General features: G+C 33.3%; 2 protein-coding genes and 3 pseudogenes across 13 annotated transcripts; 4 read left to right on the forward strand and 1 right to left on the reverse strand.

Moving 5' to 3' along the window:
• Positions 1 to 18,477: 18,477 nt before the first annotated feature.
• LOC107611663 (F-box/kelch-repeat protein At3g23880-like) lies at positions 18,478 to 20,257 on the forward strand. The gene has a single exon (XM_016313566.2). It carries the CDS (start codon positions 18,623 to 18,625, stop codon positions 19,910 to 19,912), a length of 1,290 nt encoding a protein of 429 aa, XP_016169052.1. The 5' UTR covers positions 18,478 to 18,622; the 3' UTR covers positions 19,913 to 20,257.
• Positions 20,258 to 26,666: 6,409 nt separating this feature from the next.
• On the reverse strand, positions 26,667 to 34,640 carry LOC107611664 (uncharacterized). 12 transcript variants are annotated; one of them, XM_088497003.1, is made up of 8 exons: positions 34,195 to 34,619; positions 33,842 to 34,093; positions 33,401 to 33,580; positions 31,888 to 32,024; positions 31,634 to 31,816; positions 31,308 to 31,519; positions 28,421 to 28,456; positions 26,669 to 27,014 (listed from the first exon to the last, which is right to left on the reverse strand). In XM_088497003.1, exons 4-8 carry the CDS (start codon positions 31,978 to 31,980, stop codon positions 26,789 to 26,791), a joined length of 750 nt encoding a protein of 249 aa, XP_088353129.1. In that variant the 5' UTR covers positions 31,981 to 32,024; positions 33,401 to 33,580; positions 33,842 to 34,093; positions 34,195 to 34,619; the 3' UTR covers positions 26,669 to 26,788. The 12 variants fall into 12 exon arrangements, with proteins under 12 accessions (XP_088353128.1, XP_088353129.1, XP_088353138.1 ...); XM_088497002.1 differs by lacking the exon at positions 33,401 to 33,580 and having other exon boundaries at positions 26,667 to 27,014; XM_088497012.1 differs by lacking the exons at positions 26,669 to 27,014; positions 33,401 to 33,580 and adding an exon at positions 30,310 to 30,397 and having other exon boundaries at positions 28,438 to 28,456.
• An 8,449-nt stretch (positions 34,641 to 43,089) lies between these two features.
• LOC148549963 (uncharacterized) lies at positions 43,090 to 44,914 on the forward strand (annotated as a pseudogene).
• Positions 44,915 to 67,940: 23,026 nt separating this feature from the next.
• Positions 67,941 to 69,221, forward strand: LOC107611665 (uncharacterized; annotated as a pseudogene).
• Positions 69,222 to 70,091: 870 nt separating this feature from the next.
• On the forward strand, positions 70,092 to 71,527 carry LOC107611667 (F-box/kelch-repeat protein At3g23880-like; annotated as a pseudogene).
• Positions 71,528 to 72,089: the final 562 nt, after the last annotated feature.

The raw sequence follows: 72,089 nt of genomic DNA on the forward strand, positions 1-72,089 counted from the left end.
TTGTTGATGTAACAATCAGCTTTTTTTTAGTTTTTCAATTTCTTCCTCAATATAATATAGTGATTACCCCACCCCATTCTTTTTAAACTCATTATAAACAATGTATAAAAAAAATTTATGACAAGGCTATTTAGAGAAAGGTTTCTTTGTTAAAACAATTAATGACTATTCATTCATGGAAAACAACGATATATAAGAAATGGAATCTTCAAAATGTAAAAGTATCATGAGATTTTGAAGCATTATACAGAGGCTATTGATTCGAATTCGATGCTAAGATAACAATAGTTATTAAATAGAGGTGAATGTTGATCATGATCTATTCAAATACTGCATTTTAAGTTGTAGGTGCTTATGTTATTATTAAATAGAATAAAAAAAAAGACAAGATTACACTTGATTTCATTAAAGTTTGGACTATAAATATATGGAAGTTTAAGGATAAAAAGTCTCTTTTATAGTTTGAATCAATCTGTCTTTTAATTTATGTTTTCATCCCTAGTTTCCTATATGGAGTGAGGTGATAATTCAAATTAAATCATAATCATCCCTTCCTTTATTTTTGAGTTTTTTAAACCTTTTATTTCTTGATATTTTCAATTTTTTATTTTATTCTGTCCATATTTTCGATGCACATTTCGCTAAAAATTAATGTTTTCAATTTTTCTGCTTTTATTCAACATATCCAAATAGATATAGTTTGTCAATACATGTGTTATTGAGCAGTGTTGCTTTTATTTTATTCAACATATTCCCATTCAATACATGTGTTATTTTGACCGTTGTTTTCAATTGATTTTAATGGTTTGTTCGATGTAAATAAATGTAAATGAAATTGACGAGTCACTCTCCGTATCTGTTCTTAATTTCTTCTTCTGCCTTTCAAATCCCAAATTGGCTTTTGGGTCTTTCTAGTTCTCTATGGTTGCATGTCGTGGTTAAACGGTTCCTCTTTTTCTGTCCTGTTCAATGGCCCCTCTTTTGTTCTGTCTCGTCTTATTCACCTCCCTACGTCGCATCTCTTGGTATGTGCCACGGTTTTTGAACTTATTTTGTCGTGTGCTGAGTTTTTGTTTTTATTATTTTATTTAGTTGTTCTCTATTTTGTTGATCTGTAATCTTTTCTGTATCACATATTTGTATTTTGTGTTTACAATACCTGGTGATGTGTGTTTGATGATGATGATTATCTTTTGGTTTCTTTTTTTTTTCCTTTTACTGGTTCTATTATAGCTATTCGTTTGTTACGATTTTTTTCCTTATATTTTGGAATATATGAAGTGGATTCTATGAGTATTGTCACGATAAATTTCAAAATATTAAACTTTGATGGTTTCAGTGGCTAAGAGAAGGGAGGTTGAATCTTAGCCCCTTCTTGCTTGACTATACTTGCTGAACTCAGAGGTGACTTTTCTGTTTTTGCTCGTCACTGGACACGAGCAACTTTGTTTTGTCTCGTCCCTTGCTACGAGACTTTTCTTTTTGTCTCGTCACTTGGCACGAGATAATATTCGTTTTTGTCCCTGTACAGTAGAAATAGAAAGGTAGGAGAGAAGAGTTGAAGATTACACCCAGATATATCCTGGTTCAGCTGCTAAGTGCAGTGCAACCTACATCCAGTCTCCATCACAAACATGATGGAATTTCACTATAATCAATCTGATTACAACTTGTAAAGTGCTAACCCAACTTACAAGGGGATTCCCACAGAATCATGAAACACAACATAGATGAACAAAGGAACTCTTAGACATCTATGGCTTTTTCTTTCAATTTTGCACTCTCTGCCTTTTTCCGCTCTATGGCTTTTTCATTACAAACCTCACTGTTTGCCTTTTTTCCATGAGACTCAAGACATGACAAAATTAAACAGAAAAATACTAAACAGAATACATTGAAGGAGAAGAGAAAAACTGTTAGCTCAGGTAGCTCTGAGAACTCTGTGCCTTGTACTCTCAAATTTTCTCCTTGCCTCAAACAGTGGTTGTCCACCCTTATTATAGAAGAGAGGAGCCTCCACATATTGAAGCCAAAAATCGAACCAACATCTTCCTCCTTCAACAAAACCGGTTCGGCCACACAGAGAGAGAAGAGATAACCATGCATTAACCAACATGCAATTACCTCTAGTCCTTCCTTGATCACCACTCTTCATCAATCCGAGCTCTCCATCCTTGGCTTGCTCTCCAAGATGGATTTCTGGCCCTTGATGCTTCATGATGATGATGACTTCATCTGCTTTGATCTCTGCCTTCAACCATCACTTCGCCACTCTAGCTACTCCCTGTGGTGGTTGAACAGAATCAAAGACAAGCCATGCTTCAAGGATCTCTTCCAGCTGGCCGAATCTTCATCTTCCATTTTTGAGCATGAAAAGCTCAAGATAACCTTACCAAATCTAACCACATTTGGTAAGTATCTTAGCCACAACTCATTTTTATTTTAGTATGTTTTCTTGCCATCATTAGCTTGATGGTCTTGATGTATGTAACTCCTTCTTTTCGGTGATAGTAGCTTGGTGTAGCTTCCATGGTTCTCTGGATAAGGACCGAAGAAAGAAGAAGAGAATGATGAGAGAGAATAAAAGAAATCTGAAAGAAAAGCAAAGCAAAGTGGTTAATCAAATTGAATGAGAATAGCTTGCTTTTACTTCCCTAGCATAGAGTGGCGTGTAAGTCATAATAACCATCAATCAATTTCAGCTGAATTTTTTCTCTCTCATGTTCCCCATGCATTAATTAACAATGTAATAGATTTTGAAATCCATCACATGGTTGAAACTTGGTTCCGTTGGAAGCACTTGGCTTTCATTTTTCTTTGTTTTCGGACCAAGCTTGGAAACATTCATTACTTGTAAGACTCGGGCTTGTAGTATTGAAATTAAAGCTGGCCCAATTGATTAACATTTGCTTTCCTGATGAAATTTGGAATATGCACAAAGCAAATGAAAAGCATGTAACACACTTGGGCTTGGAGCAATCAAAAAATCATTTGGGCCCAAGTAATATCAACTTAGCCATATTCATCATATATTATCAAAACCAATGGCTGAAAGTAATTTGGGCTTGCATCATAAATTTATTTTCGGCCCAATATTAAACCTGCACAACAAAATTATTTTAATTAATACATTAATCAAAATTAGCTTAATAATTTTGCTGTTAATAATGTTTGATCATCATCAATTTGGTTTAGAGTTTTCCAAACTCATCAATCTCCCCCTTGATGACAAACATTATTAAAATTGAAATGGAAGAAATTTAGAAATTGAGTAGGGATTACTCCCTTTGATTTTGAATTTCTCCCCCTTTCAAAATGTCACATTGCTCCCCCTTGATGTATGCTTATCTTACCATGGGAAGCTCTAACCTGTAACATTTCAAATCAAGCTTCAAGTAACAATGTTATTTAGCATGTTTTATGATGCTAAATGCTTGATTTATGAGCAGTTTTAATTGATAATCAAAACTCATTTGATATCATAAACTGATTTACTGCTCAACATTTTCATACAATAAAAGACTTATCCAAATATTTCCAAACATCACCTGTTAAGGAATCAGAGCAAAACAGAATGAAACAGAAAATGTTTGAGGTGCACATGTTCAACATACAGCGGTTTCAATGTGTTTCTCTAGTTTAAAGGAACTGCTAAAAATATATTTTCAAACCAAATAAGTCTATCAATGATGAATTAACAACCAGGCATTAAAATCAACATCATTATATCCAAATGCCAAATTAACTAATCAAGATAAACTAAGCAGCATCCAAAATGAATGCAATAAACATTCTTTGAACAAGGGTGATCATGAATTTTCTATTTTGAAAATTTCATCCCCTGCTCCCCTGTATTCCAGCCCCTGTTTCGTTCCAGTTTCAATTTTGGAACTCAAAATTTCCTCCCCCTTTTGTCATCATGGGGGCACCTGCACAAAACATGTTTAAACATAACAAAATATTCAAAATAGAGTAGCAAGAGTATGTCACAGTATCTCAGAAATTATCCTAGAGCAGGGAGTATCAAGTCATGCTCAACAAAAGAAAGATTGAGCCTAATAGAGCCAATATCAAACAGAATAAAACAGTCACTAATCATCAGAGAAATTAACATCTTCTTCATCATTGCCTTCTTCACTATCATCCCCCAAATCTTCCTTAAAACGTTCCATCATGAGGTTGACCCGTTCCTTGCAATTTTTCCAAGCTTTCTCACTCTCATAGGCTTGCTTGCGAGCTTCTTTGTGAGAGCGGAACATCAGGTCTGCCATGTTTGAAAATTCTCCCAAAATCTGTTTGATGGACTTGATTGTTTTGGAAGATTTGGGCTTGCCCTCATAGTCACTTTCTGATGCAGCAGATTTTTGCCCTTTGGTTTCCTTAGATGCACCTGCTCCTCTGATTGAAGACACTATGTTTTCTACAGCCTCATTTAACAAATCAACTTTAAAGTACTCAAAAATTCTTGTTAAAAACATACCATAAGGCAAGTTAGCCTTTCTGGTGCTTCTAACAGAATCCCACATGTGTCTAATCATAATATAACCAAAGGAGATAGGAGTAGAGGTAACCAAAGCAAATAAGATGAGGCAGTCAGAAAATGTTACTCTGTTGTGTGAGCCGCTTTGGGGGGTCAGAATATGGGTGATGATTCGGTGAAGCAGGGCATTGACTGGTCCTAGAGCTTTGTGTGTTGGGATGGTGCCATGCAAACCAGAAAGGTTCTCACAGATGTGCTTGAGAACAGTCTTGTATGGGACGCCGACTTGTGTGTCCCATTTTTCTACCATGTAGGCTCTTGGTCCTTCATCCTTGAAGCCCAGGGCTGCTCCAATTGTCTCAGCATCAAGGGCTATTTGAACCCTTTTTACATAGGAGTGAAGGGTGCCGTCAATGAGCCGCATGTTGGCATAAAATTCTCGAACAAGACCAGGGTACACTGGTTTCTGGATGAGGAGCAGAGGCTTCCAATTGAGCAGTTCGAACAGAGGAGAGACATTGATGCCCTTGTTGGTGAGATTTTTGAGACTAACAAGATAGGTAGTGCACAAGTGACGCTTCTCCATAACCTCTTTATGAAACTCAAAAGAGGTGCAAGAGTTAAATCTGCTTGGATCAAAGTGGGAGTGAGTCTTGCCATACTTGTTTCTGAAATCCATGGATTCCAGGTTTGGAGGTTCAGTAGTGTCATTTAGTGCAAACCCTTGAGTTTTTTGTGAGCTTTTTCCTGGAGTAGTCCGCTTCGGTGATGAGGGTGGAGGTGAGGGAATGGGAGAAGTATGAGATTCTTGCTCTTCTTCCTCTTGGGGCTCCTTGGTCTTCCCGCTTCTTCTTCTACCAGAGCTCTTTTGTGCCACCACCTTACGTCTCATGGCTTCGGTTTGTTTGGTTGGTGGAGAGGGAGATGATGAGGAAGTAGAATGTATATGGATGTGAGTGTGAGTTTGGGGTGTTGATGGTTTTTGAGAGAGAAGAATTCTTTCACTTTTTCTTGGCGCGGTTTTCTTCTTCATGGTAATGGAGGATTGAAATATGAAAAGTTGGGGGTGATAACCGAATTGAGTGGGAGAGAGAGAGACAAGGTGGGTGAACACATTTAATGAGGTTTGGAAAGAGAATATGGAGAGTGATGACCATTAGTGGGCGGTTAATGACCATAATGGGTGGTTAATACTCAAAAATGATTTCCCCTTTTTTGCTTTTGAAATCCAAAACTGAAAAGTTGTTGCCTTAAATCAAGGGATTAGATGGAGTGAGGGATTTGATTTGACAATAACTACTTCCAAGAAGATATGATGACACAAGGAAGAAGATTCTTATTTGCATAGAGAGATAACTAACAAAACTGTTATTGTGGGGTCAAGAAATTTTTGTGGAGCCCATAAAATTTGAATTCTGCGTTGTCTCCCCCTAGACCACCGCTCCTCCTTTATGCCATTAATTGTTTCTCGTCCAAACCTACGAGCAAAAACTGAACAGAGTCATATATTCACATATTTTCAATGAAACTTAAATCAAACATTCCCAAACTTTTTCTCAAGATACAGAATCTGTCTTCACAGAGGGGTTTTGTAAAAATGTCAGCAATTTGATCTTCAGATTTCACAAATTGAATATCAATAGTACCCTTTTGCACATGTTCCCTAATGAAATGATATTTTATCTCAATGTGCTTGGTTCTTGAGTGCAAAACAGGGTTTTTTGAAATATTTATTGCACTCATATTGTCACAGAATAAAGGAATACTATTGATTTTTAATTTGTAATCTTCCAATTGAGTTTTTAACCAAATTAATTGTGAGCAACAAGCAGATGCGGAAACATATTCAGCTTCAGCTGTGGATAGAGCTACTGTGGCTTGTTTCTTGCTTGACCACATGTTAAGTGAGCTTCCAAGGAAGCAACACATGCCGGATGTGCTCCGTCTATCCACTCTATCTCCCGCATAATCTGCATCACAAAACCCTACTGCACAAAAGTCATCAGATTTAGGATACCATAAGCCATAATTGCACGTTCCTTTAATATATCTAATGATGCGCTTAACAGCTGTAAGGTGGGATTCTTTTGGATGAGATTGAAACCTTGAACATACACCCACACTTTGGACTATATCCGGTCTAGAGGAGGTAAGGTACATAAGTGAACCTATCATTCCTATATACCTTGTTTCATCCACATCTTGGCCATCATCATCCTTGTCAAGTTTAGTATTGGGATGCATTGGAGTGCCCATTGATTTGGAGTTTTCTAGGCCAAACCTTTTGATAAGCTCTTTTGCATATTTTCCTTGGTAAATAAAAGTGCCACTAGGAGTTTGTTTAATTTGGAGGCCAAGAAAGAAAGTAAGCTCTCCCATTAAACTCATTTCAAACTCACTAGTCATGAGTTTTCCAAACTCTTCACACAAGGAAATGTTGGCCGAACCAAATACAATGTCATCAACATAAACTTGAACAAGGAGCATGTCATCATTAGAAGCTTTAATGAATAATGTAGTGTCGGTGGTACCCCTTTGAAATTGATTTTCCAACAAAAAGGCATTAAGCCTTTCATACCAAGCTCTTGGAGCTTGTCTAAGACCGTAAAGAGCCTTAGTTAATTTGAAAACATGATTTGGAAATTCTTTATGTTCAAAACCAGGGGGTTGTGCCACATACACTTCTCTATCAATAAAGCCATTAAGGAATGCACATTTAACATCCATTTGAAACATTTTAAAACCTTTATGGGCGGCATAGGCAAGAAGCAATCGAATTGCTTCCATTCTAGCTACCGGAGCAAAAGACTCATCAAAGTCTATACCCTCTTCTTGATCGTAACCTTGGGCCACTAATCTAGCCTTGTTACGAACAACTTGTCCATCCTCACCAAGTTTATTTTTAAATACCCACTTAGTACCGATAATTTTCTTACCATCCGGATGAGGTACTAGTGTCCAAACCTTATTCTTGTCAAATTGTGCAAGCTCCTCTTGCATTGCTTTAACCCATGATGGGTCTTCAAGAGCTTGTTTGACGTTGTTGGGCTCTATTTGTGACAAGAGAGAAAAGTTGCTAGGTTCGGTTTGCCTCTTGGTGGAGGATCTCGTGGTTACTCCTTGAGAGGGATCACCAATAATGAATTCATGAGGATAACCCCTCATGGATTTCCACTCTCTAGGTCTTCGGACAGGGGTAGAGCTTTGTTAAGTTTCTGGTGGTTTTTCTGTTTCAGTTGCTCGTGCCTGCTCAGGAGACAAAATGGATGTTTTTCCTTCAATTTGACGAGCCAAAACTGGACTGGCAGATTCTTTATTTTGAACAGATTTGGGATTCTCTTTGCTTGTTCCTGCTCCTTCTCCATCTGAATCATTATCTATCACAGTACTGGGAATTAAGTTAGAATCACAAAAGGTAACATGTATGGATTCCTCTATTGTCCTATGTTCCTTGAGATAAATTCTATATGCCTTGCTTGTGGTAGAATATCCAACAAACATTCCTTCATATGATTTTGGATCAAACTTGCCAAGATTTTCTTTATTATTCAACACAAAACATTTGCATCCAAAAACATGAAAATACTTAAGATTTGGAGGGGTTCCTTTCCATAGCTCATAAGGGATTTTCTTTAGCCCTTTTCGAATGATTGTTCTATTCAAAATATAACATGCTGTGTTCACAGCTTCAGCCCACAAAAATTTAGGAATCTCATTCTCACATAGCATAGCCCTAGTCATTTCTTGAAGGCTTCTATTCCTTCTTTCAACCACCCCATTTTGTTGGGGAGTTCTAGGACATGAAAAGTTATGAGAAATTCCTAAATCATCACAAAATTTTTCAAAATCTTGATTTTCAAATTCCTTTCTATGATCACTTCTCAAATAGGCAATTTTTAAATCCTTTTCATTTTGAATTTTCTTGCAAAAAGAGTTGAAAAGGCATGAAAGGCATCATTCTTATGAGCAAGGAAAAGTACCCAACCAAATCTAGAGTAATCATCTACCACTACAAGGCCATAGTGTTTACCTCCTAAACTTTGTGTTCTAGTGGGACCAAAGAGATCAATATGTAACATTTCCAATGGCCTTTTGGTTGAGATTCCATCTTTAGATTTAAAAGAGGATTTTAATTAACAGGCGTCACAAGTAAGATCTTTGTCAAACTTGATGTTTGGAATACCTCTAACCAAATTTCTTTTGACTAGCTTAGAAATTTGATACATGCTAGCATGTCCCAACTTTCTATGCCACAGCCATTTTTCAGATTCAAAAGAAGTAAAGCATGTTACATTTTGTTCCTTTAAGTCCTCAAGAGTTAATCCATACACATTGTTGCATCTTTTAGCTTCAAGAAGAACATTCCCAGTTTTCTCACACACAACTATACAAACAGATTTCTTAAAAATAACTTCAAAACCCAAATCACAAAGTTGACTAACACTAAGTAAGTTATGTTTCAAGCCATGTACAAGGAGAACATTATTTATACAAGATGAGAAATTTTTACCCACTTTCCCAACAGCCACAATTTTTCCTTTAGCGTCATCACCGAAGGTGACAAGCCCTCCATCATATTCATCAAGCTTTATGAAGAAGGTTGTCTTTCCGGTCATATGCCTAGAGCATTCGCTGTCCATATACCACATGTTTTCCTCTCTTTTGGATGCTAGGCACACCTACAAAACAAGCTTAAGTAACCTTAGGTATCCAAATCTTTTTGGATCCTTTTACGTTAAACCATCTTCTATGTCCTAAGCCATTGTAATCAAAAACAATTTTATAAACTTTGTCACCAACCATTCTTTCACCGAAAAAGCATTGAATGGGAAAGTGTCCATTTCTATTGCATAGCCTACAAAATCTTGGAGTTGCTGTTTTGTCAAAGTAGGTGGGGTCTTGAAATCTTGTATCACTAGATGATGAAGCAATATTTTCAAAATGTGATTTTTCAGATTTATGAAACCCCAAACCAGCTTTGTCATAGAGAGGTTTTTGACTAGCCAAAATTTGATTAAGATTTTTAGAACTTTGTGTAAACTTGGCTAAGTCTTCCTTAAGTCTTTTCACCTCTTTAAGCAACTCTTCATTTTGCTTAAAACAGTCCACATATGCAAGAACACAATGGTTACTTTCACAGCTCCTAACTTAGGCTTTTAACTGCTTATTTTCTTCAACAAGATCACAAGCAGTTTCGGCCTCTCTCACTTTTTCTTTTAGAAAACTGTTTTCGGCCTTAAGAATGGTAATTTGCTGTTCAAGTTCTTGATTTTCCAGCAGAAAACATCTTATTTTTTCAGAAAGGTGGTCTATCATAAGATGAAGATCTTCAGTGTTAGGGTTATGAAAGACTACCTGTTCTATGTGGTCTGCCATGAGACATGTTTCTGACTTGGACTCTGTTCCTTCATCATCATCATCAGAGTCATTCTCCAAGTCTTCCCAAGTTGCCATTAGTCCTTTCTTCTTTCCTCTTTTCGGCTTTTCCTCCTTTTTCAGCTTGGGACAATCAGATTTGAAGTGTCCTCTTTCCTTGAAATTGTAGCAAGTTACCTTGCTAAAGTCTTTCTTCACTCTCCTTGAGCTGCTGCCTTTGCCTTTGAGCTTAGCCATTTTCCTGAATTTTTTTGCAAACAACACAAACTCATTTTCAGAGGAATTATCACTGGATTCATCATCCAGAGGGTTAGTCACAGAAGAAAAAGCAATTCCTTTCTTTTTTGTATCTTTTTTCAAATAAGAATTTTCAAAGGCAAGAAGATTTCCTCTCAAATCATCAAGTGTCATGGAGTCTAAACTACTACTTTCAGAAATAATCAAAGCTTTTGTTTCCCACTCTTTTGTGAGACATCTCAACACTCTTCTCACTAGCACAGATTCTGAATGTGTGATTCCAAGAGCATCTAAGCCAACAATGATAGAGTTGAACCGTTCAAACAGTTCATCAATGGACTCTCCTTCCTTCATTGCAAACATTTCGTACTCTCTGTTTAACATATCTGCCCGAGTCTTCTTGACAATGGTGGTTCCTTCATGGGTGATTTGCAATTTGTCCCAGATTTCCTTTGCCGTTGTGCATCTTGATACCCGTCGGTACTCCTCGAAGCTTATAGCACAGTTGAGCAGATTTATTGCCTTGGCATTTAACTCCACCTTCTTCCTATCTTCCTCGGTCCATCTTGCTTCTGGTTTGAGAGAAACAACTCCTTCTGCACTTGTGGTAGTTGGAAATTGAGGCCCTTCGAGGATAATCTTCCAAAGTCTGTAATCCACTGCTTGTACGAATATCTTCATCCTCTCCTTCCAATAGGTATAGTTTTTCCCATTGAAAAGAGGGGGTCTGTTGCTTGATTGACCTTCAGTTAGATTATAGGACACCACATTTGCGCCACTGTTTTCTCCCATGAGGATCTTTACTCCAAGCTGCAAAGCTTGATCTCTTTGAGACCAAGCTCTGATACCAATTGATGGTTTCAGTGGCTAAGAGAAGGGGGGGTTGACTCTTAGCCCCTTCTTGCTTGACTATACTTGCTGAACTCAGAGGTGACTTTTCTGTTTTTGCTCGTCACTGGACACGAGCAACTTTGTTTTGTCTCGTCCCTTGCCACGAGACTTTTCTTTTTGTCTCGTCACTTGGCACGAGATAATATTCGTTTTTGCCCCTGTACAGTAGAAACAGAAAGGTAGGAGAGAAGAGTTGAAGATTACACCCAGATATATCCTGGTTCAGCTGCTAAGTGCAGTGCAGCCTACATCCAGTCTCCATCACAAACATGATGGAATTTCACTATAATCAATCTGATTACAACTTGTAAAGTGCTAACCCAACTTACAAGGGGATTCCCACAGAATCATGAAACACAACATAGATGAACAAAGGAACTCTTAAACATCTATGGCTTTTTCTTTCAATTTTGCACTCTCTGCCTTTTTCCGCTCTATGACTTTTTCATTACAAACCTCACTGTTTGCCTTTTTTCCATGAGACTCAAGACATGACAAAATTAAACAGAAAAATACTAAACAGAATACATTGAAGGAGAAGAGAAAAACTGTTAGCTCAGGTAGCTCTGAGAACTCTGTGCCTTGTACTCTCAAATTTTCTCCTTGCCTCAAACAGTGGTTGTCCACCCTTATTATAAAAGAGAGGAGCCTCCACATATTGAAGCCAAAAATCGAACCAACATCTTCCTCCTTCAACAAAACCGGTTCGGCCACACAGAGAGAGAAGAGATAACCATGCATTAACCAACATGCAATTACCTCTAGTCCTTCCTTGATCACCACTCTTCATCAATCCGAGCTCTCCATCCTTGGCTTGCTCTCCAAGATGGATTTCTGGCCCTTGATGCTTCATGATGATGATGACTTCATCTGCTTTGATCTCTGCCTTCAACCATCACTTCGCCACTCTAGCTACTCCCTGTGGTGGTTGAACAGAATCAAAGACAAGCCATGCTTCAAGGATCTCTTCCAGCTGGCCGAATCTTCATCTTCCATTTTTGAGCATGAAAAGCTCAAGATAACCTTACCAAATCTAACCACATTTGGTAAGTATCTTAGCCACAGCTCATTTTTATTTTAGTATGTTTTCTTGCCATCATTAGCTTGATGGTCTTGATGTATGCAACTCCTTCTTTTCGGTGATAGTAGCTTGGTGTAGCTTCCATGGTTCTCTGGATAAGGACCGAAGAAAGAAGAAGAGAATGATGAGAGAGAATAAAAGAAATCTGAAAGAAAAGCAAAGCAAAGTGGTTAATCAAATTGAATGAGAATAGCTTGCTTTTACTTCCCTAGCATAGAGTGGCGTGTAAGTCATAATAACCATCAATCAATTTCAGCTGAATTTTTTCTCTCTCATGTTCCCCATGCATTAATTAACAATGTAATAGATTTTGAAATCCATCACATGGTTGAAACTTGGTTCCGTTGGAAGCACTTGGCTTTCATTTTTCTTTGTTTTCGGACCAAGCTTGGAAACATTCATTACTTGTAAGACTTGGGCTTGTAGTATTGAAATTAAAGCTGGCCCAATTGATTAACATTTGCTTTCCTGATGAAATTTGGAATATGCACAAAGCAAATGAAAAGCATGTAACACACTTGGGCTTGGAGCAATCAAAAAATCATTTGGGCCCAAGTAATATCAACTTAGCCATATTCATCATATATTATCAAAACCAAGGGCTGAAAGTAATTTGGGCTTGCATCATAAATTTATTTTCGGCCCAATATTAAACCTGCACAACAAAATTATTTTAATTAATACATTAATCAAAATTAGCTTAATAATTTTGCTGTTAATAATGTTTGATCATCATCAATTTGGTTTAGAGTTTTTCAAACTCATCAAACTTAATGGTATTTGTATAGTTTTCAGGAGTGTTTGAGAATGATTTAGATGGTTTCAAAACGTTTTAAAATGTCCTAGAAGATTCTAAAAGACTTTGGAAGGTCATAGAGTATTCTAGAAGAATGTGGATGTATATAGAAGTATGAAGAGTAGTATGGAATAATCTAGAAGTATTTAGAGAATTGTGGTAGGATTGAATATTTAGTGAGAGTTAGAGTTTGGGTGAGTGAGTCATTTGTAACAAATACTTGAGTAATAAAGTTTTCTTTCCATCAAAGCTTTCTTTCTCTTGTGTTCTCTTGTATTCTTAGCTTTCTTGCCAAATATTAAGAGTTAAGTTGACTTGGTCTTAACTCAAGAGGTTGAGTAAGTTTGAGTGCCGGTACTGTAGCGTTAGAGTGTGTCCAAGGCCGTGACAATTTGGTATCAGCGAGCAAGGTTTGAGAGGGAGTACAAGTGGTTTGTGGGTATGGCTTTTAGTGTAACCATGGAGCATGTTGAGTCTCAAAGGAGAAGGGATACTATTCATTCTCAATGGAAAAGCAAGAAGGTGCGCTCTTTAAGTGAGTCTAGAGGTAAAAACTCTAACTTTTTCTTAGAAGAGAGATTTTTGATATTGGAAAATGTTCTATCCTCTATGGATGAGCGCTTCCAAAGGATAGAACACGACAAGGAGACCCTCAAGACTCACGTATTGAAAGAACTAGATGTTTTTTAAAAAAATAGCATACTCCAAATCGAAGAGAAGTTTGATAATTTCTTGAAACTATTCGAGAAAGTTCGAGTTTGATTCAAGAGGCAAAATCTCGACCAACCATTATAAGGGAGACGACAAAGATTGATCTCCCAAAAAGTCAAAGGAGCTCAAGGGCGCGAGGGACGTTCGAGAGGTGGAGAACTTCCTATGACAAATAGAGAGATACTTCGAAAACCAAGGGATGATCGAAGAAGCAATAAAAGCACGCACTGCAGGTCTCTACCTTTCTAATAATGCTACTTTTTTGTGGAGAAAAAAAATGTATAAATACGAAAAAGGGTCCTTGTAACATAGCCACATGAAAAGATTTCAAAATGAAGTTGAAAAGATAATTTTTTCCTGAAAATGTGGTCTATGAAGTAAGGAAGAAGTTGAGAGAGTTAAAGTCACAAGAGTACAATTAGCCATTACGTAAAGGAATTCACTTCTCACAGCCATCTGTGTTTGTAAGCAATATTAACACATATACAATTAGAATGGGTCATCAAGTACATGTTGTGACTAAGAAACTAGAAACCAAAGTTGACCAAGTCAATTACACAGTTCAAGTTGACCAACCAAATCATCTACACAGTTCAATGCATAAGCTTAAGAAACCTAGCTAGCAGCTTCCTCTGCATAGGAATTGGACACAACACCTGCCAAATAATAATAATAATTAGTAGGAATTTAGCCATGGAGTTTGTAGTAATGATAATAATTAACCAGTTGCTCTCACGCTTCAAATCTCCAACTTAGCATTAAAGGATACATTGTTCTTTTTCATTGATGGACTCTAACTTTGAGCAAAGCAAGAACTACAAAGAAGGAATGTTAAAGATGTCGATGAAGCTATTGTGGTGGCTGAATCACTTACCGAGTATCATCGAAGAGACTCTAAACCCAAGTCTTCTTCCAAGCCTATGTTTACTAAAGGTGGGAGAGACAAAGAAAAAAATTTTTCAACAAAAAAAAAAAGAAAATATTCTTAAAAAAAACGAAAAGTCATGGTTCCCTAAGTTAAAACCGGAAACATTTGCAGTTTGAAGCACAAACTTATGCATGATGATGAATTGAATATTCTACATATGAAAACATCATTCTTCATTTATTTTTCCTCTTCTGCTTTCAGCTTTACACCAATATACCTCATACCAAAAGTAATTAAGTTAATTTCAAATCATATATCAGTTAGAAACACATCTAGATGTGATTATCCAAGCAGTCCGTTTCTAATCTTACACAGGTCTCTGTTATGAGTCAAAAGTTACAGAATCAAGCTCTAATAAAGCATTATGATTGTTGAGACCGCAATATAATTTAATTTCCATAACATACAACTTTTACCCAAACTATAGTAGCATCAAATCTTATAAAAAAAGATCACACGGTCGAGCCATGGCTTCCAAAAAAAATCACTTTAATATATGATTTGTACTTAAATATATTTAATATAAAGTATGTGATCAAAGATTCTAAAAGCATACAATGCCCCGGATGATTTATTTACCACTATAAATCTTCTTAAAAATCATTTGTATATAATAAAAGAATTCATCCAGTAAAAAACAATTTTTAATATACAATTCCTATCAATGTTTTGTGATTTTTTTTCTCTCATTTATTTTTTATTCTCATTTATCTCATCTTCATGTACCACATTCATATATAGAAATAAGGAAGAAAAAAATTATTTTAAAAGAAAAAGGAAAAGATTGGCTGAAATAAAATAAAGAGAAAGTTTTATGGGCCAACACTTTCATTAAAATCTAGCCAGTATTTAACTATTAAGAAAAGAGTATGTAATTTTATACTAATAGATGTAATCGCACATCATTAAAAATATTAATGATGACTAATTAATAACTACAAATTACAAAATGTACTGACTCCTAACACAACATTAACTTCTTAGATTTTATTTTTCATGTAAAAAAAAAGACACTTAAAACTCCATTTAAAATATATCCATATTAATTGATAGATAAATACTATATATTCAAATATATAAATTTTCGTCATGCATGAATATTATCTAGTTCGGTCCATGAATCTATTATTTAACTGATATGATCATCAATCTATACATACTCAAAAAATGTAATTCTTAGTGTGTAATTTATATCAATTCTCTTCTCCATTTTATTGTATATATATCATTATAAAATTATGCTAATAATTGTGTACTAAGTGATTATCAGATCAGAACACCAAATCACAGAATAAAAATATAACAAATAGCAAATCATTCATTAAAAGAATATGTGAGTGCAGAAACAATTTGTGTGCCAGGCAAGACTTACGTGCATGGCATATTGAAGAATATGTTAAATGAAACTCTTATATTCTCAGCTACGTACATGAGTATACCCTGCATAATTTCATACATTAAAATAACGTGAGATACTTCTTCATCATACATTGCTGTAAACAATGCCATATATATTATTTGTTAATCTTATAGTCATTTTCATATTCTGTTTCGATGAATTTCTTTCAATTTGTTCTTAGTAGCTTTGGTTACTACACAATCTCTTGTCATAGAAAATAGAGAATAACACACCTCTGACCTTTGAAATATAAAAACAAAATACATCATGTTCAATGTTTTATCCAAAAGATGTTTACCTAACCAATTCAGTTAAGGGTGTCACTTGATTGGCCTCACTCGAGGCTTATTGCTTTTTCTGACTCGCCTCATGCAATTTCTGAAACAATAGCATAGCACAAATAATATAATAATTAAAAATGAGATTATTAGTAGCATAACAACTACATCATCTCCAAGGATCAATGGCGCAAATTGAACCATAAACAGCTTAAGTAATATCATCTATGCTAAAAATAAAATCATTTAAATTGAGTACACATAAAGTTTAAAGCAGAGGAAGAAGAACCACACAAAAGACAAGAGAGAGCAATTGAAAACTTTCGACAATAGCACAAAGTTAGAATGAATACATCTCTTATTATATCTGCCTTTTTTTTTTGTATTTCTAAACTGCAATCGAGCAGCTACATCCAAGTTCATCATATCAAGGGCACACCAGAAAAATGCGATTGAACTCGTTAGTACACACTACACAGGCTAATAGAAAACCACTGTAAAATTCAAGTTCATGATCACTTCTCTAATATAATACTAATAATCAATTATTAGGCTGTGTTTGTTTTTAGAGACAGGACAGAACATGACACTGAAACGGAAACAATAGGATGAAGACACTAAAAATTATCTTTTGTGTATTGTGTTTGGATACGATGGACAAGACACTAATATAATGTCTAGTATTATGTTTGGATACACATGGACAAGACTAAAATATTATATGAAAGGACTAAAATAACCCTGTGATTCCAAATTTTCTACATCAATACAAATTAATTTAATAAAAAATGAGAGTACATAGGAGTACAGACGAAACTTGAAAAAAATATTTGAAGAGGCAAAAAATTTTAATAAAAAAATATATTAGTATTTATATTAAAATAAAATTTATAAATATAATTATTTTATTTTAAAATTTATTATTAATATGTAGGAATACATATGGTTAAGATTAACAAAAAAAATAAATTTGAGTTTGATTAATAAAAAATTTTGTTTAAGTTAATAAGCTAAATTAATTTTAAATAAAAAATTAATTTAAAAAAATCCATTTTTACATGAAAAAACAATTAGTTTTTGCATATAAAAATCTATTTTTATTTAAAAAAAAACTAATTTTTTTTATCTAAAAACTTATTTCTCTTTATAAAAAACTTATTTTTCTTTAAATTATATAAAATCAATTACAATTTATAAATTATTTTTTAGCATTTTAAAAGATCAATTTTACTTTTGCTAATATTTATCTTTCAAAGTTTCAAGATTAATTATTTTTGTTATTATTTTTATTACAAATTAAATAATATAATATAAGGTTAAAATGGTATTGAAGTAAAACGATAAAAAGAAAAGAATTATCTACCCCTAATAAAAAATTCTACAGAAAGGAGAGAGTACCTGTAAAAAAAAGAGATAGAAGAAAAACAGGAAGAAAAAGTATCTCTGAACAAAAATAAAAAGGGGGTAATAGTGGAAAAAAAAGGAAAACAAAATTTATAAAATTGTCCGTGTCCACTCTTCCAAATCCCGTGTCCATCATTGTCCTTCCTGAAAGAGTGGACACAAAAGTATAAAAAATTGTCTCGAGACAATATGTCCACTGTCCATGTCTCTACTTCCAAACACTTTTTAAATAAGTGTTGTCCATGTCTCCGTGTACTGCCCCCAAAAACAAATGCTACGTTAGTTAACAAAAAAAAAAATTTGTTTTGCACGTAATGACCTGTTTTTCAATTAGTTAACATAAAAATGTTTGTTTCACAGGCACATGAATCAGTCATACTGCTTTGGCAAACGCAGCTTCAGCCGGAGCACTTTGCCGGCAAATTTCACACCTTGAGCTTTGCAAGGGAAGTTGTTCCTTACAAAAGGAATTAAGTTTTTTCTTAAAAAAATATTTTAATAATATAATAGTTATTTTAGTTTTTTTTTTCCTTCTAGTTATTATATTTAGGGTTTATTATCACGTGCACCACGGTATCAAATTACTTTGCTGTTTATATTTAATTGATCGATTTAGAAAAGTTTTATCCTATCTTAATTTATGCAATTGTAAAACAAAACTATATCTAATATGCGGTCTTTGTTAGAAGTCCAAGGCAATCTAGTATAAGAGTTCTATTTAAAAGTTTGTTAGAAATCCTCATTTGTGCATTCAAACTCTCAATTCCTGTTTAAACAAATTACTGATTAGTGATCTAATTATAGACAACCCAAATCGGTTGATTTATGTGATTTTCAGATTTTGATCAAATATGGATTAGCAATTTGGATTCCATTGAATTGAAAAGCCTGCCAATTAAAAGGGCCCATCGAGATGCTAATGAAGTAATGATGAAACCTGAAAACCTACATATAAATAGCATAGAATAGATGGATAGATGGATCGATCTAGCAAGTTGCAACATAAACTCAAATTCAAAGTGAGCAGCTTGGGCTGACGATATGCGGATTGCGGAGAGGAAAGCATCGAGACGGCTGGAAATGGTCAGTTGTCCCACGGCAAGAACGCGGCTGTTAACAGACCTTCCGGAAGAGACAATAATCGAAATCTTGCTGAGGCTTCCGGCAAGGACGCTTGCTTCCCTAAGGAGCGTGTGCACTTCATGGAGAAACCTAATCTCCGCCCCCGACTTCACCTGCAACCACCTTCGTCGTTCATGCTTAATTGCTCCAAGTTTGACTACGCCACGAATTGCTTATTGCACTGGGGCCTACAGAAATGGCCTTAGATGCAGCAGAATCGGACTTCTCTCCGTACGCTCAATCTTGGATGATCCTTCCGAGCCTACTAAAAACGATTGCTTCACGGAACAACACTACTACGGAATCATTGGTTCTTGCAATGGATTGTTATGCTTGGCTGATGGAGATGCCTTCAAATACATGCATGCCATCTTGTGGAACCCCTGTACCGGATTCACATTCGAATCTCCGGAAATCAGCGGCGAAGTCCGCTTTTCTGGCTTTGGTTACGATCATCTCAGTGACAGTTACAAAATTTATGCAGTTACAAAGAAGCAAGGGCCATCTGGTTTTGAGTTTAGTACCAGAATTTATACATTTGGGCCAACTTCGACATGGAGAAAAATTGATGATACCCCAGTAGCCCTATTTGGTTTCCCAAGTGACAACTCTAGTCGGGCTGTTAAAAAGGAAGGGGAATTTTTTGGTAGTAGCAGATTATGCACTCTTAATTGGTGTGTTAATCATGTGGTTATTTATTTTGACTTGGCTAAAGAGACTTATGGTCATTTTCCTCTGCCTCCTCGTAGTGAAATAGGTTTTCCAAAGTGGTGCACTCACTTATGTGTCTTGAGAAACTGCCTTTCTGTTTGTTACCTGGATGGGAGAACACTCGAGTGGATTGTGTGGCAAATGAAAGAATACGGAGATGCTCAATCTTGGACTAAATTGGCAGTAATTCCGGTCCCTGAAAAAATCACTTATCCAGGTCGTTATTTTCAACCTCTTTACATCTCGGAAAGTGATGTTCTTTTGGTATTTTGTCCATCTTTCGGCATTGTTTTGTGTAACTTAAATGATGGGAGCATAGATTTTTCTGAGATTTACGGCTCCGGCGTGAGGAACAAACCTGTTTTTTCTGCATGTGTCAAGTATAGGATAACTTGTATCTACCATGAAAGCTTAGTTTCACCAAATGGTCTTCAAAGCAACTCATCCAAAATGCTGATGCACTTCATCAAATCCAAACCCAAGCCTGTTGACTCTTAAAGCCTGTTTGCCCCTTCTCTTGGTGAAGCCTTTCTAACACTACCAACTTGGTTATTAATGCTATCGAATTTATTTATCTCACTACTATGTGTATTTTCCAATTGCAATTTACTGCATTAAGATAATTTGTTTGTTCTTCTTCCTGTTCTTGTCAAATAATTCTTTTCGCACTTTAATTTGTGCCCTGATGAGAAATTGTACTCCGTTTAAGACAAAAAAAGCTGAATTAAAAAAAAAGGTTAGAAGGAATATTTGTTGTTGATATAAAAATCAGCTTTTTTTAGCTTTCCAATTTCTTCCTCAATAGTCAATATGTAGTGATTACCAATGTATAAAAAAATTTTATGACAAGGCTATTTAGAGAAAGTTTTCTTTGTTAAAATAATTAACGACTATTCATTAATGGAAAAAACAACTGACATGTGAGAAATGGAATCTTCAAGGTGCAAAAGTATCATGATGTTTTGAAGCATTATATATTGATTCGAATTCGATACCAAGATAACAATACTCATTAAATAGAGGTGAATGCTTATCATAATCTGTTTAAATACTGCATTTTAAGTTGTAGATGCTTATGTTATTATTAAATACTGGGTTGCAGTATAAAAATAATAATAATAAAAAAAAATAAGATTGCACTTGATTTCATTAAAGTTTGGACTATAAATATATGAAAGTTTAAGGATAGAAAGATGTTTTCAACGTCTGTTTTATAGTTTGATTCAACTTATCTTTTAATTTATGTTTTCATCCCTAATTTCCTATATGGAGTGAGGTGGTAATTCAAATTAAATCATAATCATAATCATAAGTTAAATCATAAAACTCGGTGGTTTGACTGCTGATGTGACATTTTCTCCTTTATCATTGAGTTTTTTAACCTTTGATTTCATGGTATTTTTAATTTTTTTTTAATTTTATTCTGTCCATATTTTCAATGCATGTTTTGCTAAAAATTGATGTTTTCAATTTTTTTGCTTTTATTTAACATATCCAAGCAGATCTAGTTTGTCAATACATGTGTTATTGAACAGTGTGGCTTTTATTTTATTCAACATATTTCCGTTCAATACATGTGTTATTGACCATTGTTGTTTTTAATTGATTTTAATGGTTTATTCGATGTAAATAAACGTAAATGAAATTCACGAATCACTCTCTATATCTGTTCTTAATTTCTTCTTCTGGCTCTCAAATCCCAAATTGGCTTTTGGGTCTTTCCGGTTCTCTATGGTTGCATGTCGTAGTTGAACAGTTCTTCTTTCTTTGGCCTGTCCGATGGTCTCCTCTTTTGTTTTGTCTCGTCTTATTCACCTCCCTACGCCGCATCTCTTGGTATGAGCCATGATTTTTGAACTTATTTTGTCGTGTGCTGAGTTTTTGTTTTCATTATTTTGTTTAGTTGTTTTTTATTTTGTTGATCTGTAATTTTCTCTGTATCATATATTTGTATTTTGTGTTTTCAATACCTGGTGATGTGTGTTTGATGATCCTGATTATGTTTTGATTTTTTTTCCCTTTTACCGTTCTCAATATTCTACCATAGCTATTTATTAGTTTCGATTTTTTTCCTTTTTATATTTTGGAATTTCTGAAGTGGATTCTATGAGTCTTGTCACGATAAATTTTAAAAGGTTAAACTTAACGCTGTTTGTATAGTTTTCTGAAGTGTTTGAGAATGTTTTAGATGGTTTCGGAACGTTCTAGAATGTCCTAGAAGGTCCCGAAATACCCTATAAGATTCTAAAAGACTCTGAAAGGTCATAAAATATTCAAACTGGGTGTGGTTGTATATAGAAGTATGAAGAGTAGTATGGAATAATCTAAAAGTATTTAGAGAAATGTGGTAGGATGGATATTTGCAATGAAAATTCTAGATTATCAATCTAGACCGTTGATTAGATTTAATTCTATCAATCCATTGAGGAGGTGGATAGCTATAAATATGGGTGAGAGTTAGAGTTTGGAAAAGTGAGTCATTTGTAACAAACACTTGAGCAATAAAGTGTTCTTTCCACCAAAACTTTCTTTCTCTTATGTTCTTAGCTTTCTTGCTAAATATTGAGGGTTAAGCTGACTTGGTCTTAACTCAAGAGGTTGAGTAAGTCTAAGTGCCGACACGATAGCGTTGGAGTGTGTCCAAGGCCATGACAATTTGGCATCAGAGTAAGGTTTGAGAGGGAGCACAAGTGGTTTATGGGTAGGGGCTTTTAGTGTAACCATAGAGCAACTTCTTAAAAGAGAAAGTTTCGATATTGGAGAATGTTCTATCCTCTATGGATGAGCGCTTCCAAAGGATAGAACACGACAAAGAGACCCTCGAGACTCACGTATTGGAAGAACTAGATATTTTCAAAGAAAGCATACTCCAAATCGAAGAAAAGCTTGAGAATTTCTTGAAACTATTTGAAGAAGTTCGAGTTTGGTTCGATGAGACAAAATCTCAACCAACCATTATAAGAGAGACGACGAAGATTAATCTCCCAAAGACAAAGGAGTTCAAGGGTGTGAGGGACGCTCGAGAGGTGGAGAACTTCCTATAACAAATGGAGAGGTACTTCGAAGGTCAATGGGTAGTCAAAGAAGCAATAAAGGTACGCATTACAGCTCTCTACCTTTCTGATAATGCTACTTTTTGGTGGAGAAAAAAATGTGAAGATGTGAAGAATGATACTTGCAACATAGTCACATGGAAAGATTCCAAAAGAAGTTGAAAAGACATTTCTTCCCTGAAAATGTGATCTATGAAGTAAGGAAGAAGTTGAGGGAGTTGAAGTACAAGAGTACGATTAACGACTACGTAAAGGAGTTCACTACTCTTACTCTTTAAATTCCCAACTCAATATTAGAGGATACATTGTTCATCTTCATTGATGGACTCTAAACTTGGATAAAGCAAAAATTACAAAGAAGGAATGTTAATGATGCCAATAAAGCCATTTTGGTTGCTGAATCGCTCACCAAGTATCATCGAGGAGACTTTAACCCAAGTCTTCTTCCAAACCTAGTTCTACTAAAGGTGGAGGAGACAAGGAGAAGAGTTTCTCTCAACTAAGAAAAAAGGGAAGTACTCTTCAAAAAAAGAGTACGAAGAAAAGAAGAAAGCTTAGCTTTCGTGCCCAAAAGAGGATGTTTCGTGTGCAATGAACCACAATAAATGAAGGACTGTCCCAAAATAGAGTCTTTGGCATCTATCGCCGAAGAAGAGAGATTGAATCACAAGTGACTGAATGTGTTGGATCTGTCAAACTCATGAATGATGTGAAGGGCAAAGAGGCAAAGTCCTGTAGAAAAGAAAGGTTTGATGCATGTCAAAGTCTTTAACAATAGAAAATCTGTTATGGCTATGATCGACACTGGTACTACACACAACTTCATCACGCCTGATAAAGTAAAGAGGTTTGAGTTGAAGATCACCAAAAGAAATGGTTGGTTCAAACCCGTGAATACCAAGGATGAATCTCTTAAGGGAGTAGCAAAAAGAGTTGAGATGACTCTTGGTTCTTGGAAGGGCCTTGTGCATTTCTCAGTAGGACCCATGGACGATTTCAAGATAGTTATCGGGATCGATTTGTAAAGGAAGGCAAATATAATACCTATGGCATACTATGACATAGTAATCGTCATGGAGAAAGGGTCTCCATGCATGTTCCCTACAGTCTCTAAAGTTAGAGGACCATCGATGTTCTCCATCATGCAACTCAAAAAAGGGTTCAAGAAGGGAGATTACATATTTGACTCTATTACAAGAGGAGTCAACATCTGAAAGAGAAGATGTTTCTCCCGAAACCAAGAAAATCTTTGAAGAAAATAAAGATGTGATGCCTCCCGAGTTGCCAAGACAACTACCACCTAGGAGGAAGGTGGATCACTAGATTGAATTGGAGTTAGGAGCGAAGCTGCTTGCCTCAGCACCTTATAGGATGGTGCCACCAAAACTTGAGGAGTTGAAAAAGCAACTCAAGCATCTGCTAGATGCTGAATTCATCCGTCCATCAAAGACTGAATTGGCGGCCATTTTCATTGTTGAAGGAGACATTATACGCATCATCAAGAAAGGGTTACATTATGATCTATTAGTCAAGAAGTTGGTAGAGTTGGCTAAAGAAGGTAAGACCAAAATATTTTAGCTAGAAGACGATTTTTTCTTCACTAAAGGGAGAAGACTATACGCCCCTAAGTGGAAAAATCTAAGAAAAAAGTTTGTGAAAGAATGCCACAACACCAAGTGGGTTGGTCACCAAGGTCAGCGAAAGACCTTGGCACTCATTAAATCTTCCTATTATTAGCCTAAATAAGGGATGAAGTATAACATCCTACCTTTTAACGTCTCATGATCGCACTAAAAGTTCAGGCGTTACTTACCTCTATTCCTTTGTATTTAGTATTATATTTATTTAATATTGAGCCTTTGCGAAGTACAATCAGAATTTTAATTAAGAAATCGAAAAGCCTTTACTTTAAACTATATAATCACATAATATTAAATACATAGACTTATTCAAAAATTTTTAAATATAAGTCCTACCCCTCTAAAAACCAAAACATTAATTATTGAGGAAAAAATCTAATAAGTATACCAAATTGATGTGTTAGATGTTCGAAAGTCTACTTTATCTAAGAAGCTTTAAACTTTTGGTTTAGTATGGCCATATGGTGCCCTCTATTTTACTTCTTTTAAGTCTTTAAATCCTATTTGCTATCACAAACTATGGATGTGTTATATTTTATTGTGGTATCATCATATCTTCTTTTGAAGTTGTACGACACTCAACTTTTATTATGTTTTAGGCATACATGGAAGTATGGAACTATTTAGCAATGAATAACTATCTCTGTATTACTGTTCAATTATCTTGTGTTAATTTTCAATTCTTAATTTAGTATGACTTTTTCTTGCATATAAGCATATGAATATCAAAAAGACAAACTCTCATTTCAATTCATTTGCACAAATGTTTAATCCATCATATTACCAATTTAAACAAATACAAATTACGAGTTTCAACTCAACATATATATTATTTAGAATTTGTCAATTACAACTCGAATTACCAAATCATTATGAAGAAAAATATATTTAATAACCTATTCTTGTTCACTCTTTTTCTGTACCCGCTATTTGTGGATTTTAATTCCAACTCAAATATTCTTTCTTCCAACTTCTTCAGTTTTTCCTCTTCCACATAATTTTTATTTTGAATTCTCGTTTGAACACCAAAACAAGCATCACTACCAGAATCTTTAAATACAGAAACAATATATTCATCAAGTCATGCATAAAAATTGCAGTGATCTATTCTAGTCTACAATAGTAATTACACAACATTAACATTGACTTTATTATCATTTAACAAAGATTTAAACACAAATTTCACAATACCATAAAATAAGAGCAATTGATACGGGTTTCGATCTGTTCTAGACATGAATAAAATCGCATGAACTCCACATTTACATATAAGGGCAACAAATCTTCTTCTATCGCGATTGGCAACACTCCAGTAGACCTAATGTTTCCACTCCAAATCTGGTCGTTGCCTCCATTTCCTTCAACTTGACCCTTGCTCATTTTTAGGATTTTGCAGACTAATCACTCACTCAAATAATGGCTCACAAAGAAGAACAAGATCTTAATGAAGAGAAACATCAGCAAACATTGTCATTTTTTTAAATCTTTTTGTATCTAACGGTACCTAACCATTCATACAATGCTTTGTGTCAGTCCTTAACAATTTCTGGGTTGCCAACGAAGTATTTAACAGACACATACATCATTAATTTAACAGCCATGTAAGCAGTTTCTAATGAAAGGGTTGTTTTGTTTCACGGAACTCAAGAACAGAGGTCAATTTGATATATTTATTGGAAAAGTATGAGGAGCTAATGGAATATTTATACAATGTGCACATGGAAGTTTAGAGAGTATTAGAGATATAATCATTAGTGTCACCTTTTTTCATCAGTTAAAGCTTTTGGGATGAGTGGTATCATGCATGGTATTAGAGCGTTAGATTTGCAAAGTTAAGAGTTCGAGCCTTGTTGAACCCCAAAATCAATTTAAGTTTTTGGGAAGATATTTATTATCGCTAGTACTCGGATGGTTATTCTAGATAGTATGAGAGATGTTCATTATTTATTTTATTAGAGGACGCTTTATCCGTCGAGATAATGGTAAAGGGTCAAGTTAGGTGTTTACTCCAAAAATAAAGTATAAAGATTTTAAATCAACTTCATAAAATTTTGGAATCGATTAACTTGATAGTAAGAAGAGATGACAAAATTGTGTTAAAATTTGAAAAAAAAATATTTATTTTTATTAACTCATTTGTATCAATTTTACAGATAAAAATCATGTCAAAAGATATAACAAGCTATAGCTTCATCAAAAAAATTTGGAGAAGATTAACTCTTCTACGAATTGAATTGATTATTTAGTTGGTCGGATTAATACTAAGAACTATTTGAGTAGATTGGTACTACTACTCAAAGTTATGTTATATGTTATCTGTAAGAAAGATGTTAAAATTATTCAATATTTGTTAGGTTTAATTATTCTGTTGGTCCTTATAGTTTCGCGAAATTTTCAATTAGGTTCTTATACTTTTTTTTCTTTTAATTGAGTCCTTACACCATTTTTTTTAAATTGGGTCCCTACACTTTTTTTTTTTCCTTTTATTTAGGTCTCTATACCAATTCTTTTTTTTAGTTAGGTTCCTATAAAATTAAGGCAATTACTACTAAGAGGGACTTAATTGAAAAAAATTAATGCAGGGACCCAATTAAAAGGAAAAAAATATAGGGACTTAATTGAAAATTTCACGAAACTATAGGGACCAATAGAGTAATTAAACCTATTTGTTATTTGTGAATTTACTTGGGGGTTTTACTAGGTAGATTCCAAATTTTATCTACAGATGTAGAGGACATATGTCGACCGTCTAACAATGTACATTGCAACACATGTGGAATCTCAGTATGGCACGAATTTTGAAAAGTTTGGTGTAGGAGAGCGGGGTCTGAATCTCTATAGAGCATGCATAGGTTGGTTAGACCATCTCTAGTAGGAAACTCATTCCAATCCCTATTTATGTCCCACCTGTCATAAAATATAACTCCACATTAGTTTTTGCGTCATAAATAGTAAATAGAAACTCAAAGCATCTTTCTCTTTTCCATTAGAAGGAACTAACTTTAGTCCCTATTGTGGTCCTACTTAATTAATTAATTAAAATTAATATAGTTACTATTTTTTTACAATAATATTATTAAAATTTATAAATTTAAAAACAATTTATTATTAAAAAATATTAATATTAAAAAAAATTAATAACTTCATACATAACAATAATATGCAATATATAATTCAAGATTAAACTAATTTATAAAATTATATAAAAAAACATAATAAAAATCTATAGTTGACAAATATTATGAAATTGACATATGTGTTCAATCAAGTCTTTTTTTACGTAAACAAATTTAATTAATTCTAATTTAATATAACATTATAAATAATATTTAATATTAATTTAGTATAATTATTTATATTAATTATGATTTAAATAATTAATATAAATTATTAATTAAATAAAGATATAATTATTAATTATATTTAATTTATTAATATAAATCTTTAATTAAATAAAAATATAATTATTTAATATAATTTAATTATTAATTTAATATATATGTTATATATTTTAATTTATTTTTAATTATTTGCCATGTGTCAAAACTTGATTGGAATGCAAGAGCCCCTCTGAGAAGGGACTCCTCTTCTTGGTCCACGTGAAGGAATTGCACTCTTTTTCACTCCAACGCTTCAAAATTCTTCTGAGAGAAAAAACTCCAGTTTTATTCTACTAGCAGAAGATGGGTTGAAAATTTCTGTTCCTTCTTTTGAATTTGTTTTTCAGTGTTCTTGGATTGTCACTTTTTACATTAATAAAAAGTATTTTTGTTATTCAATTCTTAACTAAATGTAACAAATTTATTTACTTTATAACCACTCAATACATAAGTATTTTTCTAACTCTTCATTGTTTGCATAAGTATCATTGCTTTTCAAAACATTAATTTTAATGAATACATCTTAGAATTGGCTATAGAAATTCTCTCACAAAACATTGTATCTTATTCAACTTCATAAATTATGAAACAACAAATACAACTTAAAAATCTAAACAACACAATTAAGAAGATAAACATAAATAACAACCAAAACAAATATAATTAAAGAAAATTTCATACACACGCAAGTCGCTAATTTATTGACCTAAGATCTCAAATGCAAGTAATTCTCCTAACACAATCAACCCCATCAATTACAGTAACTCCACCGCAAACAACACTTTGAAATCAGTGTACTCGGATACCGATATAAAAAGGAAAAAAGAATAGTTAATTCATATATAAAGAAAAGATATCCAAAAAAATCCTAATAAATTACAAATGATCAGATATAGTTGATATAAGACCAAAGGAAAAGGACAAAATATTTACCTTAATTCTTTGGGAGAACTGCTTCTCCCAAACCACCTGTTAGAAATGCATGCATCAATTCCATAAGTAATATACTAAAAATTCTTAATTAGAACACAAACTCCACTATTTACTAATAAAGTTACAACTGAAATTGTAGGTTACTCAAATAAAAGGAAACATTTGAATTTAGAACTTCAGCAAGTAAAATGTTAACAGCATGTCTAAGTCCAACCAACTCACAACAACCCAATTCAAGAAAACTACAACACTATATCTTTAACACAAAGAAACTAAATCACACATTGTAACTAAACATTCTAGGCAAATCACATTAGCAACAACTGAATCTGATCCTAAATATTCATAGATGATGATGCCTCCTCATTATCATTCCAAGTTTTATCTATACTCCTAGAAAAGGCATCTTCAAGTTTTTACTTTGTAGATCTTGGTACATCACGGTATGGGATGCCAATCTCTTGTTGCAAACAATTTCATTCACCACACGAACAGATTTGTGCTAAGAAATAAGACAACAAAAATGAAATTTGTTTAATTTACTGAAATTTAATAAAAGACGAAATACTTAAGCAATAAAGAACCAGTTCTACAAAAACACGATATCAAGGAATAATGGTCGGAAATACAACATAGAGATGAAAACTTACAGCAGGTAATACTGAACCAAAAATATGTGAAACAGGGTCTTCAATAGAAGCCATATTTGAGGCCAAAACAATAGCACACTAATTATACATGTTTTGATAGAGAAAACAATATCATTGTTAAGCATAATACTAAAAAAGTGAACAAACACTTATTAAAAAATATCTTGGAAGTCAATAGAGAAAACTAAACTAACCGCATTCAAAGCACAATTCTCAACACGTTCAATCAGCTTTAACATAAACTCGTGTAGAAACTTTAAAAACATTATACGCAGGGCATATTGTGTCACTCTCAACGGGCTGAGGATCAACCATGAATACCAATTTTTTTCCTATCAATTTGTACAAAAAATCAGATGCATCCAAGTGAAATTCTTCATTCTAACAATAGAAGAATAGAGAAGTCAGTATCTGAATATACAGAGAAAAAAAAAAGAATAGAATATCAAACCCAAGAAATCAAAGACACAGAAAGAGAACAAATTAAAGAGTAGTAACAATACACATGACGTATCTTTAAGATACAAATTAAGGAAATCATCAATTGATATCACACCAGAGAGAATTTTACAGAATTTTTTACTTTTAATCACAACATTTTTTTTACATTAAATGAATAAAGATATATCATTTAACAGGTAGAAATATAAGAGATAAGGAGTTCCAGTCTAGAGAACATGGTGGAAAAAAAAAAAGCAGAACATCAACATTATTAATTTATTGAATTAAATCCCCAATAAAAAATACAACATCAATAATTCAAAGATTAGAAACTAACTTATCATCATAAATGAAATTAAAATAAATGTCTTGTTTTCTAATAAAGTTAAGAATGTGACCTGTAAGACATAAAAGTTTTTAAAAATAAAAATATCACTAACAAAAAAAACACACACACACACAACCAACTCCTAAATACATTACCAATTCCAAGAAAAACAACTCACTCATCAGTTTTAGATTACAAATAGTAAACAACTAAATGTTAAACATATCCAACTAAAATTCAAGTGGAGTATAATAACACAGATAAGAATAAACTCCTCACTAATTTTATTTCAATATTAGTTGAAAAAAATACAGATTCTCAATATTACTTATAGCACCATATGAAATAAATGAGTTGTTATCAAAACCCATATCTGAATAGTTCACAATTTTTAGATAAATTATACGCATCAATGTAACAAATAGATAATAAATTAATCTCGTTCAGAAGTAACTCGTAAAGAAGCTAACCAAGATAAAGGAGTCATCATCTCTTAAAACCAAGATAATAAATTAATCTCGTTCAGAAGTAACTCGAGTTGTTCTTCTTCTTTCTCTGCTGCTAAATAGAAGTAAGAGATAAATAGAAATTAAAACCAAAAGAAGCAAAATTGTCTCAACACAACTCCTCATTCTAATGTATTATATTAACATAACCACCCATAAAAAAAGCAAAAACTTTAGCATATAAAATATTAGAACCACTAAATATATATCAGAAACCAATCTTTAACTTCAAAAAAAGCTAAAAGTTTTTTCTCTTTCTACAATCAACCGGTTCTTCTCATTTCACTCGTTCTAAAATATGCATTATCTCAAAAAAAAAAAACATTACTAAACCACAAAAAAAAGAACAAATTAAATATAATTTATATAAATATAAGCAAGAAGAAAAATAAGTCCGGCAAGCTTCAGCTCTATATGAGGAAATTCAAATTATTATCCTTATTAGCTTCTCTAATAAGCACCCAACCCCAATCTGGTTTAACAAAATACTATCTTAATTAGGAATATGAAAGCTAATCAAATTTAATTAAGCATAAAGCAGAGTTTGTTACACACAGAAAGCATATATATAAGAGGAAATAGGAAATGTAAAAGCATATATACTCCTACTACTGCATGTGGACAGTAGTACTCTTAATGTGAAACAGATGAAAACACATAATCGGTGGCGTTCTGAATTAAGTAATTTCCACACAGAAATTAAAATTTCACTAATTAATCAAGATCCATATTATGTATAGTTATGAGCAGTGAAATTAAGTAAATGTGATATTGGGTCAGAGAGAGGGAGAATGAAGAGGTTCGAACCAAGGATCGCTTCCCTAACTGCGATGCAATCTCAGATCAAAATCCAGCTGGATACTCAATTAATCTCTTATCAATTTCCCTCTTATCAAACAAATCCTAATAGACTATTTTGTCTTGCAATCTATATATCCATATGGAAGGTTGTAATTCTGTACCTGTGGGGTAAGTACTGAAGGCAACTCCATGTAGCATATGAACCCATTGAGACTCCAATGACATAGAACTGTGGCCCTAACTCCAACTGATCAGCAAGTTCTTGAATGTCAAGTGCTTCACTTTTGAGCGAGCGTTTGGGATTTGGATCACTTTCTCCATACCCAGCTCGGTCATATTGCAGCAGATATATGCCTAGTTCATCTATTAGTTCCTGTATATATGTATATATATATATACACGTTGAGTAACCTTATTCAGCATATGAATATCTTAATTGTATAGTACTACTATTCTGTTTAAGTTGACAGGGAATGAGTAATTGTACTTGGGGTGCGAGAAAGTTCATCTCTTTGGAGCTTCCAAAACCATGGACAATGATGATCTTGTACTTTGCCACGTCCTTAGAAACCCCTCTCTCAAGATAAGCCAGGTGCCTCCCATCTCTGAGTTTAATTCTTGGTGAAATCATAGCAAAATCATCTTGGTTTGGAGAAACAACCTTAGTCCCCTGAAACAAAAACCCAACAACATATATAATATTGAAACCATTAAGAATGAACAAATCTTATCAGTGTTTACCTGATAGAAACCTCTGCAGAGTTGTTTTGTCTGAGATTGTGATGGTTTCTTATCACTGAACAATAGTTTAAGGTGATGTCCGAATCTTTTCATCTGTTCTTGATGACTTAGTAGATCCAAGCCTATGCTTTTTATTTCTGTGTGCACATCAAATATGAATGGAATGAAAACTGAATTTGGTTCATTTGGTTTGTTTAAATCAGAGAAAATCGAACAAAAAGCAATCGGATCGTGGAATTCATGAATTGTTGCGATATGATGAAGGAAAAGGAACAAAAAGTAGACCTTTTCACGTTACTAAAAGTAGTCTGATGTGTTAAATTTTTAATTAAATGTAACAGATTTTTTTACTCTATCACTCTTAAAATATTGTTGCGTTGAATTGAGACTACGAAAGTCACAATCACACAAGCTCAACTACTATTTCTTATATTCTTTTTCAACCTTAACCATTGTGTGCGACAACAAAAGTAAATTTCAGATATAAGTTCAGTGTATAAATTTTCATGAAAATAGGTTAAAAAATTTTAATGAATTGTTACTTAAAAAAGGCACCCAGGCGAATTTGAAACTCAATTCGGTTGTGACAAAAAAAACAAACAGAAATCGCGAAAATAAAAAATAAGGTAACAGGTAATGACTTCTCAAGATACAAAATGAGGTCGGCAGCAGTTGGAATTGAAACAATATTCTAATAGTTTTTAATACACCAATGAACTTTCCCATATCAGAAAAAAAATATTGCAAAACCATACAAAAGCTTTTAGCATATTTAAACTCAAGATTAAAAATCCAAAGAATACACCCAAACTTATAACAAAGAACAAAAAGAACCTTGAAATCTTTAAATGAGAAAATATCAAAAACTGAAATTTGAAAGCATGTCATTTCACTAATTAGGCAGTATCCAATTCAAGTGACTAATCGAAGCCACTAAGTTTTTGTTAAACTGATTTGAACACACAAATACTACACCTTTATGTTATTGCAATTATTCTAGCATTTTCAGCCCGAAATAAAATCTACAAACAACAAAGAAAAACCGAGAACACAGAGTCAAACACAATTTCAGAATTTTCACACCCAGAAGAAAGGGTCCAAATCATTAACCAAAACTAAGAACAAATTATACATAAATTTGAGACCTTTTTATGAGTAAAAATTTATTTGAGAAACTTTAAAGCGTGTCATTTCCAGCACCTTAAATCAGTTAGAAAATTGAAGATATTTTGGAATTTTCACATACAAATAAAAGCCCCAAAGAACACAGTAAGATAAGGAAATATCAACACTCACACTCCACACATGTGTAGTAGTAAACTCAATTTATGTTTCTAGTCAACATCATATAAAATTTTTACTTAAAAGAAAAGTTCAAAAAGCATCTAAACCAGCATGATTAAATCTGTGCATTGAACATTTATTATCCAATTCAAATGGCTAATTAAAGTGACTAAAATTTTGCTATACAAACTTATTCAACAAAACTATCAAAATAGCTATAATAACTAACTTTTTTATCCATTATCAGAAGCCAAAGAAAAGCATGTTCTTCATTCTCCTCCCTATGATCAATTAAACTCCACATTTTGATGATTCTGAGTGCTTTCTTCCAACATTCCTTCCAGCGGATGGGATTAGAGAGGAGCTTTTCTGAATCAGTTTGACACTAAGCATAGTTGATTTGTTTCATCTATCACACAAGCAGCAATACAGACAAAACCACCCAATTTTCAGAAGGAAATCAGAAGGGAATGGATAAACAGGACCAAAAACAATTACTGTTACTGGAACGCAACATCTTATATCAAAACAAAAAACCCAATTTTCAAAACAGAATCAGAAAAGAACGCCCAAACAGGGACAAAAACAATTCCTGTTAATTGAAAAGAAACTTGAGTATCAAAGTAAACAAATATCAAAGAATCTGAAATAAGTTATAACCACTACATACCCACATCACAGGAAATTCGGACTGAACAGTGAAACACGCCACATGATGGAAGGGGACAGAGAAAGGACAAGGCCGCCATTAAAATTCCCACCTAACTTGTTGTTTCCCAAGATAAGAGAGACGCAGAGTGACATAAACCCTGGGCTGATTTCCTCTTGAGAACTACCACCGATCTTTAAATGAATCTGACAAATCAGACAAAAAAAATTTGTTCCCAGGATCCTTTTCCATGAACCCTAATCGCACAGGCAGCTATATCAAAGAGAGAGATCAAGAAATCGGTGATAGGCATAATATTGAATAAAAAGATGGAAGAAGACACGATTCGAATTCGAGGGATAGGGAGCCATTACCAATCGACAACGAAGACGCCTGAAAATATGATGATTGGACCTTTGTAGCTGCAACCGCCGTTGCCGAGGAAGTGGGATGCGATTCCTCAATTGCCTTGAAGCAAGCCGCCGGGCTAACGCTCTTCGTGAGCGTGTGAAGCCCGCAACAGAGATCTCAGTCTCTCAGCATCGCCGGAATCTCTCCGCTTAGCTCGATCGGTTAGGGTTTTCAGATAGAGGTTGACAAAAACGATGTTGAAGATACGGCGTTCGAGAGCGCGAGATATGCCTTACAGAAATGAGCATTTAGGAGACAGGGAGAGCGATAAACAGAGTGTTAATGGCCAGAGATTATCCGGAGCAAGAGAAGTGAGTTGGCTATCTATGAGAAAAAGAAGAGGAAGGTTGGATTTAGGGTTTCAAAAGAAAAAGAGAGAGGACGGCACAGGTTGAAGCGAAAGAGAGATAAAGAGGGAAAAGATAAGGGGAGAGAAGAATGTAACGTATTTACCTTACTCACCGTTTCAATTTTTTTATTCCAAGTTATTGAGAAACTGACGCGTGGCTTCAGGAGCCACGACAATTATACAAGTAGTAGATTAGAGTTGCTCTTAGGATCATTAATGGAATTAGTAGGTTTGTTTAATGTTTAGGGTTAGTTTATTAAATAAGTATTATATTAATCTTTTAAAAAATATTAAAATATTTTATTATTGGTAACTATTAGTACTTTTCGTATAATAATACACACTTGAAAAAAAATAAAATTGTGTTAACAAATTTTAAAATAATATATTTGTCATATATTTTAACCCGAAAAAAGGTTAAATCTATTGATAATAATAATAATAATGAGTGTCAATGATGTAAGCAAAAATAAATAATCAATATAAAATTAGTTAAACTATTAAATTTATATTTTTTTTAGTATTAATATGAAACTTAGAGTTCGAAAAAAAAAACAGATATAAATTATATCGAATAAGATAGTTAATTTTTCATCATCATTTAAAATGCTATCTAATTCCAAAGAGATAAGTCTCAAATTAAAACACAAAACCATTCTCTAAGAGCAAGTTCTTTTTGGTCGAAAATCAAATTAACCCTATTCTTGGGGAGGGGGGGGGGGTTGAACAATCTTTTTTTTTGAATTTTTATTCTAACATTTACCTAACACAACATTGACTTTTTATACTTTATTTTTCATGTAAAAAAAAAACACTTAAAACTCCATTTAAAATATATCCATATTAATTGATAGATAAATACTATATATTCAAATATATAAATTTTCGTCATGCATGAATATTATCTAGTTCGGTCTATGAATCAATTATTTAACTGATATGATCATCAATCTATACATACTCAAAAAATGTGATTCTTAGTGTGTAATTTATATCAATTCTCTTCTTCCTTTCATTGTATATATATCATTATAAAATTATGCTAATAATTGTGTCCTAAGTGATTATCAGATCAGAACACCAAGTCACAGAATAAAAAAATAACAAATATCAAATCATTCATTAAAAGAATATGTGAGTGCAGAAACAATTTGTGTGCCAAGCAAGACTTACGTGCTTGGCATATTGAAGAATATGTTAAATGAAACTCTTAAATTCTCAGCTACATGAGTATATCCTGCATAATTCCATACATTAAAATAAGGTGAGATACTTTTTCATCATACATTGCTGTAAACAATGCCATATATATTATTTATTAATTTTATAGTCATTTTTATACTCTGTCGATGATTTTCTTTCAATTTGCTCTTAGTAGCTTTGGCTCTTGTCATAGAAAATAGAGAATAACACACCTCTGATCTTTGAAATATAAAAACAAACCTCATCGTGTTCAATATTTTATCCAAAAAATGTTTACCTAATCAATTCAGCTGAGGGTGCCACTTGATTAGCTTCACTCGACGCTTATTGCTTTTTCTGACTCGCCTCATGCAATTTCTGAAAGAAAAAGTCTAGGGGCCAGCAACTATTTTAAATTCTGGCCAGCATGTAACCAGCAAAAAAAAGTGAGTTATTAGATGAAATTTTACAAAATGAAAATGTCTCGTGCCTAGGGACGAGCTAAAAACAGAAAAGTCTCCTCTGAGTTCAGCCAGTGTTAGCAAGCAAAAAGGGGGCTAAGATTCAACCCCCTTCTCTTAGCCACTGAAACCATCAACCATTATAAGGGAGACGACGAAGATTAATCTCCCAAAGACAAAGGAGTTCAAGGGTGTGAGGGACGCTCGAGAGGTGGAGAACTTCCTATAACAAATGGAGAGGTACTTCGAAGGTCAAGGGGTAGTCAAAGAAGCAATAAAGGTACGCATTGCAGCTCTCTACCTTTCTGATAATGCTACTTTTTGGTGGAGAAAAAAATGTGAAGATGTGAAGAATGATACTTGCAACATAGTCACATGGAAAGATTCCAAAAGAAGTTGAAAAGACATTTCTTCCCTGAAAATGTGATCTATGAAGTAAGGAAGAAGTTGAGGGAGTTGAAGCACAAGAGTACGATTAACGACTACGTAAAGGAGTTCACTACTCTTACTCTTTAAATTCCTAACTCAATATTAGAGGATACATTGTTCATCTTCATTGATGGACTCTAAACTTGGGTAAAGCAAAAATTACAAAGAAGGAATGTTAATGATGTCAATAAAGCCATTTTGGTTGCTGAATCGCTCACCAAGTATCATCGAGGAGACTTTAACCCAAGTCTTCTTCCAAACCTAGTTCTACTAAAGGTGGAGGAGACAAGGAGAAGAGTTTCTCTCAACTAAGAAAAAAGGGAAGTACTCTTCAAAAAAAGAGTACGAAGAAAAGAAGAAAGCTTAGCTTTCGTGCCCAAAAGAGGATGTTTCGTGTGCAATGAACCACAATAAATGAAGGACTGTCCCAAAATAGAGTCTTTGGCATCTATCGCCGAAGAAGAGAGATTGAATCACAAGTGACTGAATGTGTTGGATCTGTCAAACTCATGAATGCTGTGAAGGGCAAAGAGGCAAAGTCCTGTAGAAAAGAAAGGTTTGATGCATGTCAAAGTCTTTAACAATAGAAAATCTGTTATGGCTATGATCGATACTGGTACTACACACAACTTCATCACGCCTGATAAAGTAAAGAGGTTTGAGTTGAAGATCACCAAAAGAAATGGTTGGTTCAAACCCGTGAATACCAAGGATGAATCTCTTAAGGGAGTAGCAAAAAGAGTTGAGATGACTCTTGGTTCTAGAAAGGGCCTTGTGCATTTCTCAGTAGGACCCATGGATGATTTCAAGATAGTTATCGGGATCGATTTTTAAAGGAAGGCAAATATAATACCTATGGCATACTATGACATAGTATGTGTCATGGAGAAAGGGTCTCCATGCATGTTCCCTACAGTCTCTAAAGTTAGAGGACCATCGATGTTCTCCATCATGCAACTCAAAAAAGGATTCAAGAAGGGAGAGATTACATATTTGACTCTATTACAAGAGGAGTCAACATCTGAAAGAGAAGATGTTTCTCCCGAAACCAAGAAAATCTTTGAAGAAAATAAAGATGTGATGCCTCCCGAGTTGCCAAGATAACTACCACCTAGGAAGAAGGTGGATCACTAGATTGAATTGGAGTTAGGAGCGAAGCTGCTTGCCTCAGCACCTTATAGGATGGTGCCGCCAAAACTTGAGGAGTTGAAAAAGCAACTCAAGAATCTGCTAGATGCTGGATTCGTCCGTCCATCAAAGACTGAATTGGCGGCCATTTTCATTGTTGAAGGAGACATTATACGCATCATCAAGAAAGGGTTACATTATGATCTATTAGTCAAGAAGTTGGTAGAGTTGGCTAAAGAAGGTAAGACCAAAATATTTTAGCTAGAAGACGATTTTTTCTTCTCCAAAGGAAGAAGACTATACGCCCCTAAGTGGAAAAATCTAAGAAGAAAGTTTGTGAGAGAATGCCACAACACCAAGTAGGTTGGTCACCAAGGTCAACGAAGGATCTTGGCACTCATTAAATCTCCCTATTATTAATCTAAATGAGGGATGAAGTATAACGCCCTAACTTTTAACGTCTCATGATCGTACTAAAAGTTCAGACATTACTTTCCTCTACTCCTTTGTATTTAGTATTATATTATTTAATATTGAGCCTTTACGAAATACAATCGGATTTTTAATTAAGAAATCGAAAAGCCTTTACTTTAAACTACATAATCACATAATATTAAATACATAGACTTATTCAAAATTTTTTAAATATAAGTACTACCCCTCTAAAAACCAAAACATTAATTATTGAGGGAAAAATCTAATAACTATACCAAATTGATGTGTTAGATGTTCGAAAGTCTACTTTATCTAAGAAGCTTTAGACTTTTGTTTTAGTATGGCCATATGGTGCCCTCTATTTACTTCTTTTAAGTCTTTAAATCCTATTTGCTATCACAAATTATGGATGTGTTATATTTTATTGTGGTATCATCATATCTTCTTTTGAAGTTGTACGACACTCAACTTTTATGTTTTAGGCATACATGATGGAACTACTTAGCAATGAATAACTATCTCTGTGTTACTGTTCAATTATCTTGTGTTAATTTTCAATTCTTAATTTAGTATGACTTTTTCTTTCATATAAGCATATGAATATCAAAAAGACAAAATCTCATTTCAATTCATTTGCACAAATGTTTAATCCATCATATTGCCAATTTAAACAAATACAAATTACGAGTTTCAACTCAACATATATACTATTCAGAATTTGTCAATTACAACTCGAATTACCAAGTCATTATGAAGAAAAATATATTTAATAACCTATTCTTGTTCACTCTTTTTCTATACCTACTATTTTTGGATTTTAATTCCAACTCAAATATTCTTTCTTCCAACTTCTTCAATTTTCCCTCTGCCACATAATTTTGATTTTGAATTCTCCTTTGAACACCAAAACGAGCATCACTACCAGAATCTTTAAATACAGAGACAATATATTCATCAAGTCATGCATAAAAATTGCAGTGATCTTTTTCAGTCTACAATAACAATTACACAATATTAACATTGACTTTATTATCATTTAACAAAAATTTAAACACAAATTTCACAATACTATAAAATATGAGCAACGAAAGAGTAACTGATATGGGTTTTGATCTGTTTTAGACATGAAAAGAATCGCATGAACTCCACATTTACATATAGGGGCAACAAATAACAAATCTTCTTAAATCGCAATTGACAACACTCCAGTAGACCTAATGTTTCCACTCCAACTCTGGTCGTTGCCTCCATTTTCTTCAATTTGAGCCTTGCTCATTTTTAAGATTTTGCAGACTAATCACTCACTCTAATAATGGCTCACAAAGAAGAACAAGATCTTATTGAAGAGAAACATCAGCAAACATTATCATTTTTTTTAATCTTTTGTACCTAACGGTACCTAACCATTCATACAATGCTTTGTGTCAGTTCCTAACAATTTTTGGGTTGCCAACGAAGCATTTAATAGACACATCATCAATTTAACGAGCTACGTAAGCAGTTTCTAATGAAAGGGTTGCTTTGTTTTACGGAGCTAAGGGAAAAGAGTCGATTTGATCTATTCATTTTGAGATAATGGTAAAGGGTTAGGCTGGACGTTTATTCCAAAAATAAAGTATAGAGATTTTAAATCAACTTCATGGAATTTTAGAATCGATTAACTTGATAGTAGGAAGAGATGACAAAATTGTGTTAAAATTTTTAAAAAATATATTTATTTTTATTAACTCATTTGTATAAATTTTGCAGATAAAAACTATGTCAGAAGATATAATAAATTATAGTTTTATTAAAAATTATATCAGAAGATATAACAAATGTTCTAGAATGTCTTAGATGGTCCTGGAATATCCTAGAAGATTTTAGAAGATTCTGGAAGGTTATAGAGTATTCTAGAAGAGTGTGGATGTATATAGAAGTGTGAAGAATAGTATAGAATAATCTAGAAGTATTTAAAGAAATGTGGTAGGATAGATATTTGTAGTGAAGGTTCTAGATGATCAATCTGGACCATTGATTAAATTTAATTCTAACCATCCATGGAGGAGGTGGATGGCTATAAATAGGGTGAGCGTTAGAATTTAGGTGAATATGTCATTTGTAACAAACACGTTAGTAATAAAATATTCTTTCCACCAAAGCTTTCTTTCTCTTGTATTCTTAGCCATAGTTCTGAAAATTGAACCAGACCGACTGGTTCAACTGAAAACTGGTCACTAGACCGATTCGGTTATCCTCATAAATCGTCTGGCAAAAAATCAGTTGAATCAACGGTTAATCGGTGAATCATCAAAACCGGTCAATTTTTTAAAGAGTTTTCGGTTCGTAGACCCCTTCCAAACGGCAATGTTTTACATTCCTAAAAAAATAAAAAAAATGGAAACCCTAAATCACCAACGCACCCAAGCCATATTGCTCTCCTCTCTGAAACTGAAGTGAAAGTTTGAAATTGAAAGAACAAAGAACCCTAGCCTTCTAGCCCCGCAGCCACCACATCCCCGCAGCCACGCTTCGTTGTCATCGCCGAACCCATCTCCGCTGGGTAGAAGCATCGCGTGCAGAAGCTCCGTTGCAGGAACTGTGTCGCCATCGTAGGAAGCTCCGTCACCATCCTAGGAAGCTGTGTCACCGTCGTAGGAAGCTCCCTAGCCGTCGTGTGGAAGGTCTATGGGCTTTGTCATCTCTCTCTCTCTCTCACCAGTGTCGTTGTCTCCTCTGTTATCACCGTCATTCCCCTTCCTACTTGCTGTCGGTAAGCACAGTGACTTGGATTTTGATAATACTGTGTTCGCCAGTGTCGCAGCCTCCTCATCGTCTCCTCTGTATTTGCTGGTTTTACTGTTGTTAATAATTAAATTGCTGATTTAGGATTTGTCATTCTGAGTTATTAATTTTGTTAATTTTTGCTTATTTTGTTAAATTTCCTAGAAAGAATTTGTTATTGCTGAGTTGTCGATGTTTATGAAACTAGAGTTGATTATAGTGATTTTCAGATTCTGAATTGCTATTTTTGTTGATTTTGGAGTCTGATTGTCTAACAGAACTTTTGTTGCTGTCACATTCCTTTTTTTTATTTTGTTGATTGTAACGATTGTGAGTTGCTTTTTTTGTTTTTTAATTTTGTTTTTGTTGATTATAATGATTCTGAGTTATTTTTTTTATTAGAATGATTTTGGAATGATATGTTAATTTTTTTGGATTAATTCTGAGTTGTTGTTGATTATGATTTCAATTTGTGATGAAAAATGTCTTTGTTTAGTTGAAAACTCTCTTATCAAGTTATTTCTTTTAGTCTTAGAAAGCATGAAGCTAAGAGCATCTCAGCTCCATTGATAAAATATTATAGGTTGAATTTATATATTTGAAATTATATATACTTTTTAATAATTTTATTTAATATTTAATTAAACCGGTTAAATTTTGGTCGAATCAGCAAACTAGTAAACCAATAACCTTACGGGTTTATTGATCGGTTCAGTTCTCGCAACCTTGTTCTTAGCTTTCTTGCTAAATATTGAGGGTTAAATTGACTTCGTCTTAACTCAAGAGGTTGAGTAAGTCTGAGTGCCAATACGGTAGTGTTGAAGTGTGTCCAAGGCTGTGACAATTTGACATCAGAGCAAGATTCGAGAGGGAGCACAAGTGGTTTGTGCATATGGCTTCTAGTGTAACCATAGAGCATATTGAGTCTCAAAGGGGAAGGGATACTATTTCTTTTCAATGGGGAAGCAAGAAGGTGCGCTCTTCAAATGAGTCTAGAGGTAAGAACTCTCTAACTTCTTAGAAGAGAGAGTTTCGATGTTGGAGAATATTCTATCCTCTATGGATGAGTGCTTCCAAAGGATAGAACATGACAAGGAGACCCTCGAGGCTCACGTATTGGAAGAACTAGATGCTTTGAAAAAATGAATGCTCCAAATCGAAGAGAAGTTTGAGAATTCCTTGAAATTATTTGAGCAAGTTCGACTTTGGTTCTAGGAAGCAAAATCTCGACCAACCATTATAAGAGAGATGACAAAGATTGATCTCTCAAAGTCAAAGGAGTTCAAGGGCATGAGAGACGCTCGAGAGCTGGAGAACTTTCTATGGAAAATGGAAAGGTACTTTGAAGGCTAAGGGGTAGTCGAATAAGCAATAAAGGTACGCACTGCACCTTTTTGATAATGCTACTTGTGGTGGAGGAGAAAGTGCGTAGATATGGACAAGGGTACCTACAACATAGCCACAAGAGAAGATTTCAAAAGGGAGTTCAAAAGACAATTCTTCCCTGAAAATGTGGCCTATGAAGCAAGGAAGAAGTTGAGGGAGTTGAAGCACAAGAATACGATTAGCAAATACGTAAAGGAGTTCACTGCTCTCACGTGTCAAATCCCCAACTTAGCATAAGGGAATGCATTGTTCTTCTTCATTGATGGACTCTAACCTTGGGCAAAGCAAGAACTACAAAGAAGGAATGTTAAGGATGTCGATGACGCCATTGTGGTGGCTGAATCGCTCACCAAGTATCATCGAGGAGACTCTAAACCCAAGTCTTCTTCCAAGCCTAATTCTACTAAAGGTGTGAGAGATAAGGAGAAAATTTTCTCAACCAAAAAAGAACAGAAGTACTCTTTTAAAAAAAGAGCATAAAGAAAAGAAGAAAGCTTTCGTACTCAAAGGAGGATGTTTCCTGTGCAAGCGACTACACCAAATAAATGACTATCCCAAGTTAGAGACTTTGGCATCTATCGCCGAATAACGAGAGGCTCAATCACAAGTGACTGAATGTGTTGGATCTATCCAACTCATGAATGCTGGGAAGGGCAAAGAGGCAAGCCCTATAGAAAAAGAAAGGCTTGATGCAGGTCAAAGCCTTTATCAATGAAAAACCCGTTATGGCTATGATCGACACTAGTGCTACACACAACTTCATCACGCCTGATGAAGCAAAGAGGCTTGGATTGAAGATCACCGAAAAGAATGGTTGGTTCAAACCCATGAATACCAAAGGTGAACCTATTAAGAGAGTAGCAAAAGGGGTTGAGATGACTCTTGGTTCTTGGATTGGCTTTGTGGATTTCTCAGTAGAACCCATGGATGATTTTAACATAGTCATCGGACTCGATTTGCAAAGGAAGGCAAATATAATACTGATAGCATACTATGACATAGTATGCGTCATGGATAAAGGGTCTCCATGCATGATCCCTATTCTCTCTAAAGTTGGAGGACCACCAATGTTCTCCACTGTGCAACTCAAGAAAGGGTTCAAGATGAGAGAGATTACATATTTGGCTCCATTACAAGAGAAGTCAGCATCTGAAAGAGAAGACGTTCCTTCCGAAATCAAGAAAATCTTTGAAGAAAATAAGGATGTGATGCCTCTCGAGTTGCCAAGACAACTACCACCTAAGAGGAAGGTGGATCACAAGATTGAATTGGAGTTAGGAGCGAAGCCTCCTGCCTCAGCACCTTATATGATGATGCCACCAAAGCTTGAGGAGTTGAAAAAGCAACTCAAGGATCTGCTAGATGCTGGATTCATCCTTCTACCGAAGACTGAATTGGCATCCATTTCCATGGTTGAAGGAGACATTATAGCTTCATCAAGAAAGGGTTACATTATCATCCATTAGCCAAGAAATTGGTGGAGTTGGCTAGAGAAGATAAGACTAAAATATTTGGTTAGAAAACGACTTTCTTTACACCAAAGAGAGAAGACTATACGCCCTAAAGTAGAAAAATTTAAGAAGAAAGTTTGTGAGAGAATGCCACGACACCAAATGGACTGGTCACCAAGGTCAGCGAAGGGTCTTAACACTCATTGAATCTTCCTATTATTAAACTCAAATGAGGGATGAAGTGGGGAGTTATGTGAAGACTTGTGTTATGTGCCAACAAGATAAGATTGAAAATAAAGTACCAAGTGAGTTGTTGGAACCTCTGCCTCTATTAGAGTGACAGTTACAGAATTTATGCAAATATAAGGAAGCAAGGTCCATCTAATTTTGAGTTTAGTACCAGAATTTATACATTTGGGCAAACTTCGTCATGGAGAAAAATTGATGATATCCCAGTAGCTCTATTTGGTGTCCCAAGTGACAACCCTGGTTTGGCTATTAATATGGAAGGGGAATTTTTTGGTAGTAGCAGATTATGCACTATTAATTGGAGTGTTATTCATGTGATTTTTTATTTTTACTTGGGTAAAGAGACATATGGTTATTTTCCTCTGCTTGATAGTAAAGTAGAATTAGATCCTTATTTTCCAAGGCGGTGCACTCACTTATGTATTTTGAGAAACCGACTTTCTGTTTGTTACAAGCATAGGAGAAAATGTGAGTGGATTGTGTGGCAGATGAAGGAATACAGAGATGCTCAATCTTCGACTAAATTGGCAGTGATTCCAATCATTAAAAATTCACTTATTCAAATCCATGTCATTGTTTACAACCTCTTTACATCTCGAAAAGTGATGTTCTTTTGGCATTTTGTCCATTTTTTGACATAGTTTTGTGTAACTTAAATGATGGGAGCGTAGATTTTCCTGTGATTGACGGCTCCAGCATGGGAAATCATCCTGTTTTTTCTCAATGTGTCGGGTATAGGATAGTTTGTATCTACCATGAAAGTTTAGTTTCACCAAATGGTCTTCAACGCAACTTATCCAAAATGCTGCTGCGCTTCATCAAACCCAAGCCCGAACCTATTGACTCTTAAAGTCTGTTTGTGCCTTCTCTTGGTGAAGCCTTTCTAACACTACCAACTTGGTTATTAATGTTATTGAATTTATTTATCTCAGTACTATGTTTATTTCTCAACTACAATTTACTTCTTTAAGATAATTTATTTGTTCTTCTTTATGTTCTTGTCAAATAATTCATAAGAAATTGTATTTGCTCTTGGTATCATTATTTCTTCTTGCAAATCATTGATTAGGCATGCCTAGGATGGATATGTAGAAATGAGCATCATTTACGGGGAAAAAAATATTTAGTATTCAGTTGCACCTTGATGATTTTCGATAACAAATCTAAACTATCTTCGCTGTACTGCTTGTGGTGATCGATTAAGTAATTTAATTAATGTCCGAAATAATATTTGTTGTTAAGACAATGATATCAAAGCAGTAGAACGATATATGGTCAGTTCCCTATCACTCGTGAATGCAATAGCTATCTTTGGTGTAGTCACGCTTCCTCTCTCAAGTCTCAAGTGCTATCATCACTAGAAGCATATCTGAAATCTCTCCAGAACCAAATCACTTCACTATTTAAATTTTATTTATTCATACTGAATTGAAATACTACTATTATCGAAAATTCTTTTTAAATATTATAATAATTAACATGTTTGTGGAAAATAGATTTTTTATATATTTTTTAATTGTTTTATTAATTATGATTTTTTATTATTTAATATTTTTTCTGATATGTTTTTAATTGATCTCACTTAAAAATATATAATGAGATATCGCACTTAAAAAAATAATTGACAAAAAAAAGTGAGATAATCTATTTTTTGTATTTGTGGAGGTTGCTAGAATAAGAGTAACGTCCGCTTAAATAACATGGGACATTATCATCGAAGGTTTTTTATGGTTTAGAAAATGTAGTTGAATTTATGGCCTTCTTTAAAACTTGATTAATAAAGTCTTAAACTAAAATTTATAACTTAGCTTCTGTTTAGTTTGCAAGATGGAATATGCAAGAAACAATTTCGTTTTGTCTTTTAAAAATGGTGAAAAAAAGAATCAGAAAAGGGAAGAGAAAGATAATACAGCCATATATCCTGCCATATATCCTGGTTCAGTTGTTCAGTGTAATGCAACCTACATCCAGTCTCCACCACAATATTGGTAGAATTTTTACTATCTTTCTAAGTATTACATATACCAATTCCCAAGGACTCAACATAATCCTATCAAGGACACACCAAGTTTCAACATAAACTTGACTTGGTTATGTAACTTCCTAAACTCAACACACTAAATGTAAAATGTTTACCCAACTTGACAATGGATACCTCTTAGGTACATAATACAAAACAGAAATACAACAAAAAAATCTGAAATCAATCTTGGCTTTTCTCTCCAAGCATCTCTCTTAGCATTTTTTCTCAATGCGTCACTTTCATGCCTTTTACCATTGAATGAAAACAAAGAAAGATACAACATTAAAACAGAATATTCAACAGTAAACTATGAAGGAGATGATGATTCACAGCCTTAACGCTATAAAATGAACCTGATTTAGTACTCTCTGATGAAGCTCTCCATCTTAGCGGAATGTTTCTTTGATGTAGAAACACTGTCCAAAACATTGAACTCTCATAGGGAAGCTCTCAATGAAACTCAAAACTTTGGTTCTCTGTCCTTATCTTCAAACTGAAAATTGATTTTTCTTTTGTATGAGATCTGTTTTCAACACCTAGGACTTACTTCACAAAGTCAACTTCTTGAATTTAGAGTTAGTTGAGGTCGTTCTTCAACACCTAGGTCTTTCTTCTTCTTTCTTTCATCAGTCCCAAAAATCAAGAATTTTTATTCAGAGACAAGTAATGCAGCTTCTTTGAAAACAGATCCTCAATGGACTTGATAAATCTAAGTCTTTAATCTTGTGCTTTGCCTTCAAGAAATAATATTATCCATTGATTTACAGCAGAGAAAAGTTGCCTCCATTTTTTTTCATATTTCCCAAAATGGTAGTAAAGAGAGAAAAAGATATCATCAAGTGATTTTTTTGCATGTAAATAGAAACAAATTATCTTTTTCTTCTGATTGTATTTTGATAAGACATTTGCTTTTCTTTCTTCTGATTTTGTGCCTAATGAGAGGTAGAGCAATTTTTTCTTCTTATATTTTTGATGATAGAATGAGAAAGTGAGTTTTTCTTTCTTCTCTGGATATTACACTGGATATTACACGAAGCAACATAGCATTCCAATTTAGGGTTGCCCCCTTTGTTCTGAGGGTCATCCTATGGTGCTGAAAACAAATTTTTTCTGTCGGTGCTGAAATTGAGTGGCATGGTGAAGGAGGGGACGCGTGGTACTGCTGCCTCCAAAGTACCGACAATTTCTGCGCAAAGGTTGATAGTGATGTATGCTGAAAAATGGGGTTAGAGGATAATAATCTTTTGTTAATGATATCAGTTATGTTATTGAACCTATTTTTGAAGACCCAATATATATTTGATCTGATTGTTTTTTGTTATGGAAATGGAACAAAAATAATGTAAACGTCACCGTTTTTCACTCACCGCACCTGCATTCCCTGATCTTACTCAATCGCGCAAGCCCTAGGTCCTCATCGATCTCCTCTCCGTCTCTCACACACACAGTCCAGGGAGGAGGGCTGCATCTCAAGTCTCAATCTCATCGAGCTCAATCTGAAGCCATCGCCTGGTGCCGCCGCCGTCGCCGTTCCTTCCGACAGCCACCGCCACATACTCGCTCACTTCGCCTTCATCGCGCAGTAGTCGTCGTAGCATTCGAAGCATCCGTCGCGCAACCTACGAAGCCTCCATTGCGTAGCAGGCATTGCAACCTTCGAAGTCACCTTCCGTGGAAGTCACTCACCATCGCAAATTCCTGGAGCCAGCTTGGAGAATCGAGCAGCCCTTTCCGTCGCGAAGTCATTCGTGGAAATTGCAACCACCGCCACCACTCCTTGCTGTCGCGCCTTGTGTTCCCGCCGGCCCCAGCCCTGTTCGACCCTTCCACCCTAGCCGCTGGCTCTGTCACAGCCAAGTCTGCATTCTTCCAGGTCTTCCACTAACCTTAGATATAAATGTAATTTGTTGTAGTAATAATTGTTGAAGCATGATTAATTTTTGGTGTTAAACGTTGCTATTGGTTATTTGAAGCATGAATCCGAGCACGGGCTGTGATAGCTGCAGATAGTTTGACTGCAGAGTTGTTTGGTGGATCCCAGAAATCAGTATTTCTCTCTCCGGTATTGCTGTGGTAGACAACGATGTGGTAGTCTTTGCTAATCTGTTCAATATAGATAAATTCAATATATTTAAACAAATATTGTTCAATAGCGTTGATTAATTCTTTGGTGCTGGTTGTAGATTAATTCTTTGCTGCTGATTGCTTAAAGCATTATTAACTATTAAGTGATGAATTGTTGAAACTGATTTCTTGAAGCATGATTAAATGATTAATATTTTGGTTCTGACTGCTTGAAGCATTGTTGAATGATTAATTATTGAATCTGATTGCTTGAAGCATGATTAAATGTTATAATAGTGCCTTAATATATATATATATATATATATATATATATATATATATATATATAGCTAGGTTCTTGTTTTGTACTTAGCAGAAGCTGAGTTTGTTCTATCAGAAAAATGCATGTCTGGTGACCAAAGATGGGGTATCTATAAAAGTGAAAAAACATGCCTTTCATACAACAAGTTGGTTTTTGCATCTGAAACTATATATATTAATGTAGTAAGATATATCTTTTAAGTGATGAATTTTTTTGTGCTGATTGCTTGAAGCATTGGCCTAATTCTTATAGTTTATTGTTGAAACCTTAATAATTGATTAGTTGTTGGGAGCTAAAAGTTGCTGTTTAGGCATTGATTAGTTGTTGGATTGTATTGTAATTGGATTTTGCTTTAGAGTCATGCTCAGCATTCTTAGTTTGGCATTTGCACTCATGGTTGGCCTTTTCCATGTCTTTTCGGAGCATCTGAATTTCATTACTCACTGCTTCTTTAGTCGTCATTTCTAAGAGGTTCATATTTTACACTGTTTTAACCTATTAAAAAAAATAAAACTCAGTTTCTCGAAATTAATAAAGAGAAAAAAATTTTCAATTTCCGAAAGACATTACCCTCTCTTTTAGTAAGTGGGACATTTTGCCCATGCTCTCCCTAAATACAATTTTGTGGAAAATTTCTCCCCAAAAATTTTCATTTTTCCTTTTGGACCGAGAAATAAAATTAAAATTTTGTGGATAATAATAATAATAACAACTTGTTGGTTAATGGCTGATGAAACAAAGAGGGGTAAAAAGAAGGTAGAAGCAACGACACGTGCTGGGAGCTGGTGGTTTTTTGTATAGCCAAAGATCTGGGGGGCAGTCCAAGGTTGACGGTTCCGGTGAAAACGTGAGAAGCTGCAAGGGAGTTCGCACCCTGAGAAGCACATTAGGCAGTAATCGGTAGGTATATAGGAGAGAAAATGATAGTTTGGTATGTATTTTTAAATTATTTTAATTTTCTGGGGTAACATGGTGATATTTACTCTTTTTTGGGGTGGTGAAAATCCACTAAAAGGCTAAAGGGTGAAGTTTGTTTCGAATTTGATACATGTATAAATGAAGTTGTTAGCAGAGGTGAATCGGAGCTTATGAAAGAGTATATTCTGCTGAATTTGTTGAGCTGTGTTGTTCATATTTGTGCAAGATAGTTTAATAATAAATGACGAAAGTCTAAAATTGTTAAACGTAGTTGTTTCTGGCTTTGTTTTTTGTTATAGTGATCGTGCTGATTTTAGTAATAATTACGCATGCATGATTTAGATGGTTAATTGTTCGTTGGGGAATGTTGTATACGAAGTTAGTTTGGGTAGATAAGTCTGGTTAGTAGGATTGAAATTATGAAAATTTAGCTTCTGCAAAGCAGTTTTTAATTATGGGAGTTGATAACCGAAGATATATTCTGTTTGTTTGTTTTCTTTATTTTTTTTTTAATTTTCTTTAATTTCCAGTCATTGGAAACTTCACTTTTCCTCTCTCTCACAATGGAGAGGTCAAGCTTCCATCACTCTCTAGCATGTTCACCTAACTTGTTTAATTTAATCTAATCATGTATAAACTTTAATGTAATCCCGTAATTTAAATTAGTGTTGCTACACAAGTGAATGCATAGGGACTTAATTACAAAATTAAAGCAGTGTAGAGACTTAATTGAAAGAAAAAAAAGTATAGGAGTCTAATTAAAAATTCGATGAAATTATAGGGACTAATAAAGTAATTAAACCTTTAAAAAATAACAACCTAAGCAAATAACTTAAAATTAAAAAATAATAACCTAAATAAATAATAAATTATAATTTAAAAGAATAAAATGCAAATAACTTAAAATTTAAAAAGTAACAAACTAAGCAAATAACTTAAAATGATAAAAAGAGTTTGTTGTCAATAAGTTTGCTAAGAAAAAAATCGATGAAATAAATAAATTTATCAATGAATTTATTTTTTCTAAAACAATAAACTTACCAACCATATTATAAGAGTGTCAACATTGAGAGTGTCAAAATTGAGAGTGTTAAAACTCACAAAACTAAATCCATATTATAAGATACTTGACGATTCCGAAAGTCTGTGCATATCGGTACGTTAGTTTAAATCCATATTAGTTATTATGTGAACTTAGTTTCTTCGAAAATTATAATTTATTTGTTTTTTCTTTAAATAAAGGAGTAATAATTATATAATAAGAATAAAATATAACTATAATTTAAAATTAAAAAAATACCAATCTAACTAAATAATTTATAAATAATTTTTTTAAATTAGTTCAATAATATTAAAAACTAAATATCTAATAACCTAAAAAAGCGTATTTAAAAATTCAAAAAGTAACAATCTAAGAAAATAATAATTTATAATTTATAAATAAAATTTTAAAGATTTCTAATGACGACACCTAAGCAAATAATTTTTAAACTTAATGTATGAACGTCATGTTAACATAATAAAAACTCCCTATTTGTATTACTATAAAGATAAAAGATTTGATTTTTTTATGTATATTACAAAGAATAATTATTTCCAAAACAAAAAAAATAATTATTTACGAATGAACATAATTAATTATACGATAAAGATAATACCAGTACATTTATTTTTATCAAATTGAATCCTATTAAATTATTAATTTAAATTCAATCTATTTAATTTTTAATTTTAATAACATTTCCTACATTGTTTTGTGTGAAAATTTCTTTATCAAACTAAATTCATATTTTTAATTTACATTCAGTTATTTTTTCCTCAAGCCTAACTTTCATGTGAAACAAATAAATTATCACATTTTCATCGCCAAAACTAGCAACAATCAGCTGGAGACCAACCAGATAACAAAAATATTGGAGATCCAGTAAAAAAAAGCCCACAACCTTAATTAACAACATTAATCATTAATCAATTTCATTTGACATTTCAATCAATACGTAACACAGATTTTGACAGTTTGCAGATTTTGTCCTCCTCCTTCAAGACACACAGCACACGCGCTCGTTTATCATTTGCTCACGTACGTTCAGCAGGTGAGGGAAAAAAATTGCTTCCTCACCGTAGCATTGGCCTTGTTCTGATTGGTATTGAACTGGGTAATACATTCAATTCTATTTTGGCAGCCTTGGACCAAGAAGCTATGTGTAACACCCTACCACACTAAGTTTTACGCTTAAGCCGTAAAACAGAGGTGGTGTGGTATTACGACCTCTAAAATAAAATGAGTACATACAATAGTAGAAGAATTGTAATATGCTAGGAGCATTGAAGAATAGAGGAAACAAAAATCGCGAAATAAAAGCGCAACGCTCAAGGAACGAGTTAACCTGCGCGCTAAGGAAACCATAACAATTAAACATATGATAACAGAAGTAGGAATAGAATGCCAAAGATACAAAATAACAAGCTCCTAACTCAGCCTACGAAGTCAAGACTGGCTGGAGAATATTTACATATATATATATACATACATATCCAAAACCCAAAAGTACATATACACAATCCTGCCTCTCCATAAACCTCTAAGAGGATAAAAAATGACAAATTATGCGGAGAGAAAGCTAAGTACATATATACATCACTGTACAACAAAATAACCCAGTAACCACTTTACTTCAAGGGTCCAGCGCCTAACGAGATGCCTCTCGACCTGCATCTGAAAAACAACAACATAGTATGGAATGAGAACCGAAGGTTCTCAGTATGGTAAAGGTGCCACACACATAATATATAAGGTCCTGGGAATGCCAGAAGCAATCTTAGAACGCCGACACTCAGATTATAGAGCTTAAAGTGTTAAACAGGAGCCATAAAAGGTGGTTTTCTAAAAATATTTAAAACCTAATTTAACTTAACCTTAAATCTAAGCGCCATACTATCATTCCTCCATACCTCCAACTCCATCATGCATTTTCACAAACAAATAGACGGATAAAGGCAAACACAAGAAGGTTACAATTACTGCAGATAACAAATTCACATATAGCATGGAAAGTACATATAGGCACACCCAATTAAAGCACAAGCAAGTAGTTCAAGTAATATGCATATGATGCATGCCTGTCCTATGGCTGATGAGGCTCATCTGTCGGTTATCCAGCCAACCCGACAAGTCTGAATTGTCCTTAGACAGTCCCCCGACGTGCATCCCCAAGAGTCTATGCAAAGCTTTTTCTCAAATAATCAATATTGCTCAATGGGGGTAACATTCCCGGGAATTTATATACTGCCCAGTCACATTTTCGTCGTAGGGTCAACAGAGTATCAAGTTTTCAACCTGGTACACGTGGTGGCAAGCCACGACACTTAATCCAGGGAACCTCGTATCTCAGATCATTCAAATTCATAAGCCATATAAATAATTCAATTATAATTCATCAACATCCACATCATTTTCAATCACATCTCATTCATCATCATACATCAATCATATTCAATCCTTATCCTTCATTATCACACCTCCCATTCCTTCCATCAATAGTTCCAATTCAAAACATAATTCATTCATTTCTAAATGAATCAAACTTAAAACATGCTCATTTTCTTAATAACTCAAAATCAAACTCTATAACCTTTGAATCTAAATCTTTTCAAATAATCATATAAACAAAATCTCTAATTTTTATAAAATTTCGGCAGCATCTCCTCTAAAACTCGGACTTTGCCACCCTTTTCGGGTCCAAACCTGCATTCTTTCCAATTCAACATACCCTTCCTCATCATCATAACAATCACCGCAATAAATCTACCTCAGATCAATAATTATACTCATACAATATTCAAATCCAACAACCAAAATTCAACTAAAAATCATAGTTCACAAATCCTAGGCTTTTAACACAAAATACCTCATTTTTCATTCAAAATTTCCATTCCAATTATTTTCAAACCTATTACCACCAATCCAAACTGCCAACAATAATCCTCAACAAGCTCCATATCTTTTCATCAGTCATCATTCAACCAAACCAAAATATAGCCATATAATCAACAATTCAATCACATATCCTTTCAAAGATCTAACTAGCAACCAATATCATCTTACAAACAAATTACCAAACCAAACCAAGCATATTCATCAACCCATTACTAAACATTAAATATACACCTGCATTCCAACTTATCCTATGGTCATCTAGCCTAAGTTTTCACAGAACATTATATATTAAATGCAACAAACCTAAACCATACCTTAGCCGATTCCCAAGTATTATTCCAAGACAATTTTCCTAAAAGAACACAGCCCTCAAAACCTCAACTAATCCGCTTCCTCCAAGTTTCAGTATTCACATTTTCAAGCTCCAATTATTTATTCACAACCTAATACACATTAATAACACATATATATATCTAATTTAATACTCAAAGCTCAAATCCAATGAAATTAAAATAGAATTATCGTATCATCACCTTACCCAAGCCTCACATAAGCAAGAGTAAACGTTTTTCTCAAGCTAATTGGATCCTAAAACATCAAAGAGTAAAGAAATTAAATATCTCCACTTAATTTTCCGAAAATTGGAAAAAAAGAAAGCTGAAGTGAAATAGAAGGTTACCTATGAAATTGTTCTGATAGAAATGTAGAGCTCGATGCAGTAAATGCGTTGCCGCAAACGGTGCTACGATCGGAGCTCGGATGGAGAAGTTACGGCGTTCGGAGTTCACCGTAAGGGTTTCGGTAAGTTTCATTCCTTTCTCCCCTATGCGTGCTTCAGTTTCATTCCTGGTGAAATGAAGGGGAAGAAAGGCTTGGGTTCACTTAAAAGGGCTGGTCTGGTTGGACCGACAGCCCGGTTTGGATCTGGTTCAACTGGTTCGGCCCGTTCGGTCCAATCTTGGACCGTTTTCTTCGAAATTAGTGTCAAAATTCTCGTTTCGATGAGCTCTACCCTAATTTGATATAATATTCGCATTTCTAATTCTCCTTATTAAAAACTAATTTATTGACTAATTATTTACTAATTTATCGGGGTTTACATCCTACCCACCTAACAAAGAATTTCGCCCTCAAAATTCAAATTCAGTTACCTGAAAAGAGATATGGGTAGTCCTTTCACATATCTGATTCAAGTTCTCAAGTATGTTTCTCGATACCAGCTCGACTCCAAGCTATTTTTACCAATGATACTTTCTTCCCACGTAATCGTTTAACACTGGTGTCGTCAGTTCTCACCGGAGTTATTGGAAGTGTTAGATCTTCTCTTATTTGGATTGGTTATGGTTCCAGGATATGACTTGCATCAGGAGTATGCTTTCGAAGCTGTAACACATGAAACACGTCGTGTAAATTCGAAAGATATGACGGTAAGGCAACTCTATAAGCCACTGGCCCAACTCTCTTCAGTATCTCAAACGGTCCAATATAACGAGGATTCAGTTTCTTAGTCTTAATAGCTCTTCCCACTCTAGTGGTTGGTGTAACTTTCAGAAAAACATGCTCCCCTTCCTCAAATTCCAAAGGCTTTCGCCACTAATCAGCATAACTCTTCTGGCGGCTCTGGGCTATAAGCATTCGACTACGAATCTTCTTTATCTGTTCAGTAGTTTCAGCTATCATCTCAGGCCCTAACAAACTTCTTTCTCCAGTTTCATGCCAACATAGTGGAGACTAACATTTTCTGCCATACAGAGCCTCATATGGAGCCATTTCGATGCTCGCATGATAGCTATTATTATAAGCAAACTCTATTAATGGCATATACCGATCCCAGCTCGCAGGCTGGTCCAAAACACAAGCCCTTAGCATATCCTCCAAGGTCTGAATAGTTCTCTCTGGCTGACCATCTGTCTGAGGGTGATACGCAGTACTCAAGCTTAATTGAGTCCCAAATGCACGCTGAAAAGCTCCCCAGAATCTTGATGTAAAGCGAGGATCCCTGTCAGATATAATGGTAAAAGGCACGCCATGCAACCTGACAATCTCTTTAATATACATCCGAGCTAATTCTTCCGTTGTACAACTTATTCGGATAGGAAGAAAGTGATCTGATTTTGTCAGTCGATCCACAACTACCCAAATAACGTCACAACCAGATCGGGTTCTAGGCAAACCTATCACAAAATCCATTACGATACTCTCCCATTTCCATTGTGGAATCTCCAAAGGCTGAAGGGTCCCTGATGGTCTCTAATGCTCAATCTTAACTTTCTGACACGTTAAACATTTAAATACGTGCAATGCCACATCATTCTTCATTCCTGGCCATCAGAACATCGCTTTCAGATCTTGATACATTTTGGTACTCCCTGGGTGAATTGAAAACCCACTCTTATGAGCTTCCTTCAAGATACTCTGTCACAGGTTTCCAACATCTGGCACAATAATTCGGTTCTTGAATCTCCACAAACCATCTTGATCTTCTACCACTCTCCACTATTTTCCATGTCCAACTGCTGGTAATATCTTTCATAACACTTTACTGTCTCGATGAGCCTTCAGAAGTTCTGATTTAAAATCACTTGAAATCTGCAACTGACTCAAACACAAAATTCCAGATTTTTCTCTAATTCCCAAATTAAAACCTTGAAATGCCTTTAGTAACTCTTCTTCCCATAGCATCATCCAAGCTGCATATAAAGACTTCCGACTCAAGGCGTCCGCCACAACGTTCGCTTTTCCTGGATGATAATTCAATTCAAAATCATAATCTTTCAGAAACTCCATCCACCTCCTCTGACGCATATTCAACTCTCTCTGCTCAAAAGGATACTTCAAACACTTATGGTCTGAGAAAACATAAAACTTAACGCCATAGAGGTAATGCCTCCAAATCTTTAAAGCAAACACAATAGCAGCAAGTTCCAAATCATGTGTCGGGTAGTTCATCTCATGCAGCCTTAACTGCCGTGAGGCGTATGCTACGACATTCTAGTACTGCATCAGAACGTACCCCAAACCTTTCAGAGATGCATCACAGTACACTTCAAACGGTTTGCTTGGCTCAGGCAACACTAACACAGGTGCAGTAGTCAATCTGTGCTTCAATTCTTGAAACTCTCCTCACACTCCGGAGTCCAGATAAAAGGCGTATCCTTCCTAGTCAACTTAGCTAAAGGTAAAGCAAGCTGTGAAAATCCCTTAATGAATCTGTGATAATACCCCGCCAAACCTAAGAAACTCCTTATCTCTGTCACTGAAGTTAATCGCTCCCAATTCATTACTGCTTCCACCTTAGCAGGATCCACAGCTATTCCCTACTTACTCACCACGTGACCGAGAAACTTCACTTCACTCTTCCAGAACTCACATTTAGATAACTTAGCATATAACTTCCTGTCTCTCAGAATTTACAGCACAGTTCGCAAGTGATTAGCATGTTCCTCCTCAGACTTAGAATAAACAAGAATATCATCAATGAAGACAATAACATACTTATCCAGATACGGTCGGAAAATCCTATTCATATAATCCATAAATACTGTCGGGGCATTAGTTAACCCAAAAGACATCATTGTATACTCATAATGACCATAACGCATCCTGAAAGCAGTTTTCGGAATATCCTCATCTCTAACCCTTATTTGATGATACCCGGATCGCAGATCAATCTTAGAAAACACATCGACACCCTGTAACTGATCCATTAGATCATCAATTCTAGGTAACAGATATTTATTCTTCACAGTGATCTTATTCAATTGCCGATAATCAGCACACAAGCGCATACTTCCGTCCTTCTTCTTTACCAGTAACACTGGCGCTCTCCACGGAGAAACACTTGGTCGGATAAAATGCTTACCCAACAGATCTTCCTGCTGAGCTTTCAGTTCAGCCATTTCTAAAGGTGACATCCTGTAAGGAGTAATCGAAATCGGACCGGCTCCAGGCACCAACTCAATTGCAAATTCAACCTCCCAATTAGGTGGAAATTCATTAATATCATCCGGAAACACATCTGGAAATTCACTTACAACTGGCATCTGCTCTAAACTCTGATCATCACCTGACACTCCCGCAGCTAATAACATAATACCTTGACATTCAGTCCCAGAACAGTTTACTATCATAGAGTTCAAATAGTAACTATTCACCACAACCGGCGCTTCTGACCTTTCCGGCATAAACTGTACTGACTTCTCAGAACAATCAAGAAAAATAGGATTCTTAAATAACCAATCTCCCGACTATCATAGCGCCCACCTGCCTGCAGGATACATCGTGTCCCCTGTCACCAATACTGAGCCTTACCTTGCAGTTGATAAGTTCCAAAATCAACCCATTGCTCCTCAGGAACCTGCAACGCCCTTTTCATAGCCTTGATCCAATTATCTACATCAGTGGGATTTGAGGTTCCCCTAAAAGTCGGAGGGCGAACTTTCAAAAATTTAGCAAGTGTCATAGGACTGTCCTCATCATTATTATTCCCGTGATTACCTTGATTTATCTTATTACCCAGTGCCTCGGCTGTTACCTGCATAGTTGCAGCCATATCTCCCTAGAGTAGCCATAAAGTCTACTAAAATATTCCCTATCGGGCTAGGAATAATGGTGCCTATCCTACCTCTACCTCGCCCGCGACCGCGTCCGCGAGTCGACATCTGGTCCTTATACACACTAAACAAGTGATATTAAGTTGATCAGTCTCAATATCGCAGGTCTAATGCTTTAAGTTCCAAATGCATGCTCACAAACGTTTATGCCATATATATCAATCAGATATCCTAATAGCACATAAACACAAACACAGAGAATGCACAGAAGCACAATCAGTCCGTTTCTCAGGCTCTATAGGAATGAACTGCTCTGATACCATAATGTAACACCCTACCACACTAAGCTTTACGTTTAAGCCGTAAAATAGAGGTGGTGTGGTATTACGACCTCTAAAATAAAATGAGTACATATAATAGCAGAAGAATTGTAATATGCTAGGAGCCTTGAAGAATAGAGGAAACAAAAATCGCGAAATAAAAGCGCAACGCTCAAGGAACGAGTTAACCTGCGCGCTAAGGAAACCATAACTGTTAAACATATGATAACAGAAGTAGGAATAGAATGCCAAAGATACAAAATAACAAGCTCCTAACTCAGCCTACGAAGTCAAGACTGGCTAGAGAATATTTACATATATATACATACATATCCAAAACCCAAAAGTACATATACACAATCCTGCCTCTCCATAAACCTCTAAGAGGATCAAAAAGAACAAATTATGCGGAGAGAAAGCTAAGTACATATATATACATCACTGTACAACAAAATAACCCAGTAACCACTTCGCTTCAAGGGTCCAGCGCCTAACGAGATGCCTCTCGACCTGCATCTGAAAAACAACAACATAGTATGGAATGAAAACCGGAGGTTCTCAGTATGGTAAAGGTGCCACACACATAATATATAAGGTCCTGGAAATGCCAGAGGCAATCCTAGAATGCCGACACTCAGATTATAGAGCTTAAAGTGTTAAACAGGAGCCATAAAAGGTGGTTTTCTAAAAATATTTAAAACCTAATTTAACTTAACCTTAAATCTAAGCCCCATACTATCATTCCTCCATACCTCCAACTCTATCATGCATTTTCACAGACAAATAGACGGATAAAGGTAAACACAAGAAGGTTACAATTACTGCAGATAACACATTCACATTTAGCATGGCAAGTACATATAGGCACACCTAATTAAAGCACAAGCAAGTAGTTCAAGTAATATGCATATGATGCATGCCTGTCCTATGGCTGATGAGGCTCATCTGTCGGTTATCCAGCCAACTCGACAAGTCTGAATTGTCCTTAGACTGTCCCCCGACGTGCATCCCCAAGAGTCTATGCATAGCTTTTTCTCAAATAATCAATATTGCTCAATGGGGGTAAAATTCCCGGGAATTTATATAGTGCCCGGTCACACTTACGTTGTAGGGTCAACAGAGTATCGAGTTTTCAACCTGGTACACGTAGTGGCAAGCCACGGCACTTAATCCAGGGAACCTCGTATCTCAGATCATTCAAATTCATAAGCCATATAAATAATTCAATTATAATTCATCAACATCCACATCATTTTTAATCACATCTCATTCATCATTATACATCAATCATATTCAATCCTTATCCTTCATTATCACACCTCCCATTCCGTCCATCAATAGTTCCAATTCAAAACATAATTCATTCTTTTCTAAATGAATCAAACTTAAAACATGCTCATTTTCTTAATAACTCAAAATCAAACCCTATAACCTTTGAATCTAAATCTTTTCAAATAATCATATAAACAAAATCTCTAATTTTTATAAAATTTCGACAGCATCTCCTCTAAAACTCGGACTTTGCCACCCTTTTCGGGTCCAAACCTGCATTCTTTCCAATTCAACATACCCTTCCTCATCATCATAACAATCACCGCAATAAATCTACCTCAGATCAACAATTATACTCATACAATATTCAAATCCAACAACCAAAATTCAACTAAAAACCATAGTTCACAAATCCTAGGCTTTTAACACAAAATACCTCATTTTTCATTCAAAATTTTCATTCCAATTATTTTCAAACCTATTACCACCAATCTAAATTGCCAACAATAATCCTCAACAAGCTCCATATCTTTTTATCAATCATCATTCAACCAAACCAAAATATAGCCATATAATCAATAATTCAATCACATATCCTTTCAAAGATCCAACTAGCAACCAATATAATCTTACCAAACCAAACCAAGCATATTCATCAACCCATTACTAAACATTAAATATACACCTGCATTCTAACTTATCCTATGGTCATCTAACCTAAGTTTTCACAAAACATTATATATTAAATGCAAGAAACCTAAACCATACCTTAGCCGATTCCCAAGTATTATTCCAAGACAATTTTCCTAAAAGAACACAGCCCTCAAAACCTCAACTAATCCACTTCCTCCAAGTTCCAGTATTCACAATTTCAAGCTCCAATTATTTATTCACAACCTAATACACATTTATAACACACACATATATATATATCCAATTTAATACTCAAAACTCAAATCCAATAAAATTAAAATAGAATTATCATATCATCACCTTACCCAAGCTTCACATAAGTAAGAGTGAACGTTTTCCTCAAACTAATTGGATCCTAAAACATCAAAGAGTAAAGAAATTCAATATCTCCATTTAATTTTTCAAAAATTGAAGAAAAAGAAAGCTGAAGTGAAATAGAAGGTTACCTATGAAATTGTTCTAATAGAAATGTAGAGCTCGACACGATGAACGCGTGGCCACAAACGGTGATGCGATCGGAGCTCGGATAGAGAAGTTACGGCGTTCAGAGTTCACCGTAAGGGTTTCGGTAAAGTTTCATTCCTTTCTCCCCTATGCGTGCTTCAGTTTCGTTCCTGGTGAAATGAAGGGGAAGAAAGGCTTGGGTTCAAAGAGTAGAAATAATATATTATAGGAGAAAAAAGGTATTATAAAATGAAAGATAAATTTATAAAAAAAATGAGATTTTGTTTTAGCATACATTACTTTTTACGGTGAATAAGTAGTTATAAAATACAGGAATAGGTAAAATAAAAAAGAAAGGAATAAATTTGTGCTTTTTTTAATAAATTAAAAAAATTTCACAACGTTAAATTTATTAAACAATAAAATTAATGGTGAAAATATAACTATTAGACAATAAAATTGCAAGGAAAAATTAATAGAAATATTAGATTTGATATTAAAATAAAAATATAAACAATGAATAAAAATCTAAAATTTAAAATTAAAATATTTTTTATCAAGGAATGAAATGAAGAAAAATTTTGGTAAACAACAAATCAACATTAATGTGACAATAAAATTGAATCAAATAACATATATATAAACTAATTAAATTAAATAATTAATATAATAAATTAATTATAAATATTTGGCTTAATAAAATAAGTTAAATAAATAAAAAATATATGCTATGTAATATTATAACACTTTTAAAAAGTATTAATCAAAATACATAAGACGAAAAAATTAATGCAAATTAAAAAAATATTTATTTATTCCAACGAAATCAAATAATTAATATAATTGATTAGTTATAGTTAATTTGTTCAAATAAAATATTAAACATTTGATATTTATCTCAATCAAATTAAATAAATAATTAATTATACCACTTTTAAAAAATCAATAATCAACATATATAAGATGAAAAAATGGATGCAAATTAAAATAAAATTAATTTATTTATTCTACTGAAATCAAATAATTAATGTAATTAATTAGTCATAATTAATATGGTTCAAAAAATATTAAATAATTTAATATTCATCTCAATCAAATTAATAAATATATTTAAATAAAATAAATAAAAAAATACATTCAAGAGCATGCAACTTAAACATTTGTTAATAATTTGAAATTGAGATTGTTTTAGGTGATATTAAAAGATTAATTAAATACATAAAATATAAAATTATAATATAAAATTTAAATTATAAAATTGTCTAATTTAATAAAAATTTTATAAAATTAGTTGATTTATTTAAAATTATAATATTAAAAGATTCTAAAAATTAAATCAAGAATCAAACCAAAATTTTCAATCAATTCTTACTATAAATTTGTTCTCTTTTAATGTTTGTCTAATTATATTTTTATTTTCTATTAAGTATTAAGTATATGGGTATTATAAAATTTGACATATAGATATATTTGATTTGGTCTTATTTTCGTGTATTGCACGAGTATAGAAACTTGTGATTTTGATCAATGTATTATTTAGTTTAGATTTGACATATATATATATATATATATATATAGTATACAAATGGGAAGCTCATATGCTGACATGGCACTCATACGTTGAGTCTGAGAGTTTATTTGCTTAGGTGTCGTCACTAGAAATTTTTAGAATTATATTTATAAATTATAAATAATTATTTGCTTAGGTTGTTATTTTCAAATTCAAAATTATTTGTTTGGGTTGTTTCACTTAGATTGTTACTTTTTAAATTTTAAATTATTTTACTGAGGTTGTTATTTTTTAAATTTTAAATTATTTTACTTTATCTACAAATTTAATTCAAATTTAAATTAAAGTCAATTAAATTTAAAAAAATTTAGTCATGAATTAACTATAAAAATATAAGTTATGAGACACATATAACACCACAATTCAAAGTACATTGATCGCTTTCTTTACATATATCCAAAATCTAAAATTACTCTACTTATTCTAATGGCTGGTATTCACAAAATTGCAGAGACCAATCCTACAATTAATAATTTGTGTGTACGTATACAAGTGATACGGTTATGGACACTACCAAGTTAAAAAAATTCTCAATTGCTATACTCAATTGAGATGGTTTGGCTCGATGAAAACGTGAGTTTCTTACTAATTTTTTTATATTATTTTAAATTTATATTATTTATATATTTAAATTTGTTTGTTTATCCCATTTAATTGTTCTTTAATTTTTTTTATCAATTATAGGGAGGAATAATACACACTCCTCAATTAAGAGAGCTTGCTGTGTCTCGATTCGTGAATTTGCTAAGAGAAGGAATATCTTACCAAATAAGATATTTTGGTGTTGGAAAAGAGTTGTGTAGAGATACTTGATCCACTTCTATTGGTAAGTTCCAACCAATATTTATTTCTAAAAACATTAGTGATGATATTTTTAATGGTATTTTTAATATTTTTTATTATTAATATATTATATGATACCCTGCATTGAAAGGAGATCTATCGGATACATTTACAATTTTTCTCAACCTAATTGATAAGACATTTCTCTTCATCGTTGAAGTTTAAATATCTGATAATCCACATTTTTCACCTTTTTATAAAGTTAAGAAGATGACTGATAATGTAGATCTCATAAATAAATTAAAAAAGGCTCACCCTATTCAAATTGTGAGTACAGTATAAGTATATTTTTTATTAAAAAATAATTTATTTTTTGCTTCCTTAGTCATTAGTAGTATCTAATTTATAAATAATAATTAATAACTAATTATAATTTTAGGATGTTGACTACACTGGTAGTTTGCTTCCAACTTCAAAAGCATTCTCAATCATTAAAGGGGAGGAAGTAGAAGGTGCTAAGGTATTTGTTCAAAAAATGAATTTTTTATTTGTTTGTTTTCTCAAAGTTAGAGTTTAATTTTATTTAAAAAATATTATTGAGATAAAATTAAAGGTGGGAGGAATGTCTTTAATTTAATATAGTATTTTGTACAGAATTTGTTGCTTGAATTCTCCAATAAAATTGTGGACAATGGTGAATCTGAAGTGTTGGAAAATGCTATTACACCACCCAAACGACTATCTTTGGAGTCGAAAGATTCGGAGGTGGAAGGAGAAACTCTAACTTACAAGAAGATCAAGATTGAGAATGAAAATTGAGAATTTAGATGTACATGTTTTAGAATTCCTTTTTAGAGTCTATCTAATAGAATAATGCCAAACATATGTTAAATTAGTTGAAACATTATTTTTTCTTGAGTTGTTATTTTTTTTTTTTTGTTCTTTTTTATTTTTATGTTTGGAATTTAGAATTTTTTTAAATATAAATTGAAGTTATTTAGTTATTACTTATGGTTTTATTTTTCAATTCGATTCATACCGTGATATTTTGTTAATTTCTGATTTAGTCTTTAATGTCATAACTCATAAAGTTATAAATTTCTCATATGAATTATTGTTGATACAATTAAGTTAGTTATTAATTTTTAATGTGTACTTATTTTTTTAAAAAAATCTAATTCTAATTTTGAATTAAAGTATTATGTTTAAAATTTTAAATTTAAATTCAAAATATACTTTTTTTTTTTAATTTTTAACTAAGCAAATGGGTTTAAGAATATTTTTTAAAAATTTATATAATTTATAAGAAAATATGCTAATTACAAAAGATTATATTAAAGTAAATAGAATTACCAATCTTATTAAAATGTAAGGTTATTTATACTATTAAAAAAATTTAATTTAACATTCCTTTATAGTTAATTCTATCTCTAATATTGTTCCAACAAAATTAAATTAATTTAATATTCTAAAAAAATTTAAATATTTTTTCTAAATTTATGTAATTTATAAGGTTATTAATTTTTAGATTGTATTTAATTTTATTTATTTTTATTGATAAATAGTAGGATTGATACTATTTATGAAGAAACTAAAAAAAATTATTTTTAAATTAACATATTCCTATATTTTTAATGAACAACGAGCATTTAATTAGGAAATTTTATTTAAAAATTTAAAATTTGCACTAGCTAATTAGGAAATTCTATTTAAAAATTTGAAATTTGAAATTCTAATACTAATTCCTAATTAAATGACTTCTTAACCGTTTCGATTTTTAAATTTAAATTTTTTTATTTGTCACATTTATAAATTTTCTCTTTACTCAATTTACATTGTTATATTTTAGATTATCTCTACATAATAGAAGTAATTTCATCTTTTTTTCTTTAAATATTTTTTCTAAATTTACGTAATTTATAAGGTTATTAATTTTTAGATTGTATTTAATTTTATTTAGTTTTATTGACAAATAATAGGATTGATATTATTTATGACGACACTAAAAAAAGTAGGATTCAAAAATTTAATTAAATCATGAAATATTAAGTTAGTTTTATATTTATAATATGAAATATTGTTGATATAATTTAGTTATTAATTTTAATATGTAATTATTTAAAATAACCTAATTATAATTTCTAATGGCTAATTTAAACACTTTGTTTAGACTTTTCAATTTAAAAAATATTTTTTTAATTCTTAAATAAGCAAATGTTTTTAAAAATATCTTTTTTATTTACATAATTTATAATAAGCAAATTTGCTAACTACAAAATATTAGATTAAATTGAATGAAATTCTTTATTTTTTTTAAATGTGAGATTATTTATACTATTTTAAAAAAATTAATATATATTTTTCTATACCTAATTTTTTTTCTATCGTACCTAAAAAATTGAACTAATTTAGTAGTTCAAAAAAAATGGAGAAATTTTTTGCTGGTGTGACACTAATACATTGAGTTTGAAAATTATTTACTTAGGTATCGTTATTAGAAATTTTTAAAACTTTATTTATAAATTATAAGTTATTTGTTTAGGTGGTTATCTTTTAAATTTTAAGTTATTTGCTGAAGTTGTTTTACTTAAATTGTTATTTTTTAAAATTTAAGTTATTTACTTAGGTTGTTAGTTTTAAATTTTTAAATACGCTTTCTTAAATTGTTATTTTTAGATATTTATATAATTTATAAGGTTATTAATTTTAAAATTATAATTAATTTTTTATTTTTATTGACAAATAATAGGATAGATACAATTTATGATAAAATTATAACAATTATCTTAAATTTCCCTCTTTTACTTTACAGCAGGTAATAATTTTAGTAAATTATTAAATATCACCCCCTTAAATAGTTAGTCTAGTTCTGCCCCTGTGACTGTGAGATTAAACTTATATTTATTTGAAAAAAGAAACTTTTGTGAAAAAATATATATTATTTTTCGTAAAATATATTTACGTAACTAAATAAATGAGAATGAAAAAAAAAAATTAAAGCTGCCATTAAAGTTAAACTAACCATTTAGTTATTTATTTATTGAGTAGAGATGCAGAGGAGTGAGGAGGTTGAATTCAAACAAGATAGTTGGTGAAATGGTTGGAAAAAAATAGAGAGAAAATGAAAACTACATGGATATAAATATATAACAAAATATAATGATTGATTTAGAATTTTTGATGGTATAGGAACAGAGAAGAAGGAGCAAATGTGCGTGGTAGGTCATGGGTATTTTGGCCAAATAAAATTCCATAAAATACAATATTTTTTATATATTATTTAGCTATTGACGAGTAATAAATTATTAGTTTATATTGTCTTCGTAATATTTTACTAAATTTGTTTATAAAAAAATTACAGAAAATCCGAGTGATAGTTCCAATGGTGTGCATTTTGAATCGGTGTTGTCGGACATTACAAATAGCAGCATCAATACAGGTTGATTGTTGGATGAATTTTTTTGAAACTTGCTTATGTGAATATACATTCACTTTATGTATTTTGATTTTTCTACCATTTATTCAATTATAAACTTTAACAGAAAATTTGTTCAAAACTAATGTCTCGAATTATCTTATTAGATAATAATCCAACACCATATCGACTAAGGTCTCTAACTACTAATCCACACTCTGTAGGTGAAAAAGAACAATGTGCCAATATTAATAGTATTAGTAATTCGGGTATCACACGTGGAGCATATGATAGCTCATGTCATCAGACAAGTCAACAACAGTTTCAACAAACATCAAACAATATCGACCAGTTACAAAGCCAGCGTATGTTAATATGCTTTTATTATTTAAAGACCAAACATTTAATTTTTCAATTGGTCTATTAAAAACAATCTTTGGTATATGCTATATAATTATTATAGATTCATTGGAGCACACAAATCGAATTAGATTGGCCTTTAGTGATGAGATTAACCTTTCATTTGTCTGGAGAGCAAAATATCATCCTTAAAGACGATGATGATCTTGAGAAAATCATGGAAAAAGAGGAAGAAAAATGTACTATGTTCTTAGCATGGATGGAGGTCAATAAAAAATTTGAATCAGGTCAAATTTTGACATATACTGAATTTTCAAATCAATTTGTTTATGATAGAGAAGCAAGGGAATGACATCCTCTATCGGGTACAGGTGATATTTATTATATGAGAATTTTGTTAGCTGTTCAGAGAGGTTGCAGAACGTATGAGTCTATTAGGACAATCAATGGAATTACATATTCTAGCTTCCAAAATGCTTGCTATTCTATGGGACTACTGTGCGATGATAGGGAATTCATTACAACTATTAATGAGGTAGCTGAACTTGCATCTGGTCATCAATTGAGAAAATTATTTACGATGCTACTGATATCTAATAGCATTAGCAACCCAGAGCGTGTTTGGAATTCAACTTGGACATTATTAGCTGATGGAATACTATATGATAGGAGAAAAGCTTTGAAAAATTAAGAAATTTTACTATGTCTTTTTTTATATCAAGATTGTATTCTCTTATTATTTGTATTTTTATTAATAATATTAATAGTTTTATTTTGGAATTACTTATTAAGTATTTCATAAAACCACCATGTGCTTTTACTAGGACTAAACATGACTGATGACGAATTGAAAAACTTCTGCCTTATTAAGATTGAGAAGATATTCAACAGCAATGCGAGATCTTTAAGAGACTATTAATCAATGTCATATCCTAAGATGTCTGATATTCGCCTTTTACGAATAAGCTAATAGAGGAGGAGTTAACATATGACACAAATGAGTTGACTCATACAAACTTATATACGGAACAAAAGATGACTCATGAGCAAATGTTAGTATTCGATGAGATACTCAATGCTGTTATTATAGACTCTGGTGGTTTTTACTTCCTTTAAGGGCATGGTAGGTGTGGTAAGACTGAAGACATTTATTTGGAATGGACTTTCTTCTGCTATTCGGTCTAGAGGAGAGATTGTTTTAAATGTCGCATCTAGTGAAATTGCGTCTTTACCCCCTACCTGGTGGCAGAATGGCTCATTCTAGATTTTCAATACCCATTACAATTACTGATGAATCTACTTGGCATGGCAGTTTGAAGGTTGAGCTGCTCATCCAAAGTAGCTTAATAATTTGGGATGAAGCTCCAATGCTCAATAAAATGTACTTTGAAGTACTTGATCGGACGCTCAGGAATTTTATGTCAGTTACCGATCAGCATAAGACACATCAACCATTTGGTGGTAAGGTTGTTGTTCTAGGAGATGATTTCAGATAGATACTTCTGGTGATTCCGAAAGGGAGTAAACACGATATATTGACATCAGCTATTAACTCATCCCATCTGTGGTCGTTTTGTAAGGTTCTGAAACTGCATACGAATATGAGGCTTCTAATGTCTTCTTCAGATCAAGATGAAGGTGAAATGAAGAAATTTGCTAATTGGATACTTGATGTTGGAAATGAAAATATTGGTTCTGTTGTTGGTGATGAATCAGAAATTAAAATTTCAGATGATCTATTGATTACAATTACTAATGACACTCTCTTTCATTTGGTAGACTTTGCATATCCAAATTTGTTGCAAAACATGTCAGATTACAGGTATTTTCAAAGTAGGACAATTCCTGCACCCACACTTGAGAGTGTCGAGAAGGTAAACGATTTTGTCTTGACAATCTTTCCAGGCATGGAAAAGGAGTATTTGAGTTCTGACACAACATGTCAAGCTGATGAGAATGAAGATGTACAACAAGAGTGGTTCACACCAGAGTTTCTAAATGACATCAAATGTTCGGGACTACCCAATCACAAGTTGAACTTGAAACCAGGAGTCACTGTAATGCTACTGCGAAACATAGACCAAACTTCAGGTTTATGCAACGGGACAAGATTAATAGTTAACGAACTTGGCAGCAACGTAATTGGAGTGACGGTAGTGACCGGTACAAATATTGGAGATAAGGTGTACATTCCAATAATGAACTTGATCCCTTCAAATTCAGGGTTGTCATTTAAGTTTCAACGGAGACAATTTCCATTAATAGTATGCTTTGCAATGACCATTAACAAGAGTCAGGGTCAATCATTATTACATGTAGGACTTTACTTGCCAAAATCAGTGTTCACCCATGGACAACTTTATGTTGCTTTGTCAAGAGTTAAGAGTCGCAGTGGTCTCAGGGTTTTAATTCTAGACGAAGACGGCAATTTAAAGTCATCAACAATAAATGTCGTGTTCAAAGAAGTTTTTAATAATATTTAGGTAAGAATAATATTATTTTCATTTTAATAGCATGTTATTATTTACACTTTTGTATAAATATTTACTATAGATATAACAAATTTATCTATAATTCTGTTTTCAGATTTGAGATGAAATGTGTAACAAGGAGCACAACATCATATGCCAATTACTTTTCTAATGAAGTTAGTAAGATACTAGGTTGTTGATAAATTTTTATTAGCCTTTTGATATAAAATTTAGTGTAAAATTGACATGTTATTATTACAGTTATATATGTTCTTATTTTTTTCATTTCTCCCTCCTTATGGTTCAAGAATATTATAGATTTTGAACTCTTCTATTTGCTTTTTACTTTGAATAAAGATAAAACAGCATATTCAGTACATTTATTATTTAATGACGATAATCGTGTTATACTAAACTCAAAAAATTTATAATTATAAAATATTATTTTTAATTTAACATATCAAATTTAAATATAAGCTCGTACATCGTACGTGTTTAATATTAGTTATAATATAAAATTTAAATTATAAAATTGTCTAATTTAATAAAAATTTTATAAAATTAGTTGATTTATTTAAAATTATAATATTAAAAGATTCTAAAAATTAAATCAAGAATCAAACCAAAATTTTCAATCAATTCTTACTATAAATTTGTTCTCTTTTAATGTTTGTCTAATTATATTTTTATTTTCTATTAAGTATTAAGTATATGGGTATTATAAAATTTGACAATAGATATATTTGATTTGGTCTTATTTTCGTGTATTGCACGAGTATAGAAACTTGTGATTTTGATCAATGTATTATTATTTAGTTTAGATTGGATTAGATTATTGGATGGGCCGTTTATGAATTTTATCTTATATTATTGAAGCCGGGCCAAAGATCCATGGAGATGCTAACCATGATACTGAAACATGTAACCTAAATATAAATAGAATGAGAAGGTAAAATCAAATTGAAACAGCAGCTAGCTATGCCGCCGACTGACCATAATGATGCGGAGAGGGAGGCGGCAAGAACGCGGCAGCTGGCAGATCTTTCGGAAGAGATGATGATGGAAATCTTGCTGAGGCTTCCGGCAAGGACGCTTGCTTCCTTAAGGAGCGTGTGCACTTCATGGAGAAACCTAATTTCCTCCCCTCCTTTCACCTGTAACCACTTTCGTCGTTCATGCTTACTTGATCCAACTTTGTCTGCGCCACGAATTGCTTATTGCACTTGGGCCTACAGAAATGACGTCAGATGTGGCAGTATCGGACTTGTCTCCGTACACTCAATCTTGGACAATCCTTCGGAGCCTACTCAAGTCGATTGCTTCACGGAACATTTCTACTACAAAATGGTTGGTTCTTGCAATGGATTGTTATGCTTGGTTGATGAACATGCCTTCAAATACATGCATGCCATCTTGTGGAACCCCTGTACCGGATTCACATTCGAATCTCCTGAAATCAGCGGCAAAGCCCGCTTTCGTGGCTTTGGTTACGATTATCTCAGTGACAGTTACAAAATTTATGCAGCTTTAAAGAAGCAAGGGCCATCTGGTTTTGAGTCTAGTACCAGAATTTATACATTTGGGCCAACTTCGTCATGGAGAAAAATTGATGATATCCCAGTAGCCCTATTGGGTGTCCCAAGTGACAACCCTAGTTGTGATGTTTATAGGGAAGGAGAATTTTTTGGTAGTAGCAGATTATGCACTATTAATTGGATTGTTAATCACGTGGTTCTTTATTTTGACTTGGCTAAAGAGACGTAAATAGATTTAGATAATTATTTTCCAAGGCTGTGCACTCACTTATGTGTCTTGAGAAACTGTCTTTCTATTTGTTACGAGCATAGGAGAAGAACACACGAGTGGATTGTGTGGCAGATGAAGGAATATGGAGATGCTCGATCTTGGACTAAATTGGCAGTGATTCCAGTCACTTATTTAAATCCATATAGTTGTTTACAACCTCTTTACATATCGGAAAGTGATGTTCTTTTGGCATTTTGTCTATTTTCTCGCATACTTTTGTGTAACTTAAATGATAGGAGCATAGAATTTCCTAAGATTGACGGCTTCGGTATGTGGGACGATCCTTCTTTTTATCGATGTATCGGGTTTAGGATGGCTTGTATCTACCATGAAAGCTTAGTTTCACCAAATGGTCTTCAAAGCAACTCCTCCAAAATGCTGCTGCGCCTCATCAAACCCAAACCCAAGCCTATTGACTCTTAAAGCTTGTTTGCGCCTTCGCTTTGTGAAGCTTTAATTTTCTAGTACTACCAACTTTGTTATTAATGTTATTGAATTTATTTATCTCAGTACTATATATGTTTATTTTTCAATTGCAATTTATTGCTTTAAGATAATTTGTTTGTTCTTCTTTCTGTTCTTGTCAAATAATTCTTTTTGCACTTTAATTTATGTACTGGTGAGAAATTATACTCGGTTTAAGACAAAAAAGCTGAATTAAAAAAAAGTTTGAAGGAATATTTTTTGTTGATGTAACAATCAGCTTTTTTTAGCTTTCTAATTTCTTCTTCAATATAATATAGTGATTATCCCACCCCATTCTTTTTAAACTCATTATAAGTAATGTATAAAAAAAATTTATAGCAAGGCTATTTAGTATTTAGAGAAAGGTCTTTTTGTTAAAATAATTAATGACTATTCATTCATGAAAAACAACGACATGTAAGAAATGGAATCTTCAAAGTGTAAAAGTATCATGAGGTTTTGAAGCATTGTAGAGAGGCTATTGATTCGAATCCGGTACCAAGGTGTAACAATACTCATTATATAGAGGTGAACGCGGATCATAATATGTTCAAATACTCAATTTCAAATTGTAGGTGCTTATATTATTGTTAAATTCTGGGTTACTGT

The sequence above is a fragment of the Arachis ipaensis genome, chromosome B8, assembly GCF_059453495.1.
Source record: "Arachis ipaensis isolate K30076 ecotype BB chromosome B8, ASM5945349v1, whole genome shotgun sequence".
NCBI classification, from domain to species: domain Eukaryota; kingdom Viridiplantae; phylum Streptophyta; class Magnoliopsida; order Fabales; family Fabaceae; genus Arachis; species Arachis ipaensis.

Bases quoted from the DNA above. Each gene is read 5' to 3' on its own strand.
- LOC107611663 (XM_016313566.2), top strand. From the start codon at position 18,623: ATGCGGATTGCGGAGAGGAAAGCATCGAGACGGCTGGAAATGGTCAGT.
- LOC107611664 (XM_088497002.1), bottom strand. From the start codon at position 33,920: ATGGCGGCCTTGTCCTTTCTCTGTCCCCTTCCATCATGTGGCGTGTTT. The intron at 31,817-31,887 runs GTAAACACTGAT...TTTTTGTTTCAG, and splicing joins TCTGCAGAGGTTTCTATCAG to GGGACTAAGGTTGTTTCTCC. The intron at 27,015-28,420 runs GTAAATATTTTG...ATTTTATGACAG, and splicing joins AGTTCTCCCAAAGAATTAAG to GTGGGACATAAATAGGGATT.